The sequence below is a fragment of the Cervus canadensis genome, chromosome 9 (genome assembly GCF_019320065.1).
Source record: "Cervus canadensis isolate Bull #8, Minnesota chromosome 9, ASM1932006v1, whole genome shotgun sequence".
Classification (NCBI taxonomy): domain Eukaryota; kingdom Metazoa; phylum Chordata; class Mammalia; order Artiodactyla; family Cervidae; genus Cervus; species Cervus canadensis.
The window spans coordinates 53785227-53857315 of NC_057394.1; positions in this window are offsets into that span (position 1 = coordinate 53785227).

Here is a 72089-nt window from a genome sequence, read left to right on the forward strand (position 1 = left end):
CTATATTGTCTGAAAAATAACACAGCTTTTGTATTATTAGATAAATCTGAAGGTAAAATGTGGATTGGTACAAATAAAGGCAAAGATTTAGTTTTCTTTCTCTGATTTTTAAAATAAAATTTGTAGAAGAAGGACTTGGCTTTGTACTGCAGAGCCAACCATAGACTTTTGAAAAATACTGGTGACCTGGAGGCAAATGTCTGGGAACTTTAAAACTATGTGGATGATATCACAGCTGGTAAGTGTTTCTGGAATGATTTTCAGGGGGTTATAAAAATATAAACACACTTAAAATTTGTTTGTGATTTAGTAAATATGTAAAAATTAAGCGACATTCCTCAGAATTATCATCACTAAGCGCTTGGCATAGTGTCATTTCATTTGGAATCGTGTAATAGCTAAAATACATGGATAAAGCAAATGCTGACTTAAAAACAATAGGAGGAATACATTTTATATTACACTAGAAAAACTATTCCTGAGTTCAGCTTTTGCTGGGTTTATTTTGTTTATGTTGATAAAGAAATTCTCTATTGGGAGTTCATTGGGATAAAATAAGGCCGGCTAAGTGGCCCTGCCAACATCATAAATCTAAATCTAGATTGGCCTGAATCTAGGGGAAATGTTTCACTCTCTAAAAGAACTAACATACACCAGTCACAAACCTCCATCTCAGCTTTAACTAGCTCATCTTACCTTAGGAAAAAAGACTTGCTAACCTTACCAAGAAGTTCCCATACTTCAAGTCTATCAAGCTCTGTTTCTGCATTGCGGCTTCCAATACTCCATAAAAGTTGCTCTTGCCCAAATTCCTTAGGGAAAACTGCTCCACTGTTTGTGAGGCACCATACTCCTCAAACCTATGGATTCTTTTCCCTTAAATAACAGACAAGAAACTCATTGTTAAATTGGGTTATTTTTGACAATGTAATGTGTTCATTTGAAATTCTAATTCAAGATTAGATGAGTTGACCATTTACCTCCCAAAAGAATAGTATATATATATATATATATAGCAAAGACATAAGCAATTGTTACTTTAAAATTTTACTTACGAATATAATTTTTCAAATAAAGCACAAAAATAAAAAATACTGATACCCTAATGTTCTAATAATCTGTTTGGTAACATATTTCTATTACATAAGCATAGGAAGTATTTTAGGCTTCCCAGCTGTCTCAGTGATAAGGAATCTGCTTGTCAATTCAGGAGATGCAGGTTCAATCCCTAGGTCAGGAAGACCCCCTGGAGGAGAGCATGGCAACTCACTTGAATGTTCTTGCCTGGACAATCCCATGGACAGAGGAGCCTGGTGGGCTACAGTCCATAGGGTCACAAAACACTGAACACGACTGAATAACTGAGTGCACATGTAAATATTTTAGTCTTATAATTTAATACTTTGAATCTTGAAATTCTTTGGAGGGCTAGTCCAAGTATGCTTATGTCCTGGATACTTATCTGAGATTTTCTTTCCAGTATATGAACTGTTAAAGAACTTAGGCACGCATGTGTGTTAAGTTGCTTCAATGATGTCCAATGCTTTGGGACCTTATGGACTGTAGCCCACCAGGCTTCTCCGTCTGTGGGATTTTTCAGGCAAGAATACTCAAGAGGGTTGCCCTCCTCCAAGGGATCTTCCTGACCCAGGGATTGAACCCATGTCTCTTATGTTTCCTGCATTGGCAGGTGGGTTCTTTACCACTAGTGACACCTGGGGAGCCCTAGGGAGCGTATAGCAAACAAATAAAGCGACTAAATCACTTAGTTCACTCTTAAGTTCACAGGACTTTCCTACCACGTTGTTTGGTAAGACACTCTCAATGAGGGAAGCCGTGCCTGGATTGACGTTCTAGCTGAAGCCTCTTATCTCCCCATGCATCTGCACTTTGAGCAGAACAACCTGTGTTACCTTTGCCTTTCTCTACTCCACTTACTTCAGTAGTGGTATACTTCCCTTTGACAACTTGCAAGAAACTTAACTTCTACATAGACTTCATTCCTTATTCTTTCTAGTAGATTTCTCCTTTTCAGTAAGCTTTGATATACGGTCTATAGAGTAAAGTTTAGAATTTAAAAGCACCATTTCTACTTAGGGGCTCATAGTTCCTTTTCATGTGGTATGATAATGAGACTTTGATTTTATTCAGTATGCCATTCATGCTAGCTTAGCCACTACATCTCTCATAATTTATTTTTGAAATCCACTATTGATATAAAGAAGTACTGGTATAGTACCCTAAAATGATCTTGAAAGCTTAAAATAATTTGTCTATAGTTAAATAAAAATAAGAGACATATGGGATAAACGAGTCTTCAATACAGTTTTACATGTATAAGCATAGGAGCATTCTTTTCGATGAGGGTCCTGCCAAAGCTGAACACATTAAGAAAAGCTTGATTTGTAGCATGTTTCTGGATTTATATATTTATTTATTGTTGTCTTAGAGGAGAGAGCAACCTGATCAGTGGGACTACCATAGACAACGTGCCTAAAGAATTATGCATTATGTGTATGTGTATATATATATATATATATTTATAAACTTGAAAAGCATTAAATAGTACGTACAGTGTCCTTTCCTTCATATACATAAGTATATAAGTATACAAATGCATTATAAATATACTAGAAAGTGCATTTATACATTTATGCATTTGCATTCAATTTTTTGTTAAGTAAAAGCAATACATACATAACCTTGAAATATGTTTCTATATTAAAGTGTCACTTAAAAAGACCTACCATATAATGGATTGTTTACATCATTTTCTATGATCTATTAAACTGACTTTTTACAGGCAAATTTCCAAATTAGAAAAAAATCAGACCACCTCATTTCTGTATAATAAAGGGCTTGAGTTCTGTTGCTTTCATTTTACATAAATACAGGAGAGGAGGATAAACCATTTCTCTAATTGATTATTTTACCAAATGCTCTGACCTGTTATAGAAGAGAATGAGTCCCAAGATTAGAAAGTTTGACTATAGCACCACTGCTTAACATGTACACACATAAACATGCACACACACGTACATGTACCTGCACACACATGCGTACACACCCACACACACACATATATTTTCCAACCAGTAATTACTTCCTCATTGTTGAGAAATTTTCTTCCTGTCTAAGCTGTGGATGCTGACGCACTGAGTTTTTCTTCAGTTTGGTAGATTTGATTCCCCTTTACCCACACATAGTCACTCATCTGACAACAGCAGGTCCTATTATTTAATATAGCTTTTAAGGAAATGGAGACTAAGAATTCCAAAATGACAATAAACCATTTAGTTTTAGTTAATTTTATGACATATCTGGTTTTAGCATTTGTAGCTGCAATAAAACATATGTTAACTCCCTAACAAAACCTGAGAGATGCTGTATCTGTCACCTCTTTCTGCGTTGGGAATAGTGCACAAGTGATTACCTTGAGAACAGTTGTTTCTGTCTCCTGTGCAGATCCATATCACTCTCCAATTTGCATTCTGATAGAGAAGCAACAAATGTTACTTAAATCCCATGAAGTATGTTAATTATACCAAGCTTCGTGAAATTATGGGTGAGAGAGCTGAAAGGAATTCTACAGCTGCATCTTGGGTCTTTTGAGCATATCTTGCCAGATCAATGTCTTTGTCACTTAGATGATAGGCTTACAATTCCTTTTTTCTCTTAAGTGGTATTCCCTGAGTCTCAGTGATAGGGAAAAGCTCACACAAAACTAAATAGATGTACTTTGGTGTTATTTATACAAATTACGTTGATATCTTCAGATAAACAAGTCAAAATTCCATTTTAAAACTGAATTGAACTGGGAACCGTGTCTTGCTGGTTTTACTTAATTATAACTATTTTCTCTCATTTTCGTTGTATAAAGTATGAAGGATAGAGGATGGGAAAAGGAAATAAGCTCAGATCCTTTTCTCATGCTTATAAAGGAAAGACAGTCTTTGGAACCTCACCCTGTAAACAGCCATCGTTGAGCTCTATGTGGAAAATTGGAGATGATCCAGTTTTTCCCAATTATATGTATTTGAAATTGACAACTATGCATGGGTAGATGGTATTTAATAGGATTCTTCTTGTCATTTCAGAAAAAAAGGTGGGAAAAACCGCACATATTAAAGTAGAATTTTAGGTTTTATTATTTCCAAATTTGTTGTTGCTTAAAACATCTGGTATAGTGGTACGGGATGGCAGTCTTGGAATCAGTTTCCAGAATTAGACAACTGGTTTGGATTTGATTTTCTGCTCCATCACTTGCTACCTGTAGGAACTTGACCAAATTAATTAAGACTTCTGTGTCTCAGTCTTCTCAATTGTTACTAAGATAATAACATTACCTCATATGGTTACTATGAGAACTAGAAATATTAATATGAGTACTATGTTTATGCCAGGATTTGGCTCGTAACAACCACCACCAAAATGTTACCAGTTGCTATTACAAGAATCTTGAAGCAGCAGTGGTCCCATGCATTGATATTAGGCAGTTAAATGGAGCAAGTTCAAGCAAGCATTTCTTACAGAGGAATTCTTATTGCACTCATATGCAAAATTCTGAATTTCAATCCCCCACCAGGGACCATTCTCCACCCTCAGATAGCACCAACTCTTAGCAAGTCACTCTGCAACTGGGAAAGCTTCAGCCCATTGGAAATCTATACCACATGTCAAACCCATCTGGGAGACAAATCTAATCCTTTTGGCTAAAAATAGCTTGCAGCAGTCTGCTGTCCTTAGTTTACTAATATTTGGAAGAATGGTTTGGTTTGGCAATCAATGTCCTAGAGACACCCAAGACTTTGACATGATCGTTTTTCTCTGAAACCTTAACAAGGATTACTGCAAAAGCAGATATCCACAATTTTACACAACAAATTGCTATTTTACTTGTCATTGAGATTATCGTGCTAGAAGCATATCATCTATGTTTCCTAAGAATCATTTTTGAAATTTTACTTGCTTGGATTTAACTTTTAAAACTTCCAGGTTTTATATATTCATGCTGAAGTGATTTTTTTTTTAATTAAAAATCAATGCACCTTAAACAATGTTATAGCAGAAAGTACATACTGCCCTGTTTAGTACTTTATCATCTACCAAGTGCTTTCATATATGTCATTTCACTTGACATAAAAGACAAGCCTATAAGCTATCACGGGCAGTGATATATTAACACCATTTAATAGATGTGGGTGGGTGGGGAATGGCAACCCACTCCAGTATTTTTCCCTGGAGAATCTCATGGACAGAGGAGCCTGATGGGCTACAGTCCATGGGGAGCAAAGAGTTGAACACGACTGGGTGGCTGAGCATGCTGAACAATGGATGTGGGTGTGAGCTGGTTATTCTACAAGATGCCCTCATATTTTTAAATTCACAAAGCCAGTATGTGGGAGAATAGAGTCTTAAACACTAACTACCTGCCTCCAAATCCGGTATTCATTTAATTATGTCAAGTATTTAGGAAAGAAAAGAATATTCTAATATCTGAATTGCAGTTGTTTAGTCACTGAACCGTGGACTGTAGCCCACCACACTCCTCTGTTTGTGGAAATTACCAGGCAAGAATACTAGAGTGGGTTGTCATTTCCTTCTCCAAGGGATCTTCCTGATCCAGGGATCAAACCAGGTCTCCAGCACTGCAGGTGGACTTTCTGCTTCTGAGCCACCAGGGAAGTCTGATGGTTACACTTAAATTCTTAGCCCATTTTAGATATCACAAATATTAAAACTAGGTTATCACTATAATTTTGAAAATGCATGCATATAAAATTATAATTTTAAACTTATTATCTCTAGAAGATCTTAACACAAGTAGTGACAATTATATCTTATAGAACAAAATAAATTAGAATAAATCAATAATTGAATGATGAATCCTGCTACAATAATTTTATCAAGGACACACAATTTTCTGTAGAGAAGATACCTGTATTTTAAAAGATAGGTTTTAAAAGCATGACTCAGACCAAATGACATTTGATAATAGTCCATTCAAAAGAATATAATTTAAATAATTCAAAGCAACATGATTCATTTTATAAGAAGCCAAGGCATGTATTTGCAATGACTGTGAGGAAGTATCATTAAATGAATATTTGATAATAAAGATTTTGCCTTTTTAGAAATGAAAATCTAAGAAATACAGTTCAGTTCAGTCACTCAGCTGTGTCTGACTCTTTGTGACTGCAGCATGCCAGGCTTCCCTGTCCATCACAAACTCCTGCAGCTTGCTCAAACTCATGTTCATTGTGTCTGTGATGCCATCTAACCATCTCATCCTTGGTCGTCCCCTTCTCCTCCTGCCTTCAATACTCCCCAGCATCAGGGTCTTTTCCAGTGAGTCAGTTCTTTGCATCAAGTGGCCAAAGGATTGGAGTTTCAGCTTCAGCATCAGTCCTTCCAATGAATAATCAGGATCGATTTCCTTTAGGATTGAATGGGTTGATCTCCTTGCAGTCCAAGGGATTGTCAAGAGTCTTCTCCAACACCACATTTCAAAAGCATCAGTTCTTCGGGGCTCAGCTTTCTTTATAGTCCAACTCTCACATCCATACATGACTACTGGAAAAACCATAGCCTTGACTAGATGGACCTTTGTTGATATAGTAATGTCTCTGCTTTTTAATATGCTGTCCAGATTGGTCATAGCTTTTCTTCCAAGGAGCAAGCATCTTTTAATTTCATGGCTGCAGTCACCATCTGCAGTGATATTGGAGCCCAATCAAATAAAGTCTGTCACTGTCTCCATTGTTTCCCCATCTATTTGCCTTGAAGTGATGGGACCACGTGCCATAATCTTAGTTTTTTGAATGCTGAGTTTTAAACCAACTTTTTCACTCTCCTTTCACTTTCTTCAATACGCTCTTTAGTTCCTCTTCACTTTCTGTCATAAGGGTGGTATCATCGGCGTATCTGAGGTTGTTGATATTTCTCCTGGCAATCTTGATTCTAGCTTGTGCTTCACCCAGCCCAGCATTTTGCATGATGTACTCTGCATAGAAGTTAAATAACCAGGGTGACAAGATACAGCTTTGACCTACTCCATCCCAAATTGGAACCAATGTGTTATTCCATATAAGATTTCTTTTCTTTTCTTTTTTTTTTTTTTAAAGGTTCTAACTGTTGCTTCTGCCCTGCATACATATTTCTCAGGAGGCAGGTAAGGTGGTCTAGTATTCCCATTTCTTTAAGAATTTTCCACAGTTTGTTGTGATCTACACAGTCAAAGGCTTTGGTGTAGTCAATAAACAGAAGTAGATTGTTTTTTTTCTCTTTTCTGGAATTTTCTTGCTTTTTCTATGATCCAGTGGATGTTGGCAATTTGATCTCTGTTTCCTCTGCCTTTTCTGAGTCCAGCTTGAACTTATGGAAGCTCACGGTTCATGTACTGTTGAAGCCTGGCTTGGATAATTTTGAGCATTAGTTTACTAGCATGTGAGATGAGTGAAATTTTGTGGTAATTTGAACATTCTTTGGTATTGCCCTTCTTTGGGACTGAAATGAAAACTGACCATTTCCAGCCCTGTGACCACTGCTGAGTATTCCAAATTTGCTGGCATATTGAGTGACTGAGTGCAGCACTTTAAAAGCATCATCCCTCAGGATTTGAGGTAGCTCAACTGGAATGCCATCACTTCTACTAGCTTTGCTTGTAGTGATGCTTCCTAAGGCCCACTTGACTCCGCATTCCAGGATGTCTGTCTCCAAGTGAGTGATCAAACCATTGGGGTTATCTGGGTCATTAAGATCTTTTTTGTATAGTTCTTCTCTGTATTCTTGCCAAAAAGTACAGGTTATAATCAATAAGAATACTCTGAATGTTCCTAACCTGAGAAGAAGGGAAATATGATTCCCCGGAGGAATGGATCTCTAATTTCCTCTTAAAGGTGAACTGCATGCCACCCTTTCTGATTCTTCTTAATAAACTTATTCAATCAAAATTTTCCTAGATGAATTATAAAACCAAATTTGTCAATATGAAGTTACATGCTTTGACATAGCATTGAGGCCCAAAATTCATTCATTCAACTGTTATTTTTTGAGGATCTCTCATATGGAGGGATTCTGCTAGTTTAAAGCACGGAAAGTTGAATATCAGTTCAGTTCAGTTCACTTGTTCAGCTGTGTCCGACTCTTTGTGACCCCATGAATCGCAGCATGCCAGGCCTCCCTGTCCATCACCAACTCCTGGAGTTTACTCAAACCCATGTCCATCGAGTCAGTGATGCCATCCAACCATTTCATCCTTTGTCGTCCCTTCTCCTCCTGCCCCCAATCCCTCCCAGCATCAGGGTCTTTTCCAATGAGTCACCTCTTCGCATGAGGTGGCCAAAGTATTGGAGTTTCAGCTTCAGCATCAGTCCTTCCAATGAACACCCAGGACTGATCTCCTTCAGGATGGACTGGTTGGATCTCCTTGAAGTCCAAGGGACTCTCAAGTGTCTTCTCCAACTCCACAGTTCAAAAGCATCAATTTTTCGGTGCTCAGTTTTCTTCACAGTCCAACTCTCACATCCATACATGACCACTGGAAAAACCATAGCCTTGACCAGACAGACCTTTGTTGGTAAACAGGATAGGCTAAATGAAGTCACAGATCACCAGAACACCAAGGCAGTCCCAAAAACAGATGTGGTATACAAAACAATGACTGTGGAAGGGCATAAGAAAATGACATACTTGGAAATACAAAGAAGAAAGGTACTTAAAATTCTAGTAGAAGAGCTCAAGGAAGATTCCTCAGAGGGGATGCCATTTGAGTTAAATCTGAAAACTGGATAAGACATGTGTACCAAAGACAAGCAATACAGGTAGAGAAGGTCCTTCAAAGAAGCCTAAGCAAATACCATTAAGATGGCAGTGATTTTATTTTTACCCACATGGTTTTGTAAGGAATTAAGATTAATTTTATCCCATTGGCAAATGAAGTAAAATATCGGGAATGACAACATAGAAGATGGAATTAATGACAACTGCTTTAGCAAATCAATAAGGTGGACCTTATTTTGAGCTGATATGACATGTACTAGTAATAATAGAGGATACTGTGCATACTTTTTGTTGTTGTTTAGTCTCTAAGTTGTATCCAACTCTGTGACCACATGGGCTGTAGCCAGTCTGGCTCCTCTGTCCATGGGTTTTCCCAGACAAGAATACTGGAGTGGGTTGCCATTTCCTTCTTCAGGTGATCTTTCTAACCCAGGGATCAAATCTGTGTCTCCTGCATTGGCAAGAATTAGCAGGGAGATTCTTCCACGCGGGAAGCCCCTGTTGTATGTATATACCTCTATTAAACCCAGAGGGATTCCAGAAAGCACTTCTTTGTATGCAACCAAGTTAGTGAGATATGAGGAACATGAAGTTTGGAACACGGAGTCATCAGCAATGGAGACAGACTTTTTCTGAACATGGCCTGAGGCAGTCCTGTATCAGAATAACCTACAGTGCTTGCTAAAAATGCTGAATAGGACCCCTCATCCAGAAATTCTGAGTCAGTAGGTCTGGAAGTGAAGTTTAGCAGTTTCAAATAGCAGTAATTGATATGTTCCAAGAAGACAGATAGAATGAGCTGAGAATAAAAATGAGAATACCATTGGCAGTCACTCACATTTAATGATAAGAAGTTTAGGCTGGACGTTTTCATGAAAAACAAATAACATGGCTATTTTGGATCAGTTAGTTTCTTAAGGATGAGTGTATCTGCATTCGAGTGCATCTGTGCATGTGTATATATAGCACATTTATTGATACGCTGTTGATGGTTTATCTTGCATAGCCCAATGATTATATATGTGTAAAACCATAAGGATAAACCAGGTATTTTATGAAATTTGTACAGGACTTTTGTAAGAGTTGAGAGTGACATTTTCATTAGCTTCTATTCTTAAAGATTAGGTTTATACCTGTACATCAAGTAATTTTGTTTACTAAAAATCTAATCTGTATTTATTTGGGTTCCTGGTGAGTGAAGAGTTGTTATGTAGAAATGTGAAAATCTATTTCTGAGTATAATGCTTAGAATCCCTATAAAAATCATCTCAATAGGTAATGGGAATAGTCTATCCTTGAATATTCTTGTGGTGGGCTCACTTGAAATTTCCCTGGACTTACAGTAAAACATAAAAAAATAAAAATAAAAAAATAAACTAAATACAAAGTGTCGATTGGATTTAGTTTAGAAGATAAGGAAATATATGGGTGAAATGTTCTTATTTTTAATATCTTGGAAAAACACATAAAAGAATGAAGATGGGTAGTCATTTTACCTTCAATAATAAATATTATTACCTTCAATTATAAGGTTGCTATAAAATTATTTTTTTGGATGCACATTATATGATGATTAGCTGACTAAGGCTTGATAAATATTCTGTAATTAGATAGTAAAGTTGTATTGTTTTACAAATCATACATGTTATTTATAGTGTTTAACTCATCTCCATGGGGGCACTGAAAACAAAAGCCCTGTCTACTGAAATCAAAACCATCACTCTACTCTTCCCCTTTAGTTAATTTATGTTTACATTGGAATGTTCACAAGGTGGTAAACTTACTGATATTTGCTCTATTTTTAAATATATTAATATTTTTCATAATTATAGAATATTTCTCACTTAGTGTGCATATGCGTTTGTGTATGTGTAAAATTGTGTTTCATTCCTCCTTCTTGAGCTCAATGTATAGGAAAGAATTTTAAGTCCTAATTATTTCCTAATTCATGTTATTATGGCCATACTACTTTCCTCCTCTAAACTGAAGATGATAATAATATCCAGATTTGGGATCTGTATGACCAAATACGAAGATATTAGATTTCTCATATACTGAATTCACATCCTCCGGGCTTTGCCTCCAAGTATAGTTTCCTTGCCTTTCCAGTGCCCACCCAGCTGCCAACCAATTTGCTCTCCTTCCTAAGAGATTGTTACAAGGGTACTGCAGTCAAATGTGTGCTGAGTCCTGGCTTGAGTTCTACAGGAAACACCCAATCTCTCTCTTGTTAGTTAACATATAAATTCACAATGACTTCTTTATTCCCTACTCTGCTCACCCAAATTCAGATGAAAAGGTGCATCTTCACAAATGACACCATGGATACTGTTTTTTAATGCTCACTCTTGTTTCAAGTAACTTTGCAACACAGAGAATTACCATAAGGCAACAAATCAAAATGCAAAGCCATATGCATTAAAAGACAGTATAAGAGATAAATCCAGGAAGAATATGATAATTTTGCCTCAAGTTTTTCTCTCAAACATTACCCTTAATACAAATTAATCATCGCATTTTTTATTTTTCCCTTGGTGTATTACCTGAAGTTAGAGTGAGGTGGAAAATTGGTAACTGAAATGAGTCTAGTGAGAAAAAATGTTTTCTAAATTGAAAATTTTAGAATAATGTGAATCAATTCTATTATGCATCATGAATAAAAACAGCAGTCTCATACAATTTGGAAGTATACTTATCTATGTAATATTAAAATATAAAGTTTCTTGATATGACCAAGCAGCAAACCCAAGCAGCTCTAGAGTACAGGTATCTCTGGTTTTTCAAAAGTTCGCTTTTCACCACTTTGCTTTTACAAGAGACCTGTAGAAGTCTGGAGACTTCTTAGGACCTGGAGAAGGAAATAGCAACTCACTCCAGTATTCTTGCCTGGGCAATCCCATGGACAGAAGAGTCTGGCAGGCTACATACTCCACGGGGGTCACAAAGAGCCACACACGAATGAGCATGGACGCTTATATTAGTATCTGTTTTAGATAACTGAAATAATGCCAAAGAGGATTTTCATTTTTATGAAAAAAGCCAAATAATGAGGATGACATTCTGCATTTTTTTTTCAGGAGCAGAGAGAGGGCCACCGCCACGCTCCTGCCAGTGAGCTGCACTCAGCATTTTGGCATTGAGCCGTCACAGCTTTGAACTGTGTCTGTGAGCTTTTGCTTGATCTGGATTTATTTTGTGCATCTGTTAGCAAGGTATATCCTTTGGCAATTGCTCTTTCATGCCATTTGGCTTACAAAAGTTTTCCTGGAAACACTCTGGAATATTGGGGAAAAACTTGCGTCAGGACATTCAGTTTGGCCTCTCCTGTTCTTTCTGATGGCATATCCTAAAAAATCGAGTCTGGAGGTAGGGATGGGATGGTGCCAGCTTTTAAAGATAAGAGGGTTTTTTGTTTTTTTTTTTTGAGAGAAATAAATGACTTATTTGCACATATGATGAAGTAAAATGGGAATAAAAAAGAAAAGTAAACAAATTCTATTTGAAAAGATGTTCTGAAAAATGTCATTATTTTTAGGGAATATTTTTCTGAATTTAAATTATTCCATAGTAGAAGAAATCTGCTACTAATGTACTGAAGTGCTATTTCCAGTGGTTTGAAGTCTGCCTGTAATAATGAAATCCATAGTGTGACCCTATCTTATGTTTATATTGTCTTGATTATTGCAGTCAATGGTGACATTTTTGCCTATTCAATAATGCCTGTAAATGATTTCTGACCCACATTCAATTAATGGTGACAAGAAAAATTATGGCAGAACTGTAAATGGAAAGAAACCTAATAGAAACATCATCAAATATCAGAAGGAATCTGAAATTACCAATACTACATCAAAGAATTTTCCAGAAACATATGCTGATATAATAAAGAGAAATTCTATTGTCTGGCACAGATGCTTAACACCTGTCAGGGAAACATCCCTCTCAGCATTCATCAATCAAAACCTTTTAGGACAAACACATACTCTATGAAAATTTTCCCAGGTAGACACTCTAATCTTAAATATAAATGTAATAGCCTTAAGAAAATAACTTTTTCAATATAGATTTTATTGAACTGATTTAAAATATATATATATCCTGTGTAGGCTCTGCGGAAAATTCCTCCAAATGGATATATTTGATTCTTTAAAACATTTGCTTTCATTCATGCAATTCGCTTGTAATATTTTTGTTTCATAATAAATATTAGAATTTCTAAGATTGAAATAAGGTCTAATATTTAATCTCCAAAATATCACATTGCATTTTTACGGAATAAGAATTATTCACTTGATCAGATATTAAGTAGGATTTAAGTATGCTTTTTTATCTTTCTGGTGTTGCTTATTAATACTTTCAATTTTTACCTCTTATGTAAATTCCTTAATTCCCCAAAGGAAAAGCAAGTCCTTTGAAAGAATTATGTGAAATAGATTTATCTACTTGCAAGCAATTCAGGTAGTGTACTGCAGAGTGATAAATTTAATAAAAAGTGATACTTTTAAAAGTATTGTAAGATATACTACTAATCATTCCTTGAAGTTTCTATACATGTGGCCACATCACATAACTGATTCCATTGACGCATACTGTAATTATTCAAGAAATATTTTGTGAAAAGTAACTTTTAAAATAGCAAAATTACTTACAACATTTGATGCTATCTCATATTTTTTTCTTTTATCACCTGTGAAATATTGAATCATTCAGAAAAATGCAATCCCTAAATTTTCAGTATGTCATCCACCAAATCAGTTCCTTTTCTTAAGATCATAGTTTTTAAACAGAAGAAACTTATTCATGCTGAATTTATTGTTGAACAATATATATTGTTGAACATATTATACACACACACACACACACACATATTTTGGGGGGCTTCCCAGGCGATGCTAGTAGTAAAGAACCCACCTGCCAATGCAGGAGACATAAGAGATGAGGGTTCAGTCCCTGGGACTGAAAAAATCCCCTGGAGGGGGGCATGGCAGCCCACTCCAGCTTGGAGAATCCCATGGACAGAGGAACCTGGCAGGCTACCGTCAGTAAGGTCACAAAGAGTAGGACACGACTGAAACGACTTATAAGCATGCATATATATATATATATATATATATATATATATATATAAGCCTCCAGTAATCTCACTTTTAAAATTCAATAAGTAATATAATCCTTATTATGTTTTAAAACCTACTGGCTAAATGCCAAATTTTGAGTAAAAATAAAAAAAGAACTGTTATTGAAGATTGCTCAATAAACTTTCTTTTCTGTAAAAGGTGATCTTTATGATGTGTCTGGTCAGCATGATTTAAACAAGGAATTTCTTTTTGTACTGAAATCACAATTTTCCATAGAAGTTAATGAAGTTCTCTCCCTCTTGCTCAATTTGACATCTTACTTTCATCTCTGCCTACACTACATTAAATTTCTCAGTAGCCTTGCTGACTAGTAGAATTTGGTGTCCTTCATTTGATGTTTGGTTTGGAACTAATGACAGTTTATCCAGGAGTTGGAAAGAGTAACAAGATCTCCTTTCGGGAATTTCGAAAAACTGTGAGGCCAAAAAAAAAAAAAAAAAAAAGATAAACTTCAGATTACTAGCAATTTCTTTCTAAATGGTGAATTTTCTCCCTTACTTTCCTGTTTTTGAACAAATTTAATGTCACATTTTCTTTTTCCAGGTATGGTGAAATAAGGCAATGCACTATGTAATATGCTGGTTATTTAGTTGTCAATCAACATCTCTGCTTACAAAGTTCACCATAGAGCAATATTTATTAAAATGCACCTTTTCCCAACACTGTTTAAAGATCTTGATCTGCATTAAAGTTATGAGCTGATACTTGTGAAAGATAATGATTTGTTTTTTGCCTCCTTCTTCCAGAATCACTGTTACATTTGCTCATTGCTGCGAGCTAAGGTCACACAGCCCTCATTCTCTTATTATAACTGACAACTACATCTTGGTTTGAACTCCAATTCAATTTACACAGGTTTTCCTTTACACATTTTTCTCATATATTAGGTAAATAGAATTCTCACACAGTCTTAAATCAGTCAAAGGGCAGATAGATGTTTTGTTATACAGGCTCCCTCAAAACAGCTCAGCAAACAGCTCTGCTTGGGCTGTAAGAAGTAAGATTCCCCTTGGGCAGGAGCTTGTCACCATGATTCATTGAAGAAGTGCTAATTTTAACATTCTATATGATCAGTAAAATTTGTTTGTTATGTGTGCTGAAAATTAATATCAGATACTGGCTTCAGAACCGTCTCTGAGCAAGAATTTCAGATTCTAAGGAGAATGGATCCTTGTGTTTCAAAAAGATCATGTAAAGCTGCCTGAGTAAATTTACGTCTCAAATCAAAAATGATCCCCAGCTCTGAGAGTGACAGATTGATCAGTAGCTTCTGGCTGAAATGACTCTTGTGATGTCCTCCCCGTTGCAAGATTCTGAATGCACTTCTTTCCACAACTCCTGAACGGCCCCTTCTCTGCACACCTTACTTCACTTTAGCTCCGCGTTGACACCCAAATTCCCTCCGCAGTTTCTGTTCCTATCAAATGATTCAGTATTTCATGTGTATCTTCCACTTCCTTTTTCCCTCCTTCCTAAATAACCCCTTGAGAAATAAAATAAGAATAATATAATGTCTATTTTCCCTCCTCCTTATTTTAGCAGAAAGTGATCATTACTACAAATTGCAAGTGTGGACAATACTTAATAGTAATAAATCATATTTAATACTGATTGAACAGCTACTAAGCTATTTGTTAAATGTAAGTTGACATAAAAATCTGAATGTGCACATTTATATCATATTTCTCCAGACCCCATAAGGTAAGAGGCAAAATGTTGCATTTCAGAAAAGTTATTATTGCTTGCATTTACTCCCAAAATACTTTTATGGATCTCTACACTTCCAAGCCTTTCCCTTTAATGTCTCATTGTTTTATTATTTCTTGGAATATCTAGGATTCTCTGAGTAAGTTTAACCCAAACTACCCTCTCAGCTACCAAAAGGCATTTTCTGTTTTATTCCGATCTTTTTACCTTGCACTTTCTAGTCACTTTACATCACCTTTTCAGTTAGGTCTTCTCTGACACTGCTCAATTCAGGCTACTGCTTTGTTCGGTCACCAAGTTGTGTCCAGCTCTTTGCAATCCCATGGACCCTGGAGCACAGCAGGATCTCCTGTCCTCCACTATCTCCCAGGGTTTGCTCTAATTCATGTCCACTGAGTTGGTGATGCTATCTAACCATCTCATCCTCTACCATCCCTTTCTTTTGCCGTCAGTCTTTCCCAGCATCAGGGTCTTTCCCAATGAGTCAGTTCTTTGTATCAGGTGGCCAGCTTCAGCATGAGTCCTTCCAATGAATATTCAGAGTTGATCTCCTTTGGGATTGACTGGGGTTGATTTCCTTGCAGTCCAAGGGATTCTCAAGAGTCTCTGACCCCCCTCTACCCCGACCACCGCCCCCCCCCACTGCCACATACAGGCTACTCCAGCAAAATACCACTTATTGAGTAGATTATAAAAAGACAGAAATTTAGTGCTCACAGTTTTGGAAGCTGGAAGTCAGAGTACCAACACGATGGGGTGAAGGCCTTCTAACAGGTCACGGATTTCCTGCTTTGTCCTCACAGGGCAGAAGGGGTTCAGTATTTCTTTGGAGTCTCCTTTAAAATGCAGTAATCTAGTTCATTGAGGGCTCCACCTTCAAGAGTTAGGCACCTGCCCAAAGCCCCACCTCTTAATACCTTCTTTTTAGAGGGGTAGGATTTCAAAATATGAATTTTGGGTAATTGCAAACATTCAAGTCATAACAGCAGTCACTTTCTAATCCAATTTACTAATATTAATTCTGTTTTTATTAATGGCACTTATCATTTAAAAAAATAATTTAGTTATTTTCCTGTTTTCTCCTACTAAACACAAAAACTTTATGAGAGCAAGAAATCCATCTTATTCATCACACTCTTCCAATTCTTATAAGATAAATAGTAGAAGCTCAAAAAGCACTTTTTGAATGACTTTTATCAATGAATGACTTATGGCAGAGATAATTTCCTTAGCTACTTGACTTAAGGTTTCTCTGTACCATCAATTTTACCATATTCATTAATTAGACATTCAACACCCTCTTATTAAGTACCTGCTGTGTGCCATGAAATATTAGACACATTAAAAAAGGCACGTAGCACATTGTAAACATTAAACAAATATTCCCTAAAAAGTATTTCCTATAATTACATTGAGTTAACCTCATTAGATGGAGAAGGCAATGGCAACCCACTCCAGTACTCTTGCCTGGAAAATCCCATGGATGGGGGAGCCTGATGGGCTGCAGTCCATGAGGTCGCAAAGAGTCGGACATGACTGAGCGATTTCACTTTCTCTTTTTACTTTCTTGCATTGGAGAAGGAAATGGCAACCCATTCCAGCATTCTTGCCTGGAGAATCCCAGGGATGCGGAGCCTGGTGGGCTGCCGTCTATGGGGTCGCACAGAGTCGGACACGACTGAAGCGACTTAGCAGCAGCAGCAGCAACCTCATTAGAAAATGTTGCCATAGGACAATTGTTAAACCCAGAGGTTTATGAAATACCTTATTTCTTGATAATTTAATTTGGATAAAGTCAATCAATGGCTTATAGAAAACATTGCAATTTGCAAAAGAAATATTGTAAATATATTAAGTAAATCTTTTTAAATTTCTTGCATCTTATATTTTGCAAAATCAAGATTTAAGTTAGTTTATTGCTTATATTCTTTCTATTAAAATTCTCCAAAGTAAATGTGACTGTATAGCAATATATTAAGAGATGACGTTCTTGTATTATGATTTGCTTCCAAAGGCTACTGAGTGAGTTCACCTTTCAATTCTAATTTAAAATAAAGGATATTTTAAACACTAAGAGAATATACTTGAATATGAATTATTATCTATATAAAGTTAAATAGAGAATAAGCACCCTCAAATTCCCTTTTCATCAGTTCTCTGAATATTTTAAAAGAAAGCATTGTGTTGCATTTTACATCATTGTATTTTGATTTAAAAAATATTAAAAATAAAATATACGAGAGAAAATGTTCTTGTGAATGACTGTCTTAATCTGATAACATTTTTTATTAACTTATATTAACAAAATCTGGTTGAACACCTTTGGAAAGCCTAGTCCTTCTTTTAAACATTTATCTTAATTGGAGGGTAATCACTTATACAGTATTGTGATGCTTGTTGCCATGTATCAGTATGACTTGGCCATAGGGACACATTTTTGCTCTCCATCCTGAGCACCCCCTCCTGCATCCCTCCCCACCTTATCCCTCCAGGTTGTCACAGAACAAAGTCTTTGGGTGCTCTGCTTCATACATCAACCTCCTACTGACTGTCTATTTTACATTTGGTAAGGTATATGTTTCAATGTTATTCTCTCAAATCATCCCATCCTCTGTTTCCACTGAGTCCAAGTCTGTTCTTTACATCTGTGTCTCCTTTGCTATCCTGTACATAGGAAAGTCGGCACCATCTTCTAGATTCCATATATACGCGTTAATGTATAGTATTTGTCTTTCTCTTTCTGACTTACTTCACTTTGTATAATAGGCTCTAGGTTTATCCACCTCACTAGAACTGACTCAAAGGCATTCCTTTTTACAGCTGGATAATATTCCACTGTGTATACATAACACAACTTCCTTATCCATTCATCTGCTGATGGACATCTAGGTTGCTTCCATGCCATAGCTATTGTAAATAATGCTGCAATGAATATTGTGGTACATGTGTCTTTATCAATTCTGGCTTCCTCGGGGTATATGTCCAGTAGCAGGATTGCTGGGTCATATGATAGTTTTATTCCTAGATTTTTAAGGGATTTCCATGCTGTTCTCCTTGGTATTTGTATCAGTTTAAGAGAGTTCTTTTTCCTCCACACCCTCTCCAAGGCCCAGCCATTTGTAAAACTCTTTGAAGGATGCAAAATCAGTAGATAAAATACTTGGCTTGGAGTTTACATTATAGTTGCATAAGTAAAAAATTTAAGAAATCATGAAATTTTTAGAGAAGAATTATAAGATTCTAGATAAAATTCTAGATTCTAATAAGCTAGAGATCATATACCTCTAAGTAAGTTATTAGTTATAGCAGGCACGTATATGTTGGCATACTTTGGCATATATCATTGTCGATGTAAATTGTCACCTTTTCTGATTGTAATATCAAGCATGTAGAGAACTAAGAACAAAGCAAGAAACATGACTGAGGTAAGATTAATCTGGCTTGACTTAAGTATGTAATATATTCAAGTGAACAAGAAACTCAGAGAAGAGGCAATGCTCTAAGATAGATCCTGAATTCCAGAATGATTATATGCAAGTTTATTTACAAGTGAGGAAAGAGTCAGTATCACATTTGTTTTTCTGGTAGTTTTTAAAGGTACGCTGTAAAAATGTATTGAAATTTATTAGAAGGTAGACCCATCTTTGAAAATGAAGACTAATGCTAGTTAGATTCCCTGATGTGTCCCCAGATGAGAAATATATAAAAGCTCTGTATATTGTGAGGAAAAAAGCAATATTTAAATTTCTAAATGTTTTCTTTTTTCTGTGTCTTCTGAGAATGGTAAAACAAGATGTTATCTTTCATTCTCACTTTCCTCTACAAAATATGTTCTCTTCTGGAATATATGCTAGTTTCTGGGAATACAGATAGGCCCTAATCAATGTAATATTTTATAATAAGATTGTGAAGTCAATTATATTATCATTTTTCATTGAAGAAAATAAATTCTGTGCTACAAATGATATCCTAGAGCAAAGTGGTGGTTGTGAGAAAAATAAATAAATAAATAACAACAATCTAAAATAATTCTCAAGAGAAGAGTTGGTTGTATTTAGTAATTGTGAGAAAGCCAAAAACAAAGCACCAGTTCAAGTCTTTAGAGATCCAAATTCTTATTATATCTCATATAGAATTCTCTTCAGTATACTATTACATTCTGTTACCATCATTGTTTTTATGTTGACATATTCCCTAATGTATCATAAATTCTTTGACATCAGAAACATGTTTATTTATCATTAAATTCTGTCCAAACCACTGAATATATTTATATACCATTAAAATAAGCTAATCATTTTAGTTAACTGAATGAGGGAGTGAGGGGACTGTAATGACATTCACTATGCCATTCTCTTTTTGAGGAGAAAAGACAGGGACTGTAAATTAATTATGCTTTATATTTGCTGAATTTTAGTAAAAAATACAAAATAAAAATATTCTGCTTGTAGACCAGTGAAATAAAAATACAAATCTGAGGAAAGCCATTGGCAAAGAAAGTTACCTGAAAAAACTTTAGAAATTTCAGTGTAATACATGAGTATCAATTAGCTTCTTCCAACACTGGATACCAAGGAAGGCAAATTTACTCAAAAATGCAAATATGAAAATAAAGTCTTAAATTTAAAGGTTATCCCCATATCCAAGGTAAATAAGTACAAAGAAGCAAGATACTGAAGCAGAGAGAGGAAAAAAGAAAAGAAAGAAAGAAATCTTATTACTTAAACAAATTGGTAAAGAATATGAAGAAATCATAGTTTAAATCTGAACAGTCAAAGAGCATAAAAAAGATTTTTATAAGGTCATTAAATTGAACATGATAAAGTTTTTGGTTATACTAAATACACAAATACACATTTCAGTGAAGCAAAGTAAACACGGTATTCTGAATAAGGGAATTCAAAAACAGTGCAGATTTATCACAGATTAAAAACTACATTGCAATGACAATAATATCAATAATAAGATATTAATAATAATAGCAAAGTGATATAACATAATAATAATTAACAATAACAATTAATAATATTAATTATATAATTGTTAATCATATAATAATATTAATAATTAATAATATAATATATTATATATAATTATATTTTATATACATTTTATATATTATATTTTATTTTTATATATTATATAATATATATTTATATATATTATATATTTTATATGTAATATATATGATACAATATATATTATATAATATGTAATATATATTATATATTTTATTATATATTTATATTATGTTATATAAAATCATATTATATTATATAATAATGATATATGTATAATAATACTTATATCAATAATAATAAGAAAAAGTAATAGCACTAGAAAATGGGGAATAATGCAACACAAAAGTTAGACACTTTTAGAATTTATGAAAACCAAGAATGTACCAAGAGAAACAAAATGCATGAAAGCAGCATCATTCACAATCTTTAGAATGTGAAATGAAGGTGGAGACACATTAAAAAAGCCCAGTTAGGCACCATGATTTGAAGAGGAAGATCTATAGTTTAACATGAGTTGTGAAGTAGAAAGCCAGCAGAGAATTCATGTGTACTTACCACTGAGACAAAGAGGAATTTGAAATCTTCAGGGCTAGGGATTATGCTAATAGCAGTAGCCAATAGAGTGTAACTAAGGAAGAAAATATTTCTAAGTGATCAATACAAAGAAACAGAGGATTCTTTGATAACATGAAAAAAAAAAAAAGAAAGAAATAGAGGAGAAAAAGACTGGAGATCTCTCAAGAAAATTAGAGATACCAAGGGAATATTTCATGCAAAGATAGGCACAATAAAAGACAGAAATGGTATGGACCTAACAGAAGCAAAAGATATTAAGAACAGGTGGCAAGAATACACAGAAGAACCATACAAAAAATATCTTAATGACCCAGATGACCACAATGGTGTATTTTTTTTTTCTATATTTATTCCCTTGTTTGCTTTTCCTATTGTTCTTTTTCCCTTGCAGTTAATCTTTAGTGTTTATAAATCTTCTTTATCTATCTTTATTTAAATTTGCATATCTATTCTTTCTTTCTCTTCTTTCTTTCCTGTTCTCTCAATGTATTTGTTAGTTTTGTTTCCATTGCTTTATTCCACACCTGGCACCTTGCTTTAGTTTTGTTTTCCACTTTGTGCTTTAGTTAGTTTTGTTCCTAACTGCTAGATACATGTTTTGGTTTCCTTTGTTTGCTGGGTCAATCCATTATACTTTTTGTTGTTGTTGGACTGTCTTGTTTTTGATTATGGGTGTATATGCATATGTGTATATCCAGTCACATTTTTTACTGCTGTTATAAACCTCTCCCTCTAGGTTGGACTTTTGCAGTTCTGTGGAGTTTTCCTTTTTTTTTTTTTCCATTTTTTTTCTTTCTTCTTCCTTTTCTTTCTTTCTTTTCTTTTCTTTCTTTTTTTTTAGGTGCTCTTTTCTATAATTTTAATCTTTAATTTTTAAGCCCATTATATTTTGTCTACATTTATTACTTTGTTTGCTTTTCCTACTGTTCTTTTCCTTTTGAAGGTAATCTTAATGTATAGAAATCTTCTTCATCTACCTCTACTTAACTTTGCATATCAATTCTCTATTTCTTTTCCTCTCAACATATTTGTTAGTTTTGTTTTCATTGCTTTATTCCACACCTGGCACCTTGCTTTACTTTTGTTTTCCACTTTGTATTTTAGTTACTCTTGTTCTTAACTGGTAAATAACATTTTTGATTTTCCCTGTTCACTGGGTTAATCTGGGTACTTTATTTTTGTTGGACTGTTTTGACTTTGCTTATGGGTGTATATGTATATGTTTATATTCCATTATTTCAGTTATTATTTGCCAGATTTTGTAACTGCTATTTGTCTGGCATTCATCTTTGGTTTCAGGTTTTGGGGTATTTGTTTTAATCTCAATGCCATAACAGACCACCTGCAGAACCTTTATTCTTGAACAGAGATCAAGCCCTGAGCCTTTGGAGTGGGAGCCCTGATTCCAAGACCTTAGACTACCAGAGAACTCATACAAAGGAAACCACTTGAGTACAAGACCCAGTATCACCCAACCAACAGTAGCACCCTGTGCAGAATGCCTCATCTAAATAACAAACAAGACAAAATACAAACCCAGGCACCAGCATACAGGATTACCACCTCACTCAGCCTTTTTCATCAGAGGAAAAACACACAAACAAAAAAATCCAGCACAAATCTCACCCCACATGAAGCTTACACAAAGTGCTGGACCAACCTTAGGAGGGGAGAAACCAAAAGGAAGAAAGAATTCAACCTTGAAGCCTTGGAAAAGGAGACCTCAGACACAATAAGTTAAGAAAAGAAAAATAATGAAAAGGCAGAGAAATACTACACAAATGAAAGAAAGGACTAGAAACACAGAAGTCCGAATAAATGTAGAGGAAATAGGCAAACTATCTGAAAAAGAGTTCAGAATAATGATAGCAAAGATGATCAAACACCTCGAAAACCAAATGGAGAAAATACAAGAATCAATTAACAAAGACCTAGAAGAATTAAAGAATAAGCATACAGAGACAAACAACACAATTACTGAAATTAAAAATACTCTAGAAGGAATCAGTAGCAGAATGGCTGAAGCAGAAGAACGAATCAGTGAGCTGGAAGAGAAAATGGTGGAAATGACTTCTGAAAAGCAGAATAAAGTAAAAAAGAATGAAAAGAACTGAGGATAGCCTCAGAATCCTCTGGAACAATATCAAATGGACCAACATTCAAATTATAGGGGACCCAGAAGAAGAAGAGAAAAAGAAAGGGTATGAGAAAATTTTTGAAGAGATTATAGCTGAAAATTTCCCCAAGGTGGAAAAGGAAATAGTCAATCAAGTTCAAGAGTCACAAAGAGCACCATACAGGATAAACACAAGAAAAAACATGCCGAGACACATACTAATCAAATTAACAAAGACTAAGCACATAGAAAGAATATTGAAAGCAGCAAGGAAAAAGCTATAAATAACTACAAGGGAAACCTGATATGCTTAACAGCTGATCTTTCAGCAGAAACTCTACAGCCCAGAAGGGAATGGCAGGATATATTTAAAGAACTGAAAGGGAAAAATCTACAACCAAGAGTACTGTAATCATCAAGGATCTCATTCAAAACTGATGAAGAAATCAAAAGCTTTTCAGACAAGCAAAAGCTAAGAGAATTCAGTATCACCAAATCAGCTTTGCAACAAATGTTAATGGGACTTATATAGTCAAGAAATGGAAGAAAAAAAGATCTACAAAATCAACCCCAAACAATTAAGAAAATGGCAATAGGAACATATATATCAATAATTACTTTAAATGTAAATGGATTAAATGTTCCAACCAAAAGACAAAGACTGGCTGAATAGGTACAAAAAACAAGAACCATATATGTCTTGTCCAAAAGAAACCCAATTCAGACCTAAAGACACATATAGACTAAAGTGAGAGGATGTAAAAATATATTCCATGCAAATGGGAAGCAAAAGAAAGCTGGAGTAGAAATTCTCATAACAGAAAAAAATAGACCTTAAAATAAAGATTTCAAGAGATAAGGAAGGGCAATGCATAATGATCAAGGGATCAGTCCAAGGGGAAGACGTAACAATGATAAATATCTATGCACCCAACATAGGATCACCTCAATACATAAGAGAAACACTAACAGACAAAAAAGAAGAAATGAACAGTAAAACAATGATACTAGGAGACTTTAACACCCCACTCACACCAATGGATAGATCACCAAAACAGAAACTTAATAAGGAAAAACAAGTCTTAAATGATAGATGAGATGGATCTCATTGATATCAATAAGACATTCCATCCAATTCAAAAAAAAAAAAAAGAAACACCTTCTCAAGTGTACATTCAACGTTCTCCAGGATAGACCATGTCTTGGGTCACAAATCAAACCTCGGTAAATTTAGGAAAACTGAAATCATATCAAGCATCTTCTCTGACCACAGTGCTATGAGATTAGATATCAATTACAAAAAAAAACAACTGTAAGAAACACAAGCACATGGAGATTAAACAACACGTTTCTAAATAACTGACAGGTTACTGAAGAAATTAAAAGGGAAGTAAAAAAATTTCTAGAAATAAATGACAATGAACAACTCAAAACCTATGAGATGCAGCAAAAGCAGTTCTAAGAGGGAAATTTATAGCAATACAATCTTACCTCAAGAAACAAGAAAAACATCAAATAGGCAATGTAACTTTACACCTAAAACAACTAGGAAAAGAAGAGCAACAACAACAGAAAAATTACTAGAAGGTAAAAAAATCATAAAGATCCAAGAAGAAATACATGAAAAAAAAAAAAAAAGAAATGATAGAAATGAAAAAAGATTAATAAAACTAAAAGCTGGTTCTGTGAGAAGATAAACAAAATTGACAAACCTTTAGCCAGACTCATCAAGAAAAAAAGAGAGAAGAATCAGATCAACAAAATTAGAAATGAAAAAGGAGAGGTTACAACAGACAATGCAGAACTACAAAAAGTTATAAGAGACTATTATGAACAACATATGGCAATAAACTGGATAGCCTGGAAGAAATGGACAGATGCTTAAAGAGTTCAATCTTCCAAGACTGAACCAGGAAGAAATAGAAATTATGAACAACCCAAATACAAGCACTGACATTGAAGCTGTGATTAAAAAAAAAAAAAAATCTCTCAGAAAACAAAAGCCCAGGAGCAGATGGTTTCACAGGAGAATTTTTACCGAAGAGCTAATGTCTATGCTTCCAACATTTTTTCAAAAAATTGCAGAGGAAGGAACACTTCCAAACTCATTCTATGAGGCCACCATTTCCCCGATACCAAAACCAGGCAAAGATAATACAAAAAAAGAAAACTACAGGGCAATATCACTGATGAACACAGATGCAAAAATCCTCAAAAAATATTTAGCACACAGAATTCAGCAACACATCAAAAAGCTCATACACCATGATCAAGTTGGGTTTATTCCAGAGATTCAAGGACTCTTTAACATAGAGAAATAAATCAGTGTGATATATCATATTAACAAATTGAAAGATAAAAACCATATGATAATCTCAATAGATGCAGAAAAATCCCTTGAGAAAATTCAGCACCGATTTATGATTAAAACTCCTCATAAAATGGGCATAGAAGAAACCTACCTCAACATAGTAAAGGCCATATGATAAGCCTACAGCAAACATTATTCTCAGTGGTGAAAAACTGAAAGCATTCTCCCTAAGATCAGGAATAAGACAAGGGTGTCCACTTTCATCACTATTATTCAACATAGTTTTGGAAGTCCTAGTTACAGTAACCAGAGAAGAAAAAGAAATAAAAGAAATCCAGATTGAAAAAGAAGAAGCGAAGTTCTCATTGTTTGCAGATCACAAGGTACTGTATATAGAAAACCCTAAAGATAGTATCAGAAGATAACTAGAGTTAATCAGTAAATTTATCAAAGTTGCAGGATACAAAATCAATGCATAGAAATCACTTGCATTTCTATATACTAACAATGAAGAATCAGAAAGAGAAATTAGGGACTCAATCCCATTCATCATTGCAACAAAAGTAATTAAATATCTAGGAATAAACTTACCTAAGGAGACAAAAGAACTGTACACAGAAAATTGTAAGACACTAATGAAATAAATTAAAAAATGACATAAATGGATGGAAAGATATTCCATGTTCCTGGATAGGAAGATTCAATATTTTGAAAATGACTATACTATGAAACTACCAGGACTTTCCTGGTGGCTCAGATGGTAAAAGCGTCTGCCTACAATGCGGGAGAGTCAGGTTTGATCCCTGGGTCAGGAAGATCCCCTGGAGAAGGAAATGGCAACCCACTCCAGTACTCTTGCCTGGAAAATCCCATGGACAGAGGAGTTGGTGGACTGCAGTTCATGGGGTCACAAAGATTCAGACACGACTGAGCGACTTCACTTTCACTTTCTTTCATACTATGAAACATGATCTATAGATGCAATGTGGTCATTATCAAATTACTGCTGACATTTTTCACAAAACTAGAACAAAAAATTTCACAATTCATATGAAAATACAAAATACCCCAAATAGCCAAAGCAGTCTTGAGAAAGGAGAATGGAGCTGGAGTAATCAGTCTTTCTGACTTCAGATTATACTACAAAGCTACAGTCATCAAGACAGAATAAGAAAGAAAGAAAGAAAGTGAGGTTGCTCAGTCATGTCCTACTGTTTGTGACCACTTGGACGGTAGCCTACCAGGCTCCTCTGTCCATGGGGTTCTCTAGGCAAAAATACTGGAGTGGGTTGCCATTTCATTCTTCAGGGGATCTTCCCTATCCAAGGATCGAACCTGGGTCACCTGTATTGCAGGCAGACACTTTACCCTCTTAGCCACCAAGACAATATGGTACTAGTACAAAAACAGAAATATAGTCCAATGGAGCAAGATAAAAAGCCCAGAAATAAACCCATACACCTATGGGTACCTTATTTTTGACAAAGGAGGCAAGAATATACAATGAGGCAAAAACAGCTTCTTCAATAAATGGTGCTGAGAAAACTGGACAGCTACATGGAAAAGAATGAAGTTAGAACACTTCCTAACACCATACACAATGATAAACTCAAAATGGATTTAAGAGTGAAATATAAGACCAGAAACTATAGAACTCTTAGAGGAAAACATAGGCAGAACACTCGATGACATAAATCACAGCAAGATCCTCTATGACCCACCTCCTAGGTTAATGGAAATAAAACAAAAGTAAACAAGTGGGACCTGATTAAACTTAAAAGCTTTTGCACAGTAAAGGAAACTATAAGCAAGGTGAAAAGACAACCCTCAGAATGAGAGAAAATAATAGCAAATGAAACAACTGATAAAGGATTAATTTCAAAAATATACAAGCAGCTCATACAACTCAATACCAGAAAAACAAGCAACCCAATAAAAAAGTGGGAAAAGACCTAAACAGACATTTCTCCAAAGAAGGCATACAGATGGCTAATAAACACTTGAAAAGATGTTCAGTATCACTCATTATTAGAGAAGTGCAAATCAAAACTACAATGAGATATAACCTCACACCAGTCAGAATAGCCATCATCAAAAGTCTACACACAATAAATGCTTAAGAGGGTGTGGAGAAAAGGGAACACTCTTTCAGAATACAGCTATGGAAGATGGCATGACGATTCCTTAAAAAAAAAAAAAAACTAGGAATAAAACCACCATATGTCCCACCAATCCCACTCCTAGGCATATACACTGAGGAAACCAAAATTGAAAAAGATACATATATCCCATTGTTCGTTTTAGCACTATTTACAATAGCTAGAACACGGAAGCAACCTAGATGTCCATTGACAGATGAATGGATAAAGAAGTTGTGGTACATATACATAATGGATTATTACTCAGCCATAAAAAGGAATGCACTTGAATCAGTTCTAGTGAAGTGGATGAGCCTAAGATCCTGTTATAGAGTGAAGTGAGTCAGAAAGAGAAAGAGAAATATCATATTCTGACACATATATATGGAATCTAGAAAAACGATACTGAAGAATGTATTATAGTGCAGCAATAGAAAACAGAAATACATAATAGACTTATGGACAGTGGTAGAGGGGAGAAGAGGGTGAGATATATGGAAAGAATAACATGGAAATACATTACCATATGTAAAATAGATAGCCAACGGGAATTTGCTATATGGCCCAGGAAACTCAAACAGGCGCTCTCTATCAACCTAGAGGGGTGTAATTGGGAGGGAGATGGGAGGGAGGTTCAAAAGGGAGGGGATATATATATATATACCTATCGCTGATTAATGTTGAGGTTTGACAGAAAACAACAAAATTCTGTAAAGCAATTATCCTTCAATAAAAAGTAAATTAATTAAAACAAAACAAAACACTCGGCATTCAAAAAATGAAGACCATGGCATCTGGTCCCATCACTTAATGGCAGATAGATGGGGAAACAGTGAGACTTTATTTTGGGGGGTTATACAATCATGGCTGATGGTGACAGAAACCATGAAATTAAAAGATATTTGCTCCTTGGAAGAAAAGCTATGATCAACCTAGACAGCATGTTAAAAATCAGAAACATTACTTTGCCAACAAAGTTCTATCTAGTCAAAGCTATGGTTTTCCCAGTAGTCATGTATCTGGGGATGTGAGAGTTGGACCACAGAGAAAGCTGAGCACCAAGAATTGAAGCTTTCAAACTTTGGTGTTGGAGAAGACTCTTGAGAGTCCCTAGGACTGTAAGGAGATTAAACCAGTCAATCCTAAAGGAAATTAGTTCTGAATATTCATTGGAAGGACTAATGCTGAAGCTGAAGCTTCAATACTTTGGCCACTTGATGGGAAGAGTCAACTCATTAGAAAAGCCCCTGATGCTGGGAAAGATTGAAGGTAGGAAGAGAGGGGATCAACAGAAGATGAGATGGTTGGATGGCATCACTGACTCGATGGACATGAGTTTGAGCAACCTCTGGGAGTTGTGATGGCCAGGGATTCCTGGCGTGCTGCTGTCCATAGGGTTGCAAAGAGTCACTTTATTGAGCTGAACTCAATAGAGAGTACATTACAGAACACAAATCATCTACAAAGAAATTGGCAGTAGCATCAGACAGAAGATCATTGGCCATTCCAAGCTTCTGTGCACGTTGCCTGTGTGCTCAGTCACTCAGTTGTGTCCAATTCTGTGATCTTATAAATTGTAGCTAACCAGGCTACTTGTCCATGGGATTATCCCAGCAAGAATACTGGAGTGGGTTTCCATTTCCTTCTCCAGGGGATCTTCCCAACCCATGGGTAGAATCTGTGTCGCCTGTGGCTCCTGCATTGGCAGGTTGATACTTTTCCACTAGCCATCTACATCATGTTTGTTGATATGTAATTGACTAAAGCAATTCACATGCATTTAACGTTATAAAGAAATAACAATCCTCTCATGTGTTGAAATGTAGATGTGATCTTGATAAAATGTACATTAAATACACCATAACTGAAAGGCAAAATTAGAAAACATTATGTAATATATGAATTATACTTCTTCTTTTACAATGCATATTTTCATAGAAAGTCAGAAATAGCATATTTAGTTGTAAATCTACTAAATACTTTTTCAGTCAATATTCCCCCTGAATTCCAAATAGTCAGTATTTCAGCTTTATGTTTCTTGAAATTTCACTCTTTGTTTCTGTCTGGAAAAATCCCTTCTCATGAATTTCAACCTACTACCTTCTCTTCCTTCATTCCTTTGTGTGACAAATGCCATCTTGGCTCACATGCAACTTCTCATCTTGTCCTCTTCAATACACCTTGGCTCCAGTTCTAATCTCCACAACAGGGCTTTCTGTAGTGGTTGGAGCTGATTTTGCCACTTGCATATAGGCCAAAAGTGGAAGGAAATTAATATCCTTTGGGAGAAGTCCTCTTCTATATATAGTCTAACAGTTCATAAACATCATTTTCTAACAATGAAGATAACACCAAGGAGCATGTTTTACACATAAGGGACACCAACATATGCCAGTTGGATCAAACCCTAGTTTTTCATTGGAAATTGGATCTAGCAATTTAGTGGTAATTTACCAGGTAACATATCCTGCTTAGTTGTATTTGGTTCCCTGTTTCACTTTATCTTCACCATCGATATTTTCTAAAGTCCTCTTCAAAATAAACCCATTGAATCTGAATCATGTCCTCAATATCTGTTTCTCAAGGAACCCAAACTAAAGTGCAACACTTAAAGCTACTCTTCTCCAAACTAGTTCTACCTTCATTCCCACACCCTGTGTACAAGCAGCTGTTGTTGTCAGTCACTAAGTCATGTCCAACCCTTTGCAACCCTTTGAACTGCAGCACACGAGGTTTCCCTGTTCTTCACCTGAGTTTGCTCAAGTTCATGTCCATTGATGCCATCTAACCGTGTCAGTGATGCCATACAACCTTCTCATCCTGTCACCCCCTTCTCCTCGTACCTTCAACCTTTACCATCATCATGAGTCGGCTTTTCACATCAAGGGACCAAAATATTGGAGTTTCAGCTTCAGCATCAGTCCTTCCAATGAATATGCAGGGTTGATTTCCTTTAGGGTTGACTGGTTTGATCTCCTTTCCATCCAAGGGATTCCCAAAAGTCTTCTCCACACCACAATTCAAAAGCATTGACTTTTGGCACTCAGCCTTCTTTATGGTCCAACTCTCACACCATCATATGACTACTGGAAAAACCATAGTTTAGACTATACAGACCATTGTCAGCAAAGCAGCTATCAAGATAGAAACCTAGCCATCATCAATTATATCTCTTTTTCTCTCTCTTTCTCCCTCATAAACCACATATATCCATGCCTTCAATCAATGAATATTGCCATATGATTAGATCATGTCAAATCAACTTTGTTTCTTCTAGGTCCTTGTTAAACATTTCTTGCATCTTCTCAATCCTTGTCTCCAGGCTGTTTATCTGTAACTCCATTTTGTTTTCAAGATTTTGGATCATTTTTATTATCATTATTCTAAATTCTTTTTCAGGTAGATTCCTTATCTCCTCATCTTTTGTTTAGCTTGGTGGTCATTTTTCATGTTCCTTTACCTGCTGCATATTTCTCTGCCTTTTCGTCTTGTTTAGATTTCTGTGTCTGGAGTGGGCTTTCTGTATTCTGGTGGTCTGTGGTTCCTTTTTATTGTGGAGGTTTCTCCCAGCGGGTGGGGTTAGACAATTGGCTTGTCAAGGTTTCCTGGTTAGGGAAGCTTGTGTCGGTGTTCGAGTGCGTGGAACTCTCCGGAGTGCAATGGAGTGTCCAGTAGTGAGTTTTGAGATGGGTCTATGTGTTTGGTGTGATTTTGGGCAGCCTGTATGTTGACACTCAGGGCTATGTTCCTGCATTATTGGAGAATTTCCGTGGTATGTCTTGCTCTGGAACTTATTGGCTCTTGGGTGGTGGTTGGTTTCAGTGTAGGTATGGAAGCTTTTGGATGATCTCTTATTACTTAATGTTCCCTGCAGTCAGGAGTTCTCTGTTGTTCTCAGGTTTTGGACTTAAGTCTCCTGCCTCTGGATTTCAGTCTTATTCTTCCAATAGCCTCAAGACTTCTCCAAATATACAGCACTGATAATAAAACTTCTAGGTTAATGGTGAAAAGATTCTCCACAGTGAGGGAAACCCAGAGAGGTTCACAGAGTTACATGAAGAAGAGGAGAGGGAGGAGGGAGATAGAGATGAGCAGGAGGAGAAAAAGGGGGACTCAAAAGGAGAGAGACAGATTTGCACAGTACTCTGTTCCCTAAGTGTTCTCCATAGCCCAGAACACCCACAGAGATTCACAGAATTGGATTTAGAAGAGAAGGGGGAGGGAGGAAATAGGGGTGATCTGGGGGAGAAAAAGGAGAGTCAAAAGGGGGAGAGAGTAATCATCACACTCCTGAATAAAAATAGCTATTGAATATTGGATTCTTAAATGTCCAAAATTGATATCAAATACTGAAAACCAAAGATTAAAAATCTAGAATAGAGGTTAGACTCTTAAAAATGCAATATTAAAAACAAAAACAAAATCACAAAAAATTAAAGAAATATATATGAAGTTTGCTTTAAAAATAGGGTCTTTTTTTTGCAAGGTTATAGTGAAATGAAAATGAAAATTAAGGAGTAATAGAGGAGTAATAGAGGACTTTAAAAGAAAATAAAAGAAAAAAATTTTAAAAATAAATAAAAATTTTAATTAAAAAATAGTGAAAATATATAATAGAGGAATAATAGAGGACTTTAAAAGAAAATAAAAGAAAATGAAAATTAAGGAGTAATAGGGAATTTTAAAAGAAAATAAAAGAAAAAAATTTTAAAAAAAACACAATTTTTTAAATTAAAAAAATTAGTAAAAATATGTCTAGGAATTTCTCTGGAGCTGTTGCGGTCAGTGTGGGTTTGGTTCAGTTTCAGATAGCTCCTCATTCCAGTTTACACTTCTCGGTATCTACAGGCCCCTTCCGGTGTAGTTGGTGTTACCTACAGGGATTTTAATCTGTTGCACCGGTCACTTCTGAAGCGGTTCCCTTTGTTCATTTGGCTTCTGTTTGCAGGTCTCTTCAGTGTCTAACTCCCGCCCTGACACAGGCGGGCGGAGGTGGTCTCTCATTTAGGTTCACTTGCTCAGTCGTGCTGCGGGGAGGGTGGAGCCTGCAGACAAATGTCACTGGCCTGTGTGGGGAGGACTCGCAGTGATCCTGCCACACTGGGTTTGCCCCCGCTCACAGGGTGTGCTTTCCCCGTCTACACTGCTGAGGCTCCCGGCTGCTCTATATGGAGCGGGCCCTGCGTTGTGTGCGATTCCAGTTTTTGGGTATTCCACAAAAGAGCGGGCCTGCGTTTTGTGCCTTCCCCAGCCCGAGCAGCTTAGGCAGTCAGGAGCTTGACGGGCGCACTCTCCCCGAGTGCAGCGCGCCTTCTCCCCTCCAGGGTCCCAGCCTCAGTTTCTGCACGCACTGGTTGGGTGCGCCGTGTGTCTGTTCTGGGGAGCTGGCCTCCAGCCGCAACCCTCCCAGCAGATGTCAACCATCCAGAATCTCAGGAAGTCTTTGGTTAGAAACTGGGAGCCTGTTTGCAGTTTGGTAGGGGTGCCGTCTCTGGGGCCGAGTTTGCCCCTTTCCCCTCCCCCCTGCCTCCAGCCTCCTGCGGGGGATGGGCCGGTCCGCAGCCGGCTAGCTCTTCTCTGGAATTGCTCAATCCTTTTGTTCTGCGAATGTCCAGCAGTGTGTTTGGTTAGTAGTTTTCACAGGTTAATTTTCTCTCTCTCTCTTGCTATCCCACAGTTTAAGTTGCTATCTTGCATTAGCTCCCTTCAATTGCCCTCAGGGCACTCAGGCCCGGTCTTTACCCTAAGCAATGCTGCCCGCTCCTCTCCTTTCCACCCCCACTTGCTGGTGGCGGATGCGAGCATCTGGGGTACTTTTCTGCTGGGAGTTGCTTTTACGCAATTAATCTGTGAGTTTTATTTATTTCTCCTCCTGGTTAGGTTGCCCTCTGAGATTCAATAACTTCTCCCAAACCCACCAGTGAGAGGGTTTCCTGGTGTTTGGAAACTTCCTCTATTACGGCTCCCTTCCTGGGACGGGTCTCCTTCCCTAGCTCTTTTATCTCTCTTTTTATCTTTTATATTTTGTCCTACCTCCTTTCAAAGACAATGGGCTGCTTTTCTGGGCGTCTGATGTCCTCTGCTAGCGATCAGAAGTTGTTTTGTGGAGTTTGCTCAGTGTTCAAATGTTCCTTCAGTGAATTTTTAGGGGAGAAAGTGGTCTCCCCATCCTATTCCTCTGCCATCTTAGCTCCTCCTCAAATCAACTTTAATTCAGATTGCTGAGTCAGCTTTTGTCCCTTTTATCAATTGTGTCCCTTTAATTGTTATTCTTCACAAGCAACTTAAATAATCCCATTGAAATGTAAAGTTAAAAATGTTACCAAGATATTTTTTTTTCATTGCTTTCAGGAAAAGTAAAACTCCTACAACCTTTATATCCTAGCTCAAATGTATCATTTCAACCTCACTTTATCACACTCTTTCTATTATGTGTTTCAATGTTACTGAACTAATAGAGCTAAGTAATTTTTGGAACAGCAAATTTAAACTTCTGGAAGAAAAGATAATTGCAAATGTTAAGCCCAGTGGAACTACACCAATAATGAATTGATAATAACAAGGAACAACTGTGTTGAGAAAATAAAATGAAATATTTTTGAGCCATAGGAAGGACTATTTATTTGTAAATATGGATATATATGATGATAAATATTTATAATGCATTATCATTGATTTACTATAGAGATTATCTGAAAAATTATCTTCAGCAAACCTTGACTATATGATGTGAATGGGGAAAAAAAATGACTTACTGAAAAATGAGAGTAGGTACAAATTGTTTTGTCCCTATATCCATGAAAATAAAGATGATTGTGTTATTCTCACAATGCAAACTAAATTCCCTGAGAAGTGACCATATAGATATTCTTATAATACTATTTAACAAAAGAAGTATGCTCTATTAGTTTTCTTTTTTATTAATTATATGGACATTTTTAACATATGATCAATAATTATGTCAACTTAGTAAGTTACAAATCAAGAGATATCCTTGTATGACTACAGCTCTTGTGTGGGGGGTGGGGGGAGAAGAGAATGTAGTTCTATAAGAGAAGGAAGGTGCAAATGGAGATAGTGTATACCCACTATTTGTTTGAAATTTGTTTTTTTCTTCACAGGAAAGGGTATGTTCCTTCATAGATGTCATGCATTTTATGTATCAACAGTTTCTATTAATGAAACATATAATTAGAAGATCTATCTCTTGATAAATATCTAAATTCCTGATAAATTCAGGAAGATGGATAGGAAGAACATGTGGAAATGTGAGGAAAAGAAAAAAAAATGCAGAAATGATTGTGGAAGGAGCACTGTGAAGGACAAAATGTCATTTTGATTAAGCATTTTGTGCATCATATCCTCTGAGATACTAATATTAATATTTACATTTATTTATCAGTTAGTGCACTCATTAGTTTACTAAAGTTAGTCACCTTTTAGGATTTTAAATAGCTCTGCTGGAATTTCATCATCTCCACTAGACTGGTTCATAATAATACTTCCTAAGGACCACTTGACTTCACACACCAGGATGTCTGACTCTAGGTGAGTGACCACACCATCGTGGTTTTCCAGGTCATAAAGACCTTTCTTACAGAGTTCTTCTGTGGATTCTTGCTACCTATTCTTAATCTCTTTTGCTTTTGTTAGCTTCTGTTCTTTTTTCTGCCCATCTTTGTATGAAATGTTCCCTTCAGTTCAGTTCGGTTGCTCAGTTGTGTCCAACTCTTTGCGACCCCATGGACAGCAGCAGATCAGGCTTCTCTGTCCATCAGCAACTCCTGGAGCTTACTCAAACTCATGTTCATCGAGTCAGTGATGCCATCCAACCATGTCATCCTCTGTCGTCCCCCTCTCCTCCTGCATTCAACCTATCCCAGCATCAGGGTCTTTTCCAAGGAGTCAGGTCTTCGCATCAGGTGACCAAAGTATTGGAGTTTCAGCTTCAGCATCAGTCCTTCCAATGAATATGCAGGACTGACTTCCTTTAGGACTGACTTGTTGGATCTTCTTGCAATCCAGGAGACTTCTTCAGAGTCTTCTTCAATACCACAGCTCAAAAGCATCAATTCTTTGGCACTCAGCTTTCTTTATAGTCCAACTCTCACATCCGTACATGACTACTGGAAAAACCAAAGCTTTGACTAGGCGGACCTTTGTCGGAAAAGTAATGTCTCTGCTTTTCGGTATCTCTAATTTTCTTGAAGAGATCTATAGTCTTTCCCATTATATTGTTTTCCTTTATTTCTTTGTATTGTTCACTTAAGAAGGTTTTTTTTTGTTTGTTTTTTGTTTGTTTGTTTGTTTGTTTGTTTGTTTTAATCTCTCCTTGTTATTCTCTGGAACTCTACATTCAGTTTGATGTATTTCCTTTTCTACTTTGCTTTTTGCTTTTCTTCGTTTCTCAGCTATTTATAAGGCCTCCTCAGACAACCATTTTTCCTTCTTGCATTTCTTTTTCTTGGGGGTGATTTTGGTCACTGCATCTTGTACAATGTTATGAACCACAGCCCATAATTCTTCAGACTATCAGGTCAAATCCCTTGAATTTATTTGTCAATTCCACTGTGTAATTAAAAGGGATTTGATTTTGGCCATTCCTTAACGGCCTTGTCGTTTTCCCTTCTTTCTTACATTTAAATCTGAATTTTGCAATAAGAAGCTCATGATCTGAATCACAGTCAGTGCCAGATCCTGTTTTTGATGACTGTATAGAGCTCCATTTTCAGCTGCAAAGAATATAATCAATCTGATTTTGGTTTTGACCATTTGGTGATGTCCATGTGTAGTGTCATCTCTTGTGCTCTTGGAAGAAGTGATTTGCTATGACCACTGTGTTCTCTTCACAAAACTCTGTTAGCTTCCATCCTGTTTCATTTTGTAGTCCAAGGCCAAACTTGCCTGTTCCTCCAGTTCTCTCTTGACTTCCTATTTTTGCGTTCCAGTCCCCTGTGATGAAAATGACTTGTGTGTGTGTGTGTGTGTGTGTGTGTGTTTTAGAATGTCTTGTAGGTCTTCATAGAACTGGTCAACTTCAGCTTCTTTGGTGTCAGTGGTTGAGGCATAGAGTTGGATTACTGTGGTGTTTAATGGTTTCCCTTGGCAACAAATCAAGATCATTCTGCAGTTGTTGAGATTGCACCCAAATACTGTATTTCAGATTATTTTGTTGACTGTGAAAGTTACCCCATTCCTTCTAAAGGATTCTTGCCCACGATAGTAGACATAATGCTCATCTGAATTAAGTTCACTCATTCCCTTCCATTTTAGTTCACTGATTTCTAAAAGGTCAAGGTTCAGTCTTCCCACCTCCTGTTTGGCCACATCCAATTCACCTTGGGCTTCCCTTGTGGCTCAGCTGGTAAAGAATCCACCTGCAGTGCAGGAGACCTGGGTTTGACCCCTGGGTTGGGAAGATCCCCTGGAGAAGGGAAAGGCTACCCGCTCCAGTATTCTGGCTGGAGAATCCCACAGACTCTATAGTCCACGGGGTCACAGAGAGTCAGACACGGCTGGGCGGTCATTGCCAGGATACACCGGGTTTCCCTTGTGTCTCAGCTGGAGCAGCTTTCACCTTCAGTTCACTCTGACTCGTGGACTAACGTTTCAGGTTCCTGTGCAGTGTTGTTCTGTGTGGCATGAGGCCCTACTGTGCTCCCAGAAACACCCACAGCTGGGTGTCGCTCCTGCTTTGCCTCGGTGTCTTCATTCCACTTTGCCCCCGTAGCATATTGGACACCTACAGACTGAGGGCTGGGGTGGGCTCATCTTTCAGTTTCATATTTTGTCTCCTCCTCATACTGTTCATGGGATTCTCAAAGCAAGAATGCTGAAGTGGTTTGCCCTTCCCTTCTCCAGGGGACCACATTTTGTCAGAATTCTTCACCATGACCCGTCCCTTGTGGGTGGCCCTGAACGACATGGCTCACAGTTTCATTGAGCTACACAGGCTATGACCCATGTGATCATTTTGCTATAGACTAGACAATAAAAGTATAAACATGGAAGAAAAATTGCTTAGGAGACAGGTAAATATCAGGTATGCAAATAGAAAATTATAAAACCCTATTAAAATTGTTATTATTTAATTTGTTATGCAAGATAGAGTGAGAATCTGAGGTATGGATTGCATACAAAGATGTCAAGCTGGTAAGTAAATTAATTTCAGAAAGATGAATTCACTGAACGCTATTGGAATAGCAGTAAAGGAAAGTTTGCAAGCCATTTCCCTAGAATTATATGGATAAACAATGGACTTAGTGCTTTATTTTTTCTTGCTTTTTTTTTTTTTACTTTTATTAGTTTGTGTTATATACATTTACTTTAATGACAAAGATATTATAAATCAGCAAACACAGTATTGGATGAATCATTTGAAATTATAAATTAACATATTAAAATGAATCAAATGACAATACAGCATGTGTATAAATTCAATCAAAGGAGCAATATGAGTGAGTTTGAGAACAGAGATGGAATTCTAACATTCATACCAAAGAAAATCACCACTATTATCAAGTATTATAGGAAAGGGTGAATTTTTAGTTTTTAATCTCTCACTGGTTACTTTATTGTGCATATGTGTGTATTCTTTTGTGTCTTTCATTTTTGCTCATTATTTCCTCTTCACTCTATAAAATTTCTGGTTTTTACCTTTATATTATTGATCTAAATCTAAGTATCAACAGTGAATTCCTATTCGAGGCTCTTGGGGGAAAAAAAATCATGAGAGAAAAGATAAGTCAACTAGTAATACTTTGCTTTCTCTTAAAATTTTATTATCAGACATAAAAATAAACATTCAATTAAAAAATAAGCCATGAAGTAAAATATACAGTACAGTTATTTCTACAAATATACATAAACAGCATTATAGGATGGAATATATAAATCTTGCTGTTACATGAGGATAAAATGGAAAAATAAGCCACTTTTTTAAAAAGGTATAATAATTATATTATATACTTATATCTAGGAGACTTAACATATATTACCTATGTTTCTGTATTTAGAAGTAAATAAAAATAGTGGAAACAGTTGTTAACATGAGTAACAAATGGTAAGTTATGCCTTATTTTCTACTTAGCTTTTGCTTTTTTTTTAAAATATTTTTCAAGACTTTTAAAATTCCGGACTTGATAGTCCTCATTGTTTTCAGTCACCTGCCACACTGGTCTCCCCTTTTTAATGGCCAGAAAAAGATGGCTAACATTTTGAAACTCACACATCTTTTGATGATGGTCCCTAAAGACAACCAAAGGTAGAACGGAAGAAATGTTACATTTGACTGGCCAGAGCTCTAGTAAAGAGCTCTGTCTGATCAATACAGACCCTATTAATTCTGATCCTAGCCTGATAACTGTTGCTCTGCTTTCTCCCCAGAGTTAAATTACTTTGAAATAGCACAAAAACTACTCAGAAGGGTTAGTCAGGAACCACACAAAATGTTTTCTTCCTAACAGTCTAGCTATCACTGAGTTGCACACAAGGAAAGGATGAGAATATGGTTTTATAGTGTATATTTCATATTATAGGCACCCCCTAAAGTGCTTTGTAATGAAGGTAAATATCAGTCTGGATAATTGTGAAGCTGTTAGGTGAGTGCTCTATGAGAGTTGGCCTTAAGATATTGGAGTCTTTAGTGTTAATAGGTAGAATGTTGGCTAGGACCACAAAGACATTTTTTATACTCTTCTGGAAAGATGGTCAATTTTCTTTCTTTTTTTTTTTTCCCCCATTTCAACTGGAAAGGTCGCAAACTCAGTCCCACGCTCAGTTTTTTAAATAATAAAAATGTATTAAGTGCCTGCAATGGGCCAGTTAAACACAGGACCTACAAATATAAATACAAATAAAAAATGGTTACTGCCCTCCAGGTACTCACCATATGGTCAGTGTGGCTGCTACATAAGCGTATAGTTGTAATCAGTTGTTAAACTGAGAGACTCAATATAGAAGAGAATAAACATAAAAGCTGATGGTGTACTATTAACAAAGTTGCATAGGAGGCATGAAACTGGAATTTGAGTTTGAAATGTTTGTCAGATTTGTCCACCAGATTTACCAAAATTGAAGAGATATATTAAAAAAAAAAAAAAAAAAAGGCTAAGGACTCAAAATGTAAAATGTATACATTTCATGGCACACAGAAGAAAACTGCCATTGATTCAATGTGGCTGTATATTTGGATGAGAAAACTGAAAATAATTTAGGCAATGTTAAGGGAAGTCTTTTTAATTTCTTTAAAAATAAAAAAAAATAGTTAAAAGATTTGAAGCAGAAAAGTGGCAGTTAAATCTGATATTTTTGAGTGAAACTTCTAGTAGCAATATGATTAATGGATTGAAAAGAAGCATCAGTAAAATCAGAGAGGGACTAAAACCATCCTGTTGAGATTCTTGAGGAATAAGAGTTTGTTAAAGAGAATAGAATGGCTGATGAAAGAGAGGACATGTGAGGGAAGCATTAGACACAGAAAATATGTAACTAACTGTCATAATTTTAGATCTTACATATTTGGAATTTTTCCTTAAGCAAGGAAATAGCTTAAAAAATAATGCTTTTAGGATAGGAAAGGCAAAGCTAGGAATAGATTTGGGGAAAGAGAGTAGGATTGGCCATTTTGAAGTGGTGATTTTGCAGGACATTCTTATGGCATTTTATTCTGCTTTACTTACATTCTGTCTAAATTCATTTACTGGAGGTAAGAGAAAAGTCAAGAACAGAGATGAAACTTCAGAAGTTATCAATATAGATAAGAATGAATTTTGCAGGAGAAGATGAAATTCCCTTTCAACAGGAAAACAAGAACATAAAATGACCAAGAACAGAAGTATGGGGAACCTGAAGCTTTTAGGATTTAGCAGAAGGAAAGAAGTTGCTATATAGAGGGAGCATCTTTCTTAGTGATCTGAAAAGGGAGATAACCAGGAGACTCTGTTCCAAATACCAAGAAAAGAAGGAATTTTTCAAGAAGTTAACTTATCCTTTCTCTATTCCATGATATCACTGTGAGAACACCTCTGAAGTGTCAGTCAAACCATCCGAACTTGACTTTCTCTAGGTATGCCTCTTTCAAATTTTCCACCTCGTAAATTTACAAATTTGGGGAAAATGTGTTCGTTTTCTTGTATAAGATATTAATGATGCAAAATAAATACTTAAAATCTTTTTGAGTTTGTAAATTGTACCCTATACATGGGTTTTCCCTGGTGGCTCAGATGGTAAAAAAGAAAAAAAAAAAAAAATCTGCCTCCAGTACAGGAGACCCAGGTTCAATCTCTGCATCAGGAAGATCCCCTGGAGAAGGAAATGGCAACCTACTCCATTATACTTGCCTGGAGAATTCCATGGACAAAGAAACCTGGTGGGCTTCCATGGGTTTCCAAAGAGTTGGACACAACTGAGAGACCAGTGTTTGAATGCCAGTTAATAAGAGGCTTCAAAAGTCAGAGGAGGTTTCATTCAGTTTGTAACAGTAACCTGGGGTAGATGGAAAAAAAAAAAAAATCAACAACTAGAGTCTCTGAATGTTCTCCCCTTAGACCAGGCATTCCTTTCCACTTCCACTTGTTCTGCGTGTCAACTGCTCACTCTTTATCTGGGAAATGAGCAGCAAATTATGCACATGGCTGATAACTTCTTAGATTCAAGTAGAATGTGTTACAGAATGTGTTTGTATATATGCATGGCCTTCTGTATAGAATAATGCAAAATTAAAATAATTTAAACAAATTTTTTCACAAGACTGACATTTATTTCAAGATAACCATTTTAAATATTGAAAAACATTTTTAAAAAAAGCTTTCTGGAATAGACAAAAAAAAAAAAAAGAAAAGAAACAATGATGTTTTCATATTTAGAATACATTTGTCCCAGAGAGAACATAGACATTATTTCAACATTCAGCTTTACTTGCTTGCAGTTTATTTTCTTGAGACATATATTGGCTTAATTTGATCAGATGGATTATTTAGCCACAAGCTATTTTGTATTTAGGTACATTTTAGAGTTATTCACCATATCCCACCATTAATCCCTATACTGAATTGCCCATTCAAACTAATGATGCATTCTGAATACAAATACATGGAGAGAAACAGAAATTGCTTTGATACAGGCTTTGTAAACTAAAATATCTCCCGTTTTGCTTAACTTACTACCTGGGAGGACAATCTACCTTTTTGCAATGCTAAACAGGAACAGATAGCTGGCTAATTAAAGCAGCATTAACATAGCTATTCAGTATATAGCTAGTTTTTGCACTTTTTTCAAATGAGGACTAATAGTAAAATATGCATTAGTAGCAATTTTTCTTCACTATTATTTGTTCTTTGAATTTATTTTTGTAAGAAGATTTAGAGTCTAGGCAAGATTTACAAAAAAAAAAAAAACTTGTTTGATTCAACATGTCTAAAAGTATTAGAGAATTTCAAGTGAGTACATAAAATAAAGCAAAAAAAAAGCAAAAACATAAGCTATCAGTCAATAATGTAGATGGTCATTTAATGAGCCCAATTCTTAAATGTACCAGATATTGTTAAATTGTAGAAACACTGTAGATATTTAACAAGTAAAGTAGTCATAATTATAAGACTGGAGCAATATCTCTAAATAGTTCTCCTTCTCTTTTCACAATCTCTTTTTTTTTTAAAACATTTAAAATATACTGAATTCTGTCTTTATATTTACTATTAAGACCGAAACAATTGTCAAACAAAAAATATATGACTAAATAAAATATTTTTCATTACTTTAAAATATATATAAATACTGCATGATAATAAACCCAGATATGGGGCACTGCGCAATATTCCTGATTCCTTTTCATGACATTTGTATTACATAAATGTCATAGAAATTGATTCTTTATAAAAGGTCTAATATGTGATTTATATGTTTAGACTACTAAGTGATATATTGACTAGCATATTAAATATTTATATTATAACCCAAAGTATCATGTGACCTTTCCTTGAAGCCAAGGGAAGTATTATCTCATATTCCCTAAAAGGCAAATCTATGGGTGAATTAAGTGGTCAGTTCACTGTATTTAGAAAATATAATCTATATCTTGCAAAAAGCACATATATAAGACAGTATTTTATAAGTATTATTTCTATTAATCAATTTTTTTGTAAAGTAGATTTCTTCACTCTGCCAGAGGGTAAAGGCAGGGATTGATGGGGAGATTAGGAATGACAAATATACACTACTATATATAAAATAGGTAACTATTACAGACCTACTGTATAGCAGAGGAAACTCTACTCAATACTCTGCAATGTCTTATATGGGAAAATAATCTAAAAAAGAGTGGATATATGTATATGTATAACTGATTCACTTTGCCATACACCTGAAATTAACTCAACATTGTATTTCAACTATATTACTATATATATATATATATATATATATATATATATATATATATTTAAGAAAAGGAAAAAAGAACTGCATGCTTAAAACAAAAGATGATCAGGTGGAATCTGTAGTAATTTCTGGTGAAAATTGGAGGATCTAACTTGGATAGTCAATTTCTTAAAAGACTTAGAGGTATGGTTAAGCAAATCCCAAAATTTCTTTAGGGAGCAGTTTTGAACCTACTCTAAAATTCTATACCAAAAGTTAAAATGATTTATTCCTGTTAATTTTCAAAATGATTGTCTACAAGACTTATAGAAAAACCTTATAAAGCTCCTTTTGAGATGCTGATTATAAGCAAAACGACACCACCCTTATGGAAGAAAGCAAAGAGGAACTAAAGAGCCTCCTGATGAAGGTGAAAGAGGGCAGGTAAAAGCTAGCTTAAAACTCAGCATTCAAAGACTAAGATCATGGCATCGTTTGCCATCACTTCATGGCAAATAGATGGGGAAACAATGGAAACAGTGAGAGACTGTTTTCCTGGGCTCCAAAATGATTGCAGATGGTGACTGCAGCCATGAAACTAAAAGACTCCTACTCCTTGGAAGAAAAGATATTAATAACCTAGAAAGTGTATTAAAAAGCAGAGACATTATTTTGTCAACAAAGGTCTATCTAGTCAAAGCTATGGTTTTTCCAGTAGTCATGCATGGATGTGAGTGTTGGACCATAAAGAAGGCTGAGCCCCAGAGAATTGATCATTTAAGCTGTGGTGTTGGAGAAGCCTCTTGAGAGTCCCTTGGACTGCAAGGAGATCCAACAAGTTAATCCTAAAGGAAATTGATTCTGAATATTCAATGGAAGGACTGATGATGAAGCTAAACCTGCAAAACTTTGGTCACCGGACACAAAGAACAGACTCATTAGAAAAGACTGTGTTGCTGGGAAAGATTGAAGGCAGGAGGAGAAGGGGACCACAGAAGATGAGATGGTTGGATGGCATCACCAACTCAATGGACACGAGTTTTCTCAAGCTCTGGATAATGGTGAAGGACAAGGAGACCTGGCATGCTGCAGCTCATGGAGTTGCAAAGAGTCAGGCTCAACTGAACCACTGAGCAACAACAACAATAAGCAAAATAGTTTCTTTCTCAAGCTCAGGAGATGAAATTGTGGCAAAACATACTCATGGATAACTAAATTAATCTTTCTGACAATAGTTTGTTTCTAGTATTGATCAATACTAGAACTGAGATCAACAAGGTTTCTTGAATTCAAGAATTTCTTCATAGTATAACTTTAGAAACCTTCTGAAATATCCAACATAGATATATAACAAATATTTATGCTTACTGGTATATATGTGATAGAAAATATGTAGTCATTTAAATAATACTATCAAATTAATTAGTTCCAAAATGTTTTATTACATATTATCAATTGAAAATGTTAATCACATGAAATTTATTTGCTGTGTACTGTTTCAGTCTGTAAAGTTACATTGAAAAAATAAAACACTATCTCACTGTTGACCTATTATTAAATCCAATTCCTTTGTATGATAAACATTATTTCTTACTTTTCTGTATTCTAACTTAAAAATAATTAACACCAAGTACTTTAATACTCTTAAACAAATTACTGGAACCATTGTTTAAACTATACTAATTAGTCTATGATACCTCAGAAACACTTAAAAAATATTATCTATGAAGTTTTCAATATAATAAAGGAAAAAAAAATCAAAAAACAGAAAATGTTATTAGAGATGTTAGATTGAACAAATATATTTAGCTTTTCTCCCTACTGAAACTGTCCTAAAATTATAATAAATAATTTTTAAATGAACCTTTAAAAAGAGATTGAAATAAATAAACAAAAGAAATTGTAAAAGAATGAAACTAGAACACTTTCTAACACCATACACAAAAATAAACTCAAAATGGATTAAAGATCTAAATGTAAGACCAGAAACTATAAAACTCCTAGAGGAGAACATAGGCAAAACACTCTCTGACATAAATCACAGCAAGATCCTCTATGACCCACCTCCCAGAATATTGGAAATAAAAGCAAAACTAAACAAATGGGACCTAATGAAACTTAAAAGCTTTTGCACTACAAAGGAAACTATAAGTAAGGTGAAAAGACAGCCCTCAGATTGGGAGAAAATAATAGCAAATGAAGAAACAGACAAAGGATTAATCTCAAAAATATACAAGCAACTCCTGAAGCTCAATTCCAGAAAAATAAATGACCCAATCAAAAAATGGGCCAAAGAACTAAACAGACATTTCTCCAAAGAAGACATACAGATGGCTAACAAACACATGAAAAGATGCTCAACATCACTCATTATCAGAGAAATGCAAATCAAAACCACAATGAGGTACCATTACACGCCAGTCAGGATGGCTGCTATCCAAAAGTCTACAAGCAATAAATGCTGGAGAGGGTGTGGAGAAAAGGGAACCCTCTTACACTGTTGGTGGGAATGCAAACTAGTACAGCCACTATGGAGAACAGTGTGGAGATTTCTTAAAAAACTGGAAATAGAACTGCCATATGACCCAGCAATCCCACTTCTGGGCATACACACTGAGGAAACCAGATCTGAAAGAGACACGTGCACCCCAATGTTCATCGCAGCACTGTTTATAATAGCCAGGACATGGAAGCAACCTAGATGCCCATCAGCAGATGAATGGATAAGGAAGCTGTGGTACATATACACCATGGAATATTACTCAGCCATTAAAAAGAATTCATTTGAACCAGTCCTAATGAGATGGATGAAGCTGGAGCCCATTATACAGAGTGAAGTAAGCCAGAAAGATAAAGAACATTACAGCATACTAACACATATATATGGAATTTAGAAAGGTGATAACGATAACCCTATATGCAAAACAGAAAAAGAGACACAGAAATACAGAACAGACTATTGAACTCTGTGGGAGAATGTGAGGGTGGGATATTTCAAAAGAACAGCATGTATACTATCTATGGTGAAACAGATCACCAGCCCAGGTGGGATGCATGAGACAAGTGCTCGGGCCTGGTGCACTGGGAAGACCCAGAGGAATCGGGTGGAGAGGGAGGTGGGAGGGGGGATCGGGATTGGGAATACATGTAAATCCATGCCTGATTCATATCAATGTATGACAAAACCCACTGGAAAAAAAAATAATAATAAAAAAAGAAATTGATAATGGAACAGGAAATAATAACAGCAAAAAAACAAAAAGCAGTGTAACTTACTAGACCCATGGATCTAGTAATCCTTAGTCTGCTCTAAGAAAAAGCATAAAATCACATAAACTGTGTCATAGAATACTCCCGTAATAAAAAGCTTAGTAATAGGCAATGTGTGTGAGTGCTAAGTTGCTTCAGTTGAGTATGACTCTGTGCGACCTTGTGGACTATGGCCTGCCAGGCTCCTCTGTTCATGGGATTCTCCAGGCAAGAATACTGGAGTGGAATTCCAGGCCTCCTCCAGGGGATCTTTCCCACACAGGGATCCAACCCACCTTCTCTCCTACCAGATTAAATATATATATATGTATGTATATATAAATCCAGAGAAAGTAAGGGGAAGAAACAAAACATTGCAGGGTAGATGAGGGAAACACAGGCAGGATAGCGTGGAGGAGGGAGCGCATGCCATCAGAGGTTAAAACAAAGCTCTCACACTAGATGATATGACTGAACAGTCTTTCCCACTTATCTCTAGTGCTGGCATCCACTCTCACAATCTGAAGTTAGGAGTCTAGAAGAGGTTCCCGTGGTGTAAACAAACGACAAAAAGGCTGTAAATGCAGGAGTTTCCCAAGAAAAGAATCTGACCAAGCCACCTTCAAAATAAGATTGCAATTGACAAACCTACAAATAAATAACTTCCAATCAGCTTTCTACTGACCATTCTTAAATATCAGTAGACAGCCAAGGATTGCCAGACATATGTGACAAATATCTGAAAAGAATTACTTAATGAGAACAAAAGGAAATCATCTAGGAAAAAACAATTTGGAGGAAACTGATATGATGCATTGAAAAGAAAAAAATAAAAATTAAAAGCTGTATTTCTCTTGCCACTCCAGCTATCATAACAGAATACCAGACTGGATGGGTTATAAACAATAAACACTTATTTCTCAAAGTCTGGAAGATGAGTTCGAGATAAAAGCACTGGTAGAGTAAGTGTCTGGTGAGATTCCTCATCCTTAGAAATGGCTGTCATTCTGCTATAACTGCTCTGGGCAGAACAGCAGAGATAACACTGTGGGGCCTTCTTTCTAAGGGCAGTAGTTTTGTTTTGTTTTCATGAGGTGTCTTCATGATCTGATCAGTTACCAAAGGCTGCACTTCCTAATACATTCAGACTCAGGTGTCAGCATATGAATTCTGAGGGAACACAAACACTCAATCTGTATCAATATAATTATTCACCTAGATTGTAGGTCTTAGACAGAATAAGAGAAGCTCCTGTATTGATAATAATAGAATGCCTTGAAAATGGAACCAGGTAACAACAACAACAACAAAATGCCTGTTAAAAATGGAAATGAAAGTGGAAATTGAAAATTTGATGGGAGGAACGGAAGAGAATGTTAAAGAAATATCCTGAAAAATAGAAAAACAAAGACATAAGATTAAGCAATGTGAATTAAGAGACAGTTCAAGTCCAGGAAGATAATATCTAAATTATTAATATAAGATTATTAGGAAGCTGAAGAAGTAAGAAGAAAGAAAATGGTAGAGATGAAATTAAGGAATAGAGACTTTGAGGTTGAATTAATGTTAAGCAATACACAGAAAACTAATCAAGCAAACATGTAGACTCTTCAGTTCAGTTCAGTTGCTTGGTTGTGTCTGACTTTTGCAACCTCATAGACTAAAGCACCCCAGGCTTCCCTGTCCATCAGCAACTCCTGGAACTTGTTCAAACTCATGTCCATCGAGTGGGTGATGCCATCTGTGGTCCCCTTTTCCTCCTGCCTTCAATCTTTCACAACATCAGGGTCTTTTCCAATGAGTCAGTTCTTCACATCAGGTGGCCAAAGTATTGGAGTTTCACTTCAGCATCAGTCCTTCCAATGAATATTCAGGACTGATTTATTTTAGGATTGACTGGTTTGATGTCCTTGCAGTCTAAGGGACTCTCAAGAGTCTTCTCCAATACCGTAGTTCAAAATTATCAATTCTTTAGCTCTCAGGTTTCTTTATAGTCCAACTCTCACATCCATGCATGAGTACTGGAAAAACCATAGCTTTGACTACACCGACCTCTGTTGGCAAAGTATGTCTCTGATTTTTAATATGCTACCTAGTTTGGTCATAGCATTTCTTCCAAGGAGCAGATCAGTTCAGTTCAGTCACTTAGTTATGTTCGACTCTTTGCAACCCCATGGACCACAGCATGCCAGGCCTCCCTGTCCATCACCAACTCCCAGAGTCCACCCAAACTCATGTGCATTGAATCAGTGATGCCATCCAACCATCTCATCCTTTGTTGTCCACTTCTCCTCCTGCCTTCTGTCTTTCCCAGCATCAGGGTCTTTTCAAATGAGTCAGTTCTTCACAGCAGGTGACCAAAGTAATGGAGTTTCAGCTTCAACATCAGTCCTTCCAATGAACACTCAGGATTGATCTCCTTTAGGATGGACTGGTTGGATCTCCTTGCAGTCCAAGGGACTCTCCAGAGTCTTCTCTGATACCACAGTTAAAAAGCATCAATTCTTTGGCGCTCAGCTTTCTTTATAGTCCAACTGTCACATCCATACATGACCACTGGAAAAACCATAGCCTTGACTAGATGGACCTTTGTTGGCAAAGTAATGTCTCTGCTTTTTAATATGCTGTCTAGGTTGGTCATAACTTTGCTTCCAAGGAGTAGGCATCTTTTAATCTCATGGCTGCAGTCACCATCTGCAGTGATTTTGGAGCCCAAAAAAGTAAAGTCTGACACTGTTTCCACTGTTTCCCCATCTATTTTCCATGAAGTGATTGGACTGGATGCCACCCAGTTTTGCCAAGAGAACGCACTGGTCATAGCAAATGTCCTCTTCCAACAACACAAGAGAAGACTATACACATGAACATCACCAGATGGCCAACACTGAAATCAGATTGATTATATTCTTTGCAGGCAAAGATGGAGAAACTCTCTACAGCCAGCAGAAACAAGACCGGGAGCTGACTGTGGCTCAGATCATGAACTCCTTATTGCCAAATTCAGACTTAAATTGAAGAAAGTAGGAAAACCCAGTAGACCATTCATGTATGACCTAAATCAAATCCCTTACAATTATACAGTGGAAGCGAGAAATAGATTTAAGGGACTAGATCTGATAGACAGAGTGCTCTATAAACTATGGATGGAGGTTCATGACATTTTACAGGAGACAGGGATCAAGACCATCCCCAAGGGGGGAAAAAAAAATAGACTATTACTCCCAGAGAAAATTTAAAAAAAAGTTTAAAAAAGCATATTTTGACATATAACATGTAAATGGTGGTTAGCTTGTCATAGTTTCTAAATGTTTATCTATTCAAAATAAATAAATACATTTTAATGATAAGAAGACCTGTAAAATCTGTGGCAGTGGTAGACCAGCTTAAACAAGCAAAGAAAGATACTTATATTTCCCAAAACTTCAGAAATTATGTGTAAATTTGAGGAAAAAAATATTAAAATAATTATAAGCCCATGATTTAACAATGTTGATGTAGCTAAAAGAGTTAATAGCTCCTGTTCTTTTAACATAAACAAGTTGTGTAAATTTATTTGACACTAACTCACATGCATAATTTGGATAAAAATGTAATTTCATGTTAATTTGGGGTATATCCATAGCCAAATATGAATAATAAAATAGTGTTACTGAAGATTGACCTATTCCTAGGGTCAGTAGTATAGACTGCAATGCAAATACATAAATAAACAAAAAACAATTGCCTGATAAATAAATAAAATGATTTATGTTGTTAAAATAGAAGTATCTATTTGATAATAACTACTCAACAGTGATGACACATGTAGGTTTTGAAGCCCAGTGGCGGTGGTGGGGGGTACAATTTACCCAGTAAAACAGGAGAATACTGCCCAAAGGTAAATCTTAAATATTATTAACTGTAGCAACAAAAAGGCACAATAGCATGCTTTTATTAAAGGAAATACAGTCTGAACTGTCACACAATACAGTGTGACTGAAACACCAGTTCAGAAATTCACAGCTTGAATTCAGATTAAAAATTCTCTGTTGATATAAATCTCTTAAAGGGTTACTGTCAATGCATTCTGAGTCATAAGCTCTTCATCTTGTCAATTTCACTGCATCTAAAAACACTTGACAACTTTCATTGCAATAATTGTGAGCAATCCTTCAGTCCTAGAGCAACTCAGTTACTGTGATCAACAAATATGTGAAATGCTCTATAAAGGTAAACCAGATAAAGTAGGTTAGCATGGACTTTGGCAATATAAACCCTCTGGCATATGAGAAATGCCATTATAATGCAAGCTCCGTGGCTCACATTGTCCCACTTAATGACTATATATAAAAGCTGCAAAAAAGACAAACAATTTTGTAAAAATCTCTGCAGATATTTCAGAATTGAATAGAAATATTGTGGTCTGGAAGCCTCTTATGATGCCCCTTTAAGATGATTAACTCATATACAGGATGTTTCTTAGTCTTTTCTACTCAATTTTCCTAAATACTATCTGGCATTCTTTACCCCTTCAGCTGTGACACAACAAAATTAGACTGTTACAAATCTGTATAGCAGCCCAGAGTTGTCCTCAACACTTGTGACTCGCTTGCTCCTCCATCCCACAGAGCTTCTACAGGGTTAACGTAGTATTTCATTAAAAATTTACAACTCTGGATTTTTCCAGTCTGGCATGTAAGGATCTTAGACCTCACCACTCTGTCCTAACCAATAAAATGGTCAAACAAATCGATAAATAAGCTCTCTCTAGACCAGTACTCTTGCCTGGAAAATCCCATGGACGGAGGAGCCTGGTAGGCTACAGTCCATGGGGTGGCTAAGAGTCAGACAGACTGAGCGACTTCACTTTCACTTTCCACTTTCATGCCTTGGAGAAGGAAATGGCATCCCACTCCAGTATTCTCACCTGGAGAATCCCAGGGACAGAGGAGCCTGGTGGGCTGCCGTATATGGGGTCACACAGAGTTGCACACGACTGAAGCGACTTAGCAGCAGCAGCAGCGGCAGCAAATCTGTCAGAGAAGTGAAGACACAGGGCAAGCAATTGCTTTCCAAATTGGAGAGATAGACAGATACAAAACTTGGCCAGTTATGTCTCACTAAAGCTAAAAAAGTAAAATAATTAAATGAGAATTTAAAAAAACATAAAAACTTATTAATGCAGAATTCCATTAGTAAACATCTCCATAAGAGCCAGTACTGAGGTAAGAAAATCTAAATTCTCATTGATGAACTGCTGGAGGCTCGGCATGAAAGATGTTGAGAGTTTAAAAGTTCAGGGTACCCAGGTATAGGGGAACCCCTGGATATTTGTCATATTTATTACAGGAGCTCTGCTTCCAGGACTTCATAGTAAATATAAGAGAAAATAACCCTCCAACTTCCAGCAGGAAGATGGAAAAAAAAAAAAAAACTATTTGGAAATACACAACAGCATTCTGTTCTTAACAATGCCTGCCTTTAAGACAAACTATTTTTACCAGAGCTTAACCTGCTGGAATTTAATCAGAGCCTAACCTACTTAGAAAACTAAGATCATGACATCTGGTCCCATAACTTCATCAGAAATAGATGGGGAGACAGTGGAAACAGTGTCAGACTTTATTTTTGGGGGGCTCCACAATCACTGCAGATGGTGACTGCAGCCATGAAATGAAAAGACACTCCTTGGAAGGAAAGTTATGACCAACCTAGACAGCATATTAAAAAGCAGAGACATTACTTTGCCAACAAAGGTCCATCTAGTCAAGGCTATGGTTTTTCCAGTGGTCATGTATGGATGTGAGAGTTGGACTGTGAAGAAAGCTGGAAGTGAAGAATTGATGCTTTTGAACTGTGGTGTTGGAGAAGACGCTTGAGAGTCCCTTGGACTGCAAGGAGATCCAACCAGTCCATCCTAAAGGAGATCAGTCCTGGGTGTTCATTGGAAGGACTGACCCTGAAGCTGAAACTCCAGTACTTTAGCCACCTCATGTGAAGAGTTGACTCATTGGAGAAGACCCTGATGCTCGGAGGGATTGGAGGCAGGAGGAGAAGGGGACGACAGAGGATGAGATGGCTGGATGGCATCACCAACTCGATGGGCATGAGTTTGAGTAAACTCCAGGAGTTGGTGACGGACAGGGAGGCCTGGTGTGCTGTGATTCATGGTGTTGCAAAGAGTCGGACACGACTGAGCGACTAAACTGAACTGAACTGAACCTACTTAAGGAGCAGGGAAATATACAACTGCTGCCCTTTAGCCTATCAGGTGGAAAAAGGGAAATACCAGTTTCCACCAGCCATCTTGTCCACCTAAGTGGGGAAAAAAATGAGAAACACTGTTGAAAGTTCATAGTCCAGGGATACAGGTTCACTTAAGACTGAAATAATCATAAGAGTATATAATGCTTCCCCTCCCTCCATGGGTGTGAATATATTAAATGAAAATGAAAATTTTAAACTACTTTAAGTCTCATTATAAAAAGCATACTAAAATTCTGCAAAATTGCAATTATAAGTATAAAATGGCAGGGTAAATATGATGGTGACAAATTTCAGTTGGCAAGGAAAACACAAAGATAAAGGCAGCCAGAAAAATTTAATAGAAATTGATAATTTTAGTGGCATTTGAGGTAGAAATCACCCTCAAATGAATTAATTTTTTCATAGAAAGTAGTTGAGCTAATAAAATCATGTTGAAATATTTCAGAGTGTTTGAATGGGAAGCTTCCAAGATCATCTCTTATTCAATAAGTCATACTGAGTATTCTTCATAATTAGTGACTTATTTAGAAAAAGAAATAAAAAATGCTGTTAATTATTTTTATATACTCAAATACTTCAGATATAAAAATCAGTACTTCCTTAAATAATGCATATGTCAACTTTATAGAAAATACTAAAGGTGTTTAAAACTGTGTCAGTGTAGGATAAATAATGGTATGTGGTCATCATACAACAAGGTAGTACTCAAAATCAGTTTAATATCAAATGATAGTATATCATCTTAATTCCTTCTAGGAATTAAGACTCAAATTTGGCTAATTTACCATAATAAGTTTTTATTTATGTAAACTTGTATTTTTCTTGAATATTCATACACTTGTCTCTAGGATGTTTTTGAACATAATCATACATGTACATGCACATAATTACTTTCATTGACATTTCAAAAATTTGGCAAAAATAGTCATCATAAATTATAGTAGTATTAAATCCCTAGGAATTTCAGATATTCTTGACTTTCATTAACTCTGGAATTATGCTGTCCACTGGAGACTTAGAAAAAGCAATTTCTTTGAGTTGGAAATGTAATCAATGTTTTCCATTTCAAAGCAGAATATTGGCCTTATCATTCATCAGCAATGTAGACGTGTGTGATGCCAGCCAAATTATTTCATGGTTGGTTAATTATACAGCACTTAGCATTTCTGCATTTGGCTATCTTGATCTGTAGCAATTACCACACTAATGATGAACACAATTTGTTCCTTGATGCACAGCATTTCTATGAAAACTTAAATGACAAATTTATGATAAAACACACCCTGAATAAAAAGGATATTCTCCATAATTCTCTAATATCCTTTATAATTCTCTATAAGGACAAATTTTGAAAAGATATTCTCTATAATTCTCCAAAGGTAGATTAGAGCTAGCTTTTTACAAAGTGTTGACTAAAGACTTTGACAAATTTAATTTTATTAGAAGAAATTATTTTTATCTCATTTGATGATCAATATTTTACTCATATTTATCAGATGAATAATATTTTTGTTTAGATAATTAAGTATGGTAAAACCAAGAAGAAAGTTAAAGAAAATAGTACCACATATTTTCCTGTTAAAGCTAGGGCACATGTCCATTAATTTTATTACATCAGTCAAGCTCAGCACTCTTCTAACATTTATTGGTCTTAATTTATGAGTAAGATTATCAGATCATGTTATGATTATTTAAGTGCTTCTCCCAGCCTTCTTGGTCAAAGGCCTGGTCCTACTTCATCAACTCTGAATTAATCAATGTGGAACTATATGTACAGAATCTTTAAATCCATGGTAAATTATTAGTTCTATTGTCCTAACATAAATCATTTCCTAGAGGATGTCAGTTACTTTAGAAAGTTCACTGATGTTTTAAATGTATCAAAGAAACTAAACTTGTAATCTAATGCAAATACAGTGAAGTGAAAGTTGCTCAGTCATGTCCAACTCTGCGACCCAATGGAATATACAGTCCATGGAATTCTGCAGGCCAGAATACCGGAGTGGGTAGCCATTCCCTTCTCCAGGGGATCTTCGAAACCAGGGATTGAACCCAGGTCTCCTACATAGCAGGTGGATTCTTTACCAGCTGAGGATGTCAGTTACTTTAGAAAAGTTCACTGATATTTTAAATATGTCAAAGAAACTAAATTTTTAATCTAATAAACCTACAGGAGAAACATAAATACACACACATACAAACACACCCACACACACCAAAACAGAATGCTTGATATTTTTTCAGCCTAATAATAACAATAGTTAAACAGTGGCTTCTGAAGATGATATTATTTTAGACTTTAAAAGAAAGATTTTATATAGCTTCTTTTATGATTATATTTTAAAATTATGTTGTACATTGCTGAGGAGAAAATGAATATAGTGAAGAAAAAAATCCTGAATGATCTTGATTAAAATTGGTACTGTTATTTATATTAAGTAATTTAAAAATGGATAAGTAACAAGTTCCTAGTATATAGAATAGGGGACTATATTCAATCTCTTGTGATAAACTGTAATGAAAAATAATATAAAGAATATATGTATATGTATGAATGAGTCACTTTGCTGTACAGCAGAACATAGTAAACCTACTATATGTCCATTAAGAAAAAATATTCAATGGCAGTTTTGAATGGGTAAATTATAGGGTATGTAAATTATATCTCACAGATATTTTTAAAAGTGAAAATTCAAAGTCAACAAAAAATCAAATAAATGTGTTTGATCAGAAACAAAAAAAAGGTAAAATAAAGTAATTACTCATATTGTATATTAGGGGGGCTAGGTTTTGTTTCTTGGATTTACAGAATATTGGCATTTCAAGGTAAAGATTAAAATTTAAAATGGTAAGTTTTAGTCTTTTCATGCATAATCTTGAATTTTTTATCACCAAAGTCCTTCAAGGAAAAGATATTTAAATTAATTATATTCAGCAATACTATAGAGTGCGTGCAGCATGTAATCTACCACAATAGGTAATATAGGTAATTGCTCTCAACCGTCAAGTTTAATATATAGAAATAAATCACTGGAGCATTAATAAAGTTTTGAAAAAGAGTCACTTAATATACTATATCATATACACTCAGTGATAAACCTAAGTGAAGAAGAATAGATTTTCAATTAACAATTCTATTTGAAGTCCTTGGTAAACAACTAGACCATCAAAATATAAAATTCATATATAATGTGTAAGGGTAAGAATTGATATTACTATTTTGAAGTATGTTTATAAATTTTGGCAGTTTATAACCTGAAGCTGAAGCTCCAAAACTCCAATACTTTGGCCACCTGATACGAAGAACTGACTCATTGGAAAAGACCCTGATGCTGGGAAAGATTAAAGGCAGGAGAAAAAGGGAATAGCAGAGGATGAGATGGTTGGATGGCATCACCGACTCAATTGACATGAGTTTGAGCAAGCTCCTGGAGTTGGTGATGGACAGGGAAGCCTGGAGTGCTGCAGTCCTTAGGGTCACAAAGAGTCGGACATGACTGAGCAACTGAACTGAACTGACCTGATAAACTTTGGCATTGTAGGATTGAAGGTAACAATTAAAATGTGTATAACAAAAGAGAAAGTAAAATTTAGTAAATAAGAGAGTATATATGTATCAAGAGATACCTGGAGTAAAGGCAAATTTTGCCTTGGAATACAAAATGAAGCAGGGCAAAAGCTAACACAGTTTTGCTAAGAGAATGCACTGGTCATAGCAAGAACCCACTTCAAACAATACAAGAGATGACTTTACACGTGAACATAACCAAATGGTCAATACCAATATCAGACTGATCATATACTTTGCAGCCAAAGATGGAGAAGCTCTATACAGTCAGCAAAAACAAGACCTGGAGTTGACTGTGGCTCAGATCATGATCTCCTTATTTCAAACTTCAGGCTTAAATTGAATAACATAGGAAAAATCACTAGGCCACTCAGGTATGACTTAAATCCCTGTCAGTGAAAGTGACAAATTCAAAGCATTAGATCTGGTAGAGACAGTGCCTGAACTATGGACAGAGGTTCATAACACTGTGCAGGAGAAGGTGATTAAAAATTTCCCAAAGAAATAGAAATGCAAGAGACAAATGGTTTTCTGGGGAGGCCTTACAAATAGCTGAGAAAAGAAGAAACACAAAAGGCAATGGAAAAAAAGGAAATATATACTTAATTGGATGCAGAATTCCAGAGCATAGCCAGGAGATAAGAAGACCTTTTTAAATGAACAATGCAAAGAAGTAGAGGAAAACAATAGAATGGGAAAGACTAGAGATCTCTTCAGGAAAATTGCAGCTATCAAGGAAACATTTCAAGTAAGGATGTCAAGATAAAGGACAGAAACAGTAAGGACCTAATAGAAGCAAAAGAGATTATGAAGAGCTGCAAGAATACGTAGAAGAACTATACAGAGTTCTCAATGACCTGGATAACAGTGATAGTGTGGTCACTTGCCTAGAGCCAGACATCCTGGAGTCCAAAGTCAAGTGGGACTAAGGAAGAATTACTGTGGACAGAGCTAGTAGAGGGGGATGGAATTCCAGCTGAACTATTTAAAATCCTGAAAGATGATGTTGTTAAAGTGTTGGACTCAATGTGAAAGCAGATTTGGAAAACTCAACAATGACCACAAGACTAGCAAAGGTCAGTTTTCATTCCAGTCCCAAAGAAGGAAAATGCCAAGCCAAGAATCTTCAAACTATCATACAATTGTACTCATTCCACCTGTTAGCACGATATTACTCAAAATCCTTCAAGCCAGGCTTCAACAGTAATGAATTGAGAACTTCCAGATGAACAAGCTGTATTTAGAAAAGGAGAAGAATCTGAGATCTAATTGCCAACATTTGCTCCTTGGAAGCAATCCTATGACAGCATATTAAAGAGCAGAGTCATCACTTTGCTGACAAATGTCCATCCAGTCAAAGTAACGGTTTTCCCAGTACTCATGTATGGATGTGAGTGTTTGACCCTAAAGAAGGCTAATCGCAGAAAAACTGATGCTTTCAAATTGTGGTGCTGGAGAAGACTCCTGAGAGTCCCTTGAACAGCAAGGAGATCAAATCAGTCAATCCAAAAGGAAATCAACATGGAGTATTCATCGGAAGGACTGATGCTGAAGCTGAAATTCCAATACCTTGGCCACCTGATGAGAAGAGCTGACTTATTGGAAAAGACCCTGGTGCTGGGAAAGATTGAGGGCGGGAGGAGAAGGGAGTGACAGAGGCTGAGATGGCTGGCCAGCATCACTGACTCAGTGGACCTGCGTTTGAGCAAATCCAGGAGATAGTGAAGGACAGGGAAGCCTGGCGTACTGCAGTTTATGGGGTTGCAAGGAATTGGACATGACTTAGTGACTGAGCAACAACAACAATTTATATGTAGAATTTTGCTGCTTTCTGATAAATAGGATTAGCTATAAACTTTTAAAATATTAATATAATCATGACAATTTACCAAAAATATGAGTAAATATTATTCCATAACACACAGATGATTTCAATTTATCTCAGGAACTAGAATGGATGACTACTTTTCATGATTATTATCCCGCATTGTCAGAGTTTAAATATGAGATAAAAACATAATAAAATAAAAAATGAAGTAATGTAAGACCAGATAAAAAACATAATACTGTCACATTTGTTGAGTATGTGATTCTAAGATTATAATCTCTATGTAAACTAGCTTTTCTAAAAATAACAAAATATAGAAGTGTTTTTGTTTTAAGACAAACACATGAAAATCAGTCTTTTTTTTTTAATTTTAGGAATAAATATCTAACAGCAAATGAAGAAAACATATTACATTTGCAATGGTGCAAAACTACAACCATCCTGTAAAACTTTAATGAAAGAGACAAAATATAAAATTCTATAAATTTCTGTAGAATATAGCAAGATCCAAACTTAAAAAGGGATAAAAAATGATTTTGAGGGAAAGATCTTCAAACAATAAAAATAGCCATTGTCCCCAAATTAGCATAAAAATTTAATGCTAATTTAGTTATATCTCAACAGTGTTTGCTGTAGATGGAAGCAAGCAGGGCTGATAAAATCTGAATAATAATTCAGTTACAAAATAATCACAGAGCTAAAGTTTAATGTCAGCTATCATATATGTAATGCTTATAACATTTCTTATGAAGAGAATATTTTTTAGTTTTACATATCAATAAAATGAAACTCTGAAAGGTTAAGTAGTTTGTGAGAAATATAATGTATTGTAAAATAGATATCATCAGAGCAGAAAGAACTTCATGAATCTGAATCACATATTTTCTCTTTATATTAGAGTACCACCAGTTTAAAATCTGATTTAACATTATACTTGAGAAAATGAAAATGATTAAAATAATATTAAAATCATGGGAGGGAGGAAAAGGAGGGAGGAGATATATGTTTACCTGTGGCTGATTCATGCTGAGGTTTGACAGAAAACAACAAAATTCTGTAAAGAAGCAATTATCCTTCAATTAAAAAATAAATAAATGCATTTAAAAAAAGAATAAGCAAAAGTGCTTGAGAAATATTGACTTAATGATAATATTAAAACCAAGTCTCCTAATATATATTTTATCAAATGTTAGGTTATGATTTAAATTGACAGAAACCACAATTCAGTGTACATATAATTGTTGAAGAGTTTTCCAGAAATTGTCTTCATGAATAAAACTAGTTCATTCTGTGTATCTTCCTAACTTTATAATTTAGGGAAAAAAAAAAATCCAAAGAAAAGATACGAACTTAATAAAAGTTTAAAACACCCAAAAGTTGGCATAGACTTTAAGAAATGCGTTTGAGCCTTAGATTCATTACTATAAAATGAAAAGGGACCCCCCTAGTGATCCAGGGGTTAAGAATCCTCCTTGCAAGCCTTGCAGTGGAGGGGACATGCAGCCAGTCCCTGGTTGGGTAAGTAAGACCCCCACACGTCACAGAACTACTAATCCCTTGCACTACTGAGCCTGTCTACTCTGGAGCCCGAATATCACAAATAGACTCTCTGCGTGCCTCAATGAAAGGTTCCACATGCTGGAACTAAGATCTGTCACAGCACAAGCAGTTAATTTTAAAAATAAATAAATAAAACTAAGATTTTGAACCAATTCCCATAAATGTTTTGGGTAATTATCTTATCAGTTAAGTCAGAATATTTGGAAGTGCAATTTGAGTCTATAGATTCAGTTTGGTCTCATTAAACTGGGAAATTTCACACAATTTTTCTAAAAATAGGTTCACCCCCTCTGCCTGCTTCTCTCAGATTTGGAGTAGCCTTCTAGCCTTACTATGATGGGTGACTGCCAAAGCTCACCCAGAGACAGAAAGGGAGACCTGGAGAGAGGACAGTCCAGTAATCCAATTGATCCACTTACATCTGGTACTTCATCCATGAAAGCAAGGTTGAGTCCCCCCAAAGTGTGAGTGAGATCATGTGATGAGATGGAAAGTATATGACCTCTGAGCTCAGAGGAATAAAGATTAGAATCTGGCTCTGCCCCTTACTTCTAACTTTGAAAAGTTATTCACTCTCTCCAGTTCTCTATTTTCTTATTTGTAAAATGAATATAACAGAATATCAGTGGCATTGCTAGGAAGATTAATTAAAAATTCAAGAATCCAGATGATGTATGATTCATAGTTGATATTTAAATATTATTTATAGTGCCACAATCATTATTGCTCTTTTAAAGAGACTAACAATACAAAAGATGAGTGAATTAGAAACTGGAATAGGGAGGTCTGGGCAAAGACTGAAATGAAGGAACATTATCAAGACAAATTTATTGACAGAGATTGAAGTAGAAAAAGGGGAAGATTCTGTGGCAAGGCTATATCAAAATGTAGGTGTCTTGAGAGGGGACTGCTAGAAGAACAGTTAGTAATAACGTGCATTCATTGAGGAAGCATTCCAACTATAAAATAAAGCCATTCTTGTGAAACTCCCCCCCAATATCAGTTACTTATTCATATTAGATTTTTGTACTTCTACCATAAGTGCAAACGTTTCATTTGAAAACTTTTTATACCTGATATACTGAGTTATTTCCAAATATATTCAAACATTAACATTGTTATATTTTCTTTGAATGATTCTTTTTACTGACAAGCTTACTGTAAGTGAAAAACAATCAGAGACATTAAACAGGTATTTCCAACATGTGTTTAAAAAAAGTGTATTTCCCTAGCAATATAAACAGATTTATATTATCCAAGTATTTTTCCTTGCTCTTCAGGATAAACTAAAACATGAATTAAATAAAAGGAAGAAGAATAGCTATTATTAATTATTATTGCATTTATGCCACCATTATAATAATATTGTTTGAATGATCTAGGAATAACTTTTGAACTAATTTTGTGTCTTCAACTGACCAAAGTGTGTACTTCCATTGAATCTTAATTAGTCATTGCCATGAACAAAATTTCAATATCTTTCATTTAGAGAAAATTCAATAACACAGTGTTGCTTCAGGAAGACAACTTTATGAAATACATTTACTGCAAATTCAGGTACCTTGAGTTAGGCCAGCCAAGCCAATATTAATATGTTGAGAAAATTAAATAAGCACTTTGGCCAAAATTTAATAATTACACTCAAATAATTGAGATCCTGCCTCCTATATAATAGCATTCCAATATTCCTGTAGAATATGCAGGAGGTGCTTGTTTCTAGGTGTGGTAAGAGGTTATGTTGGTTCACTCGCTCCTTCACTCGTGAATGAAAAAAGAAAAGACTCACAGATTAATAAAGCTGGCCCAGGTTAGGAATGTGTCCTCTAGTCATTGCACAAAATTGTTTTTCCATAAGCAACAATAACCAGTTGGTGTACTTATAAATCAAACTGTTACGTTAAAAACCAATGAAGCTAAACAATCTTGCTATCCAGGACTGTCTTGTAAAGGGGAAAGCAGATTATTTCCTAGAAATAAGATTGGGCCTGTTTTATCTTAAGCAATACAAGAGAGAAAGTTAGTATTTAAGCATATATGCTTGAATTACCAAGATTATCATCTGAAATCATTTTAATTTTGTAAATCACATTATATTGATATATAAGAAAATACTGGTTTGGGGACTTCCCTGGTGGTCCAGTAGCAGCTAAAACTCTATGCTCCCAATGCAGGGGGCCCAGTTTCAATGCCTGGCCAGGTAAGTAGGTCTCAAATGCCGCAACCAAAATCTGGTGCAGCCAAATAAATAAATACTTTAAAATAAAACAACAAAAAAGAACATGTTAGTTTAAATATCTGTGGCTATAAATCATGGTTCATTGTTTTGTATGATTAAATCTGAATGTTTATTGCTATTAGCTTATTCTCATTTTAAGTATATATTTAACACATTAATTTGGTAACTATAGCAAAAGATTTAAAAAGAAAAGTTTTGTTGGTGCTTGTTTATAGAAGGTGCCTGCAGTTCTTCCATTAACAGAACTTGTTGAAGCTAAACTTTTGCAGGAATGGGTCTCTCCATCACTGTAACAAGGTAAAATAGGTCAAGCCTGCATGGGGTGAAACTAAAAGAAACCAATTTTCTAAGTAGTTTCCCTAGCTAGGGGGGAAAAAAAATAAAAAAAACTCTGCCTTTCTGGAAAGTTGCAGTAGGCTGCAATACAGTAAAGGAAAAGAAAGAAATGGAAAAGTTTTACTTACAAAACAGCAGGGTATCTTTCAGAAGGAGTAAGAATGTACCCTTATTTATCATTATTTTCTTTTGATATGAACAGGGAATGTCTCTGTCGATGTCATTTTGTTAGTTATTATATGTACTCTGGAGATTATTTAAATTGTATTAGGGGATGTACATAGGTTATTAGCAAATACTATGTCATTTTATATGAGATTTGAGCATCTTGAAATTCAGTGTCTAGACCCAATCCCCCTTGGATATTGAGGGACAACTGAATTGTATCAGTTCAGGGGGAGAGAGAGAGAGAAGAGAGTGAGAAAGAGAGAGAAGAGAGTGAGAAAGAGAGAGAAGAGAGTGAGAAAGAGAGAGAAGAGAGTGAGAAAGAGAGAGAGCGCTCACGTCTCTTCTGACCAGTGCACTAATTCCCCTCTGAGGGCTCCACCTTCTTGACTTCCCTTCCAAACATCCCATTTCCAAATACTATCCCATAAGGATTTGATTTTCAATGTATGAATTTTGTGGGGGACACAGATATGAAATTTATAGCAGATATTTAGTAAGTAATGGCTGAAAGAAGGAATTTTTAAAATTCTAATAAGGAATTTAATTATTCTTTAAGATTCACTTCCTAAAGTTGGTTTATAGGATGTGTATCTTCTGTGTATAATGAAACTTTAGAAGTGTTCTTTAGTAGAAGCCTATTCTTGGATTATTGTTTCTTTATATATATGTATATGTGTGTGTGTGTATATATGTGTGTGTTAAATTAAACATAATTTAAATGTTTGTTGTTTGCAAGTGGCAAGACAAAAAACAGTAACAAAACATTAGACTTAGAAAACCATGGCAGGGCAGACCCTACATGAAAGCGTGCAGTAATGTGAAAATGAGAAATGGAGTTAGCTAAACTCTAGCTTAATGTGATTAGGGGCACTGAGATAGTCCCTGAGGTGCAAAGTGATTACAAAAGAATCAGCAGTTTCCTACTTCAGAAAAATAAAAGCAATCGCTGGCATTGTTGGTATAGGCAACTTGAAAGTGAAAGTGAAACTCTCTCAGTCCTGTCTGGTTCTTTGCTTCCCCATGGACTGTACAGTCCATGGAATTCTCCAGGCCAGACTACTGGAGTGGGTGGCCTTTCCCTTCTCCAGGGGATCTTCCCAACCCAGGGATCGAACCCAGGTATCCCACATTAAAGGAAGATCCAATACCAGCTGAGCCACAAGGGAAGTCCAAAAGCAAATAGATGAGCCAATAATCTACTCTACAGTCATTCTGGAAATACCTTAGTCACTCAGTCCTGTCTGGTTCTTTGCAACCCCGTGGACTGCAGCCCACCAGGATCCTCTGTCCATGGGATTTTCCAGGTAAGACTACTGGAGTGAGTTGTCATTTTCTTCTCCAGGGGATCTTCCCAACCTAGGGATTGAACCCAAGTCTCCAGCATTGCAGGCAGATTCTTTACCAACTAAGCCACCAGAGAGGCAAAGTGAAAGTCGCTCAGTCGTGTCCATCTTTTTGCAACCCCGTGGATTATACAGTCCATGGAATTCTCCAGGCCAGAATACTGGAGTGGGTAGCCTTTCCCTTCTCCAGGGGATCTTCCCAACCAAGAGACTGAACCTAGGTCTCACACATTGCAGGCAAATTCTTAGTGGAGTAATAATACTTTAAATTTCTAGGATAATGATAAATTTACCTCTTCTTCTGGAATGTAAGCTAAAGTTTTTGTCATTTTAGACAAAATCTCACTGTCATTCTCAGTGAGAAAAAATTTCTTATTTCAGGCATCACTCTTTATCTATTAGCTTTTCTGAGTGCTTGTATTGTGGCCCTGTGAGCTTAACATATGATAGTGTAGGCAGAAGAACATACTTCACTGACTACATGGTCTTGTCCAAGTCATTTAAGCTATAATATGAATATGCAAACAAATGGGCTTTGTAGCTTCCCCTTGACATTCATTTGGGTGTTCTGAGCTAACAATCATTTGATAAGAAGATTCTTTCAAACTATGGAATCTCATTAATCATATACATCTACATTTTTATTTTATTGTCTCCCTAAAATGATGTTCCTCTGCCTAACTTGATGAAGCTGACCAGTTATGTTTAATAATAGCATCAAACAAATGCCCTTATCCCTCTGCTGAGCTTCCTTCAATATTTAAAGTTAATATGACATAATGCATTTTGCATCTGTTTTCCAATGATTTTTTTTTTGTTTGTAATCATTATTTACTTCCTCCAGTCATACCACAAGATATAAGAAGATATTAAGAAGAAGTGGCAAGAAAACCCAGAAGAACTATAACAAAAACATCTTCATGACCCAGATAACCATGATGGTATGATCACTCACCCACAGCCAGACATACTGGACTGCAAAGTCAAGTGGGCCTTAGGAAACATCACTACGAACAAAGCTAGTAGAGGTGATGGGATGCCAGTTGAGCCACTTCAAACCCTAAAACATGATGCTGTTAAAGCAATGCACTCAATTATGCCAGCAAATTTGGAAAACCCAGCAGTGGCCACAGGACTGGAAAAGGTCAGTTTTCATTCCACTCCCAAAGAAAGGCAATACCAAAAAATGTTCAAACTACTACACAATCTCACTCATCTCACCTGCTATCAAAGTAATGTTCAAAATTCTCCAAGCCATGCTTCAACAGTATGTGATCAGTGAACTTCCAGGTGTTCAAGCTGGATTTAGAAATGGCAGAGGAACCAGAGATCAAATTGCCAAAATTCACTGGATCATAGAAAAAGCAAGAGAGTTCCAGAAAAACATCTGTTTCTGCTATATTGAGTATGCCAAAGTCTTTGACTATATGGCTCACAACAAACTGTGGAAAATTCTTAAAGAGATGGGAATACCAAATGACCTGACTTGCCTCCTGAGAAACCTGTATGCAGCTCAAAGCAACAGTTAGAACTGGACATGGAACCAGAGACTGGTTCCAAATCAGGAAAGGAGTAAGTCAAGGCTGTATATTGTCACCCTGCTTCTTTAACTTATATGCAAAATATATCATGTAAATGCCAGGCTGAATGAAGCACACACTAGAATCAAGGTTGCTGGGAGAAATATCAACAACCTCAGATACACAGATGACACCACTATTATGGCAGAAAGAGAGAAACTAAAGAGGCTCTTGATGAAAGTGAAAGAGGAGAGTGAAAAAACTGGCTTAAAACTCAACATTCAGAAAACTAAGATCATGACATCCAGTCCCATCACTTCATGGCAAATAGATGCGGAAACAATGGAAACAGTGAGAGAATTTATTTTCTTGGGCTCCAAAATCACTGCAGATAGTGACTGCAGTCATGAAATTAAAAGACACTCACTCCTTGGAAGAAAAGCTATGACCACTTTAGACAGCTTATTAAAAAGCAGAGACATTACTTTACTAACAAATATCCATCTAGTCAAAGTTATAGTTTTTCCAGTATTCATGTATTGATGTGAGTGTTGGAATATAAAGAAAGCTGAGTAGCAAAAATTGATGCTTTTGAACTGTGATGTTAGAGAAGACTCTTGAGAATCCCTTGGATGGCAAGGAGATCCAACCAGTCCATCCTAAAGGAAATCAGTCCTAAATATTCATTGGAAGGACTGATGCTGAAGCTGAAACTCCAATACTTTGGCCACCTGATGCAAAGAACTAACTCATTGGAAAAGACCCTGACTCTGGGAAAGATTGAAGGCAGGAGGAGAAGGGGATCACAGAGGATGAGGTGGTTGGATGGCATCACCGACTAGATGGACATGAGTTTGGGTAAACTCCAGGAGTTGGTGATGGACAGGGAGGCCTGGCATGCTGCAGTCCATGGGGTCGCAAAGAGTCTCACATGACTGAGTGACTGAATTGAACTGAAAAACTATTTTCTTCCTCTAGTTATATCACAAACGTTTTAAAAGCAGAATTTCACTTGTTTGTTTCCTCTATAGTCTTTGCATATATTTTAAAATTTGTTCATGTTTTGATTGCCACTTGAAGTATTTCTTAAAGCATATAGTTTCACCCAAAATTATACGCATGCTGATACTCAGTGAGTGAAGTAACGGACTTATGGTGATGATGGTGGTTTGGTGTCTTAAGTCGCCTCCAACTTTTGCAACTCCATGGACTACAGCCCACCAGGCTCCTCTGTCCTTGGAATTTCCAACACGAATACTGGAGTGGGTTGCCATTTCCTCCTCCTGGGCATTTCCTGACCCAGGAATTGAGCCACATCTTTTGCACTGCAGGGGTATTCTTTACCAACTAAACCACCAGGGAAGTCCCCAATGAACTTATACCACAGTCCAAAATCTCCTTCATATTCCCATGGTAACTTTTATTCTACATTTATATGTGTGTTATTAGTGAAACGCTTCTCTTAGCTATTTAAGCTGAGAACCTCAGATTCATTTTTATTCTCTATTTATTCCTCACGCCTCAAATTGAAATAGCAGGCAGATGTTTTAATTATCCCTCATTAAAAATGGCAACAGAGGATGAGATGTTTGGATGGCATCACCAACTCAATCGACGTGAGTCTGAGCAAACTCTGGAAGTTGCTGAAGGACAGGGAAGCCTGGCATGATGAAGTCCATGGGGTTGCAGAGAATTGGGCATGACTCTGCAACTAAACAATAACCGTTTCTGTCATAGTAACCTTTTGTTTTGATGCCAGCCTCCTGAGATGTTCATGATAGGCCTAACTGATTTTCCAGATTATTATTTCCATATTCTCTATTATGTCTATTCTTATCCTTATGGATTTATTTTTCTAAGAATGTATTTTAATAAAGCCTATTGCTGATGAAATCACTGGATGTCATTGTAAATAGACTAATATTTAAATTCCATGTACTATGTTTGAACTTGACTTACCTGGCAGACTATTGCTCTTTATGATAATCTCCTTATATAAAAAACCAAATTCTTCACAATTAAATACTTTATCTCTTGCTTTTTATGTGCTAATTTTGCCAGTCCTTCTCCATGAAATGCATGGTTTTCCTTCTTACTGAAATGAAACACTATTTATACTTCTAAATCCAACTCAAATAACACTTCCTCCCTGATTGCTTTCTTTATGTTGCTAGTCACTGTATTCATTTCATATCATACACACATTTTACTTTTATTTAAATAAGCTGCATTTTTCTTCAATACATTTATTACATCTGTTGTGTTTCACCTATACTCCTCAATTTCCTTATAAACTAAAAATACTTCTTATCCCATTTTATATTTGCGGAGAAAAATTAGATAATGTCTTACAGGTGATGAAAGCTTAGTAAAAATAAAGGAATTGTCCATGAAGGATGGAAGGACTGCTGGATCCTTCTGCATGTCAACATTAGGGAGGCAAATCTGGTGGAGAAGATCAAATTATGAATGTGAAATCGAAACAAGGAAGCAATGCCTCTTCACCCAGAGCTGCCCTATTTCATGAACTTCTTCAGGACTAGTTAACTCAGCTTTTCCTACACTGCTGGGAGAATCTCTCCACCCTTAAACATTGCCCTTTTAAAATCAGATTGTTCAAAATACATGTTGTTCCTTAGCCTTAAACTATCACTAATTGGGATATGTTTATAAAAGGTTTATATTCTTTCATTTCTTTTCATGCATACCTATTGTTTCTTGGTGACAGTATCTGTATCTTTACATTTTCTTTATTTCTCACTCTCCCAAAGATTAATGAAGAAACAGAAGAAATTGACTGTTTCATTGGCTTTGTAGATCACTGTAGGTTATCTGAGCTGGTGAAACACTCCTATGATGTGTGTGTCTCTGAGTGTGCTTATTCCTGTTTAGGGTGGAATGGGGAATCCCTTCCACAGTCCCTGCTGTGGAAGTCTAATTTTCTTAACTTTTCTCAAAATATGGAACATATTTGAGTTAGTTCTAATGAGGTGGATGAACCTAGAGCCTATTACACAAAGTGAAGTAAGTTAGAAAGAGAAAAGCAGATATATTAATGCATATATATGGAGCCTAGAAAGATGGTACTGATGAATCTGTTTGCAGGGGGGCAATGGAGAGACAGACATAGAGAACAGACTTATAGACACAGTGGGCAGGGAGGAAGGAGAGGATGGGATAAGTAGAGAGAGTAGCATGGAAATATATACACTACTATACGGAAAATAGCGATCCAATGGGAATGTGCAATATGACTCAAGGAGCTCTAACTGGAGCTCTGTAACAACCTAAAGGGGTGGGAAAGGGCGGAGGGTGGGTAGGAGATTTGAGAGACAGGGGATATATGTATATATATATATACACATTCATGTTGATTCATGAATGATTCATGAACAGGCTGATTCATGTTGATGGAGGCCAGAAACCAACCCAATGTTGTAAGGCAATTATCCTTCAATAAAAAAATAAATAAAATTTAAAAAACAAATGTATTATAATGTATTCTATACATTGAAACTGATGACTAAATAGGTAAAGTGACTTAACCTAAGTCACACAGTTATTAAGTGATAGGACTTTGAATAAGGTTTTCCCCACCTTATTCTAGATTTCAATCCAGGGACAAACCTGTTACACCAATTTGACATCTCCTTAGAGACTAGGATTAAGAATCCAATGACATTCCATTAGTGATTAAAACATATTTAAGTTTTGTCCACTTCTGAAAAACAGCCTGCTTGAATTTCAAACTGAAAAATTAGAAGAAAAAAAAAAAGGGATTTTTTAAAAATTTCCTTTCATTCTGAAAAATTAGTTTGCTTCTAAAACTACAGGCACCTGGATAGTATTCATATGATATACTGTGGCAGTAAATTGAACTTTAATTAATCCATGATTTTAACCCATGCTCACAGGAAGATCTGAGGTACAGGTAAATAACTTGAGGTGTACTAGATCCTCTGTGAGTTGAAAATTTTTCAAAGCTTTGGAATTTTCACAGCAAACTTAAACTGGAATTCAGGAGTAAAAGTGTAATGTATATTTTGACCATATCTTAATATTTTAAAATTAAAATACTTCCCCCCCACCCCGGTCCATGGGGTTTTCCAGGCAAGAGTACTGGAGTGGGTTGCCATGTCCTTCTCCAAAACTAAAATAAAGCCTGAGTCAAAGCAAATGTAAAAAGCCAAGAAATCAAATCAATATGTTCTCAGATGCTTTAAAGGACCATTTCCATTCTGACATCTTACAAATTAACAATGGAAACATATTTCTCTGACTGGAGTTATCCTGCCCAGTTTTGCATCATTTAGTGATAGGAAATTACCTTACAAAATACAGATATTTACCCTCAGGATTTCCTCTTCAGTACATCAGACAGTTTGCATTACAGTTACCCTTCTTCCCATTGGACAAATGAGTCAATAGGTATGGTAAGGAAAGAGAAGGAAGAGGAAAGAAAGAAGGAAAGAAAGTCACTTTTAACAGCTGTGTAGGAGAACATGTAAAGGCTATGTTATCTCACTCAGCACAAAGGATCCCTGGATTTCTTTTTCCACCAGAGCAGCAGGTTTCCCTCCTCCCTAGCCATCGTACCCAACAATACTTCAGAGATAGCTCAGTTCTTTAGCTTTTAGTGTCTGTTAAAATGTAGAATTAAAAGCACACTACAGAGCTTTGATTCTGCATTTTTTTTCTCCTCATAGAAACAAAAACCTAAAAGAAGTTCAGGTTCTTCTAAAGGGATCCTGAAACCACAAGTAAAAGTCAGGATTCAAAGAAAAAGTATTGTCTAGGCATCCTATTATCTCGGGCAATGTTATGCTCACCAAGAACTTCAGAGACCCCTGAGGATGCTTATGTAAATTACCTCATCGTGTGGGAGAAATCTCACATTATCCATGCCATTTAAATAAGTACTCAAGGATCTCAAAGGGGCCAATGCAGTTAGCAAATGGTACCCTGTGTCAGGAGACTAGGAAAAATGTTAAACCTTACATTAAAAGAAACCTAGTCCCAAAGATTAATGACTGTGCAGAGCTTAAAACTGGATGAGAAAAACATAGTATGTAAATGTGACAGAGTTTATGCTATCAAATCTTTTAGAATTCCTAAAATATGGGTTCAGCAAGGAGATTTATTCATAAACTGTAATGTTTTGAATTTTACTTGAAGAGACCATTGTTTCATCAAAGAACATACTGTGAAGGAGAAAGAGTTTGTAAGCAGAGGGTAGAAAAGAAACCACCATCGTCACAATACTAGGAGATGCGTGTGTGTGTGTTGTCTCCTTTGACTTTAATTAATCTCTCTCTCTGGACTTCTGTGAGCTGGAAAAAAAGGTTTTATTTTTGTTTTTGGAGTTGGCTCGCCAGATGGGGTTCTTTGAACTATCGCTGCTCTAACTCTGGCAACCACAGAATTCCTAGTGAAAGATTTTAATTTGTTTTACAACTAGACAAAGGCAGAACAAGAAATGATGCGGGCAGTGGAGTGCAGTGATGAGGGTCAATCCTGAGGACGCAGATGGCTATTAGTAAGGTAGGCACACAATGCCCACTTCTTCCTCTTCCTTCCTTCTAATATTAAAAAAGATCCCTGATGCCAGGAGCTAACTTTTTTGTGTGTGTGTTTTTAACCATTTGAGGTTATCTCTAAAACAACAACAATGCGGTTAGAAATTTGATCTTCCTCACATTACACTTTTTCACAATATACACAGCAACGTCTTGCCCATAGTATTTGATGTATACTCTTGGCTGTGTCAATTGACTGCTTAGTCAGTCATGTCTGACTCTTTGCAACCCCTTGAATTGTCTCCCGCCAGGCTCCTCTGTCCATGGGGATTCTCCAGGTAAGAATACTGGAGTGGGTTGCCATGCCCTCCTCCAGGGGATCTTCCCAGCCCTGGGATTAAACTCAAGTCTTCTGCATAGAAGGTGGATTCTTTACCATCTGAGCCACCAGGGAAGCCCATACAATTGGCTACATTGGTTTAAATTTAAATATGGTCAATTTAAGCAAGCTATCTTGTTTAAGGAACGACACACTAGGCAAGGCAGGTGGAAGGTCATGTGAAAACAATTTAAAACTTTGCAAAGAATAATTAATAGATTTAATTCTGAAATAACTAATAGATTTAATTCTGAAATTCACTTCACTGGAACATCATTTGCATAACTAGCCAAAGATTCAATTCACACTACAAGGCACTAGAGATTCCTGCTGAAACCTTCCTCTCCGTAGAACCCCTAGATTCCCTGTTTCATAAATGTTAGTGCACTAAAGATACTCCATTTTCTCTGAATTAGTGCAACGTAAGAGAAAAGCATGAGGGAAAGCCAGGTAACTAAATGGAATTAAGAAATTAAGGAAAACATCTCTTACTTTGCATTTGATTTTCAATTGTACTTATATTGAGGGGTAATTAACAAAGGGAACTTAAGTTTCACCGCTGGACATTGGCCAAATCAAAGCAAAGAACAGAAGTTTCTTCTTTCTTTCCTTTTTTCTTTCTTTTTCTTTTTTCTTGCTGCTTTGTTCTTCTTCCTTCATTAAATAATTACTGATGATGAGTCTACTATGTACCATGTAATGTAATAGGTATTAAATATCCTGATATTTAAAATATTTGAATATGTAATATTTAAATATTTATTTGAATGTTATATTTAAATATTTACTTGAATATTTAAACATTTTGATATAAGTTTAAAATTCTGCCAAATAAAGTAACTCCAAGAGTCAATGCTAAATCCTAAACCAGTAATGAATCTAAATTTGCTGTGTACATTATTTACTATAAATGCTAATTAGTATTGCTTTAAGAGAAAAGAAGATATTACTCATAGATCAATGATTCTAATATTATTTGTAATTTTCAAAGAAGT